This window comes from Capsicum annuum, chromosome 7 (genome assembly GCF_002878395.1).
Source record: "Capsicum annuum cultivar UCD-10X-F1 chromosome 7, UCD10Xv1.1, whole genome shotgun sequence".
Lineage (NCBI taxonomy): Eukaryota > Viridiplantae > Streptophyta > Magnoliopsida > Solanales > Solanaceae > Capsicum > Capsicum annuum.
In genome coordinates, this window is record NC_061117.1 from 29497549 (window position 1) to 29569637 (window position 72089).

Genomic DNA, 72089 nt, shown 5'->3' on the forward strand with positions numbered 1-72089 from the left:
ATTAAAAATAAAACATAACTACTTAACTTGGGTTTCCTCCCAAGTAGTGTCTGATTTAGTGTCGCGACATAACCGAACTAACGACTTATTCATTCTCTTTCCTTCTCTTTATCACACTTTGTATCAATCTTGTTATTCTCTTTACCCCTCTTCGGTGTGAATTTTTATGTGCAACAGATTTTTTAACTCTATCCTTTTTAGGATCATCAATTAGCATTAAATCAGGCTTAGGTGGTAGAGTTTTAGGCTGCTCAATCAGGTAGTCCAAAGAGGTCTTCAGTACCCTAACCACCCCATACTTGTCCCCTTTAATAACATTGATCATACATAAATTTTTATAATGGGACATTAGTGTAGGTGATTTATAAACATCAAATACCACCTCTTTATCCTCTACACTTATTTTGAGTGTGCCTTCTCTAAAATCAATCAACGCTCCTCTAATTTTTAAAAATAGATGCCCCAAGATGATTGGTACATGTTTGTCTGCCTCAAAATCAAGAACAATAAAGTCATCAGGAATAATAAATTTACCAACCTTTATGAGGATATCCTTAATAATTCCTTTTGAATAAGACTTGGACCTGTCTGCGAGCTGCAAAACTAACTTGGTCGATTTTGGCTTTCTAAGCCCAATGGTTCAAAAAAATATAGGGGCATCAAATTTATGATCGCCTCTTAGTCACTCAGTGCATGGACCACTTTACTCCCAATTTGGATAGGTAGAGTAAAATTCCTTGGATCTCTCAATTTCATGTGGATTTTCCATGTCATTATAGTGCTACACTCTTCAGTAAGTGTTATTGCCCCCACATCCTACAATTTCATCTTATTAGAAACCACATCTCATAAGTACTTTGTATACTTGGGTATACCCTGCCAAATATCTAACGAAGGTAAGTTAATGTGAATCTCTCTGAATGTATCAAATAACTTCTTGAACATTCCATCCTTCTTCACTTTCATGTGTTTTTGAGGAAAAGGTAGTGCCGACACTTGCTTCTTTTCTGTTTCATCAACAACTGTATCCTTTAAGTATTCAGACTTCCTTGACTTATCAGTAACTTTTTTAGAAACCTGTTAGAGAGTCAAATATGTATGTACCTCCTTTGTTGCCTTGGGAGGTTCTTTTTAAAGTTCTTTATCACTTCTTAAGGTGATTTCCATAACCTACTTTGGATTTTATGTATCTACTGGAAAAACACCTTGTGGCCTAGTATTTAATGCTTACTGTATCTATCCTACTTGAATCTTTAAGCTTCTTTGAGAAGCTTGTAAATTTTTCATGTCTCCAGCCCGTTGTGTCTAACTAGATAGTAGCTACTTCAACATCTCTTCCATGTTACTAGTTGATTGATTCTCCTATCCCTATGGTTGCTGAATTTGTTATTGTTGTGTGTTCCAAAGATGATTCTGCCACTTTATGTTGTAGGAATTACCTTAATTTGGCCTTTGAGTATTACCTACATACATCACTAATTTCGGATTTAAAGCACATATAGTCACTAAGTGACCATTATTACCGCACATTTCACACTAACTTCCACCTTGTTGGATGTTATTGACTGTGGCTGTAGGTTGTGGAGCTCCCAATTTTAGGTTGTTGAACTCAGTGTTTATCATATTTTGCACTGTTGTAACCTGAGCTAATAAGGCTATGAATTGGTCCACCTCCAATACACCCATAATTCTTTTCATGGCACTTGTAGAATCTTAATGCCATTATGGATTTCCTTGTGCTATGCGATTTAAAAATATGTATAGCTCACCAGAAGTTATCTCGAGTGCTTGACCACCTGCTGCTGAATCTAACAAAATCTTCGTATTGTTATCAAGTGCTTCTACAAAAGTCTGAGCAAGTACCTCATTGGACTGTTGGTGGTTTTGACAATATAAAAGAAGTGCTTTGAAGTATTCCCAATCATGATAGAGGTTTTCACCTAGTTTTTGTTTAAAGCTTTTTATCTTACTGCGAAGCCTCGAAGTCTTATTAGATAGAATGAATTTGGTGAGGAACTTTCTGGATAAGTCATCCTATGATGTGATTGAATTGGCCGGCTCCAAATTCAACCTCCTTTTACCTTCCCCCAATAGTGAATGGGGAAAAATGATAGCCTCACATAATCTGAACTCAACCCAGTCATAATGACTGTGTCCGTAAGCTCAATGAAAGTCTATAAGTGGACTTATGGATCCTCGCGTGAAAGCCCTGCAAATTTTCTACTGTTAATGAAAAGCTGCACCATGTTGTGCTTTAACTAAAAATTCCTCCAACAACTGGTCTTTGAATTGGGGAAGTCAAGTTCATTAGAAGTGGGACTGCCACTTCCCTCACTGCCCTGTGGGCTGCTTGTTCTTCAGCCATTGGAGCAGGAACTACTTGGTCTTCTTTTATTTATGGAAATTAGGGGATATGTATTGTGTCTCTTCTTCATTGATGGAGGTGTTGTTTGTGTTTGGGTCTTAGTTCAACCAACTCCCTATCCCTTGCCAACTTTCTAACCTTAAAACCTTTTTCCTGCAATTACAAAACTAAGAACAAGTTTATAAATACCAAATAAATCTAAAAGTAAAACTAAAATAAACAATTGTCAAATAACAACTCCCCAAAATTGGTGCTAGAAACTTGACAGTGCCCAAGTGTACACGCAAGTATACGTAGTCTTATCAAGTAGTAAAGTGGCCTTCAAGAAGCCAAGTATCGATCCCACAGAGACTTGATTCAGCAACGATTCTATTTTAGTTCAATATTTAGATTTAGTTGATGCAAGCATAACCACAAAGAGAGTTTGGAAGTTTTAAATTGTAGAAAAGTAAACAATGTGTAAAAAAGATCTTGAAATAAATACAGAATTAGGCTAAATAGCCATAAGGTTTGGGGTGTGTTTTGATGCATAAAGGTAAGGTTGTGGCCTATGCCTCTAGACAACATAAGCCCTTTGAAAAGAATCATGCCACCCATAATCTTGAGTTAGCATTTGTTATGTTTGCCTTAAATATTTAGAGGCACTATTTGCATGGGGGTACATATTGATGTGTTCACAGACCACAAAAGCCTGTAGTATGTATTTTGTCAGAAAAACCTAAACTTGCATAAGAGTAGGTGGTTAGTGTTGTTGAAAGACTATGACATGAGTGTTCTGTATCATCCGGGGAAGGCCAATATAGTAGAATATACCCTCAGTAGATTATCTGTGGGTAGTGCTACTTATGTTGAGGATGGTAAGAAGAAGTTAGTTTAGGAAGTTTATCTTATTGCCAGTTTGGATGTCCATTTGGTTATTTCAATTGAGGGTAGAGCTTGGGTGTAGAATAGTTCTGAATCATCTTTTGGTTTCCGAGATAAAAGAAAAGAAGAACAGGGATTCCTGTTTAGTAAAGTTGAAAGAGTAAGTTAATAGAATAGAAAGTAAAGGTTTTCTCCCAAGGGGGAGATGGCATGTTGCATTTCTAGGGTAGACTATGTGTGTCATGTGTGGATGGTGTGAGGCAGCAGATTCTAGTAGAAGTGCATGGTGCACGTTACCCGATTCATCAAGGGGTTACTAAGATGTAGTGTGACTTTCAGGAAGTCTATTGGTGGAGTGAGATGAAGAAAAGCATTGTAGAGTTTGTGGCTAAGTGCTCTATATGTTAGCAGGTAATTATTGAGCATCAAAAGTGTAGTGGTTCCATACAGGAGTTTAGTATTCCTATATGGAAGTAGGAGGAAGTGAACATGGATTTCGTGATGGGTTTACCTCGTTCTCATCATCAGCATGATTCAATTTGGGTCATTTTAGAAAGGATGAACAAGTCAACCCATATCTTGCAAGTTCATACCTCTTACTCAGCCAATGACTATGCCAAACTCTATATTAGAGAGTTTGTAAGATTACATAGTGTTCCCATATCAATCATTTGAGATATAGTTATGCAATTCACCTCTCATTTTTGGAAAGTCTTCCAAAAGGGTCTTGGTACCCAAGTCCACCTAAGTATAATCTTCCACACTCAGATATATGGTCAAGTATAAAGGACCATTTAGACCTTAAAAGATATATTGAGAGCGTGTGTCATTAATTTTAAGGGTAGTTGGGATGACCACTTACGTTTGATTGTGTTTGCATGTAATAATAGCTATTATTCTAGTATTTAGATGGCTCCATTTGAGGCTTTTTATGGGAGTATATGTAGATATCCTATTGGTTGGTTTGAGGTTTGAGAGACTACATTTGCAGGGCCTGACCTAGTATTTGATGCCTTAGAGAAGGTTCAGTTGATCAGAAAGAGGCTTAAGACTTCTCAGAGCTGACATAAATTATATGAAGATGTGAGAAGGAAAGACCTCGAGATAGAGATTGAAGACTTTGTGTATTTGAAAATCTAGCTCTTGAAGGGAGTAAAGATATTTGTCAAGAAGGGGAAACTTAGTCCCTGATATGTTGGTCCTTATAGGATTCTCAATCACTTCGGTAAGGTATCTTATGAGCTTGAGTTGCCTGTAGGTATAGCATTAGTGCACCCAGTGTTTTATGTCTCATTACTAAAGAAATAAATTGGCGACCCAGTAGTTAGATAGTGTAGATGTTCAGAATTATCTCTCTTATAAGGAAATCCCAGTAGAAATCCTTAATCATCAGATTAGAAGATTAAGGAACAAAGAAGTCCCTTTGGTCAAACTTCTTTGGTGGAATAAGTTCATTGAGGGAGCTACTTAGGAAGCAGAAGAAGACATGCAAACCATGTATCCTTACTTTTTCTCTGCAAACTTACACTCAGCCTAACATAGCAAATTTTCTTACATTTAATCTATTCCATACTCAGTTAGAGCTGCATAATACTCTCATATCAGTCATGCATTCATGAAATAGTTCATTCATGTATCATGTCACCAGAGTTCAGTCATTCTTCAATTATGCATGTCAATATAAGTACAGTTCCTCAGTTCCTCTTAGTTCATTCAGTCTCATTCAAGGACGAATGTTCCCAAGACAGAGATATAGACCCCATAAAATTCTAGTCATTTTAGTCCTATTTAGCATGCCAAAAGAGGTCCCAGAGTTAGAAAATTTCAGCTAAGATTTAACACTTAGTTTCATTTTTGGGTTTGATATTTCAATGACTTTATTTTCAATCTTTTCAATCTTGGATTGTACATTTTTTAAGTTGATTCATGATCAAGGATGTCAATAGGTTATATCAGGTGAGTTTCAGAATTTTTAGACTAGCGTAAGGGTGAGTTTGGATGTCCAAAACAGTAAGGTCTCATGATGGGCTAGAGACGCGAGACCTATTTCTAGATTTTGGGAGCTGCAATATGAGGTCCATTTTCTATATTTAGAGTCGCGATGCAAGATTTATTCTTGTTTCTGGGAGTGATAATGTGTAATGCCCCAAATCTAGTACTCGGTATGCTGTATGATGCTGATGACCCCGAAGGACCACAAGCTAACCCATGACTGATATATGTAACTGTATACTGTATAAAATACTTTATACTGTAAAAACATGAACTGAAAGGCCATAAGGTTCAATACTGAACATGATCTGAATGATATAACATCTGTGTGGGATAATAGAAAATCAAAAACAAAACTGAACATACTGAAGTCTGAAACATAATAGTCTAGAAAGCCTCTAACTGACTGAATTGTCTGAATAAGGATTTGATGGTACATGTCCCCAACTAACTCCAATAAATAAACTAATTAATGAGATAATAGGGAAATAATCATGTCCTCGAAAGATGAGGACTCACTCTAACTCTCTCTGCTGCTATCTAGAATCTACTATTACTCTGGAGCTCATGTCTCTAAACCTATGTTATAAGACACCATAGCAAAATGCATCAGTACTTTGAATGTACTGGTATGCATGTGAGGTAGGCTGAATGCATGAGGTTCATATACATAAATAATAATAATAACTGACTAACTATCATGAGCGTGAGAATACATGTATGAGACATAATAACTGACACTAATACTGTGATAACATGATTACTGAATCTGAATAAAATTGATAACATGAGTGACTGTATCTGACAGTCCTAAATCTGATGGAACTATCTGAGCTATGTACTGTATCTGAGTTAATTTTATCTAACAGTCCAGAAATCCAAAAAATAATTGGAGTTCTAATACTAAGACTAATTGACTATGTCTGACAGTCCTGATTTTGTAACATGAAACTGTGGGAAGTAGTTATCTTACTGACGTGCCCCTGATATGCCATTATGGCTGAGTTAAGGTCCAATCTCTAACCCTAATTAGAATGGTGTCAATACCATGCCACCGGTAAGGAAAAGCTATGGGAGACCTTCATCTGATAGTGTCCCCTATACAAAATGGTGGGGCCCTTATTTCACAGTGCTTATCCATCTCCTCAACCCTCATCAGATAGTGATGATATTTTAACATATACTGGCTACATAGTTTTGTAAGGCAAGGATGACCTCTAAGAATCACACCCTCAACTGATAGTGTGTGTTCCCATCCTTTGGTTCACTCAGTGCTAATTCCTACTCCCATCTAAATAGACTCTGAATCATGATTTACTGAACTGAACATTGGCTGAGTTATTGAATTCTATTAACTGATGAAATACTACTGATATCTGACAACTGACTGAGTTCATAAGATCATAAAGATTTTCTAAGTCACAAGACTATCTGACGTCTAAGGATTCACTGCTTGACTGAGAGTATCATGAAAACATGACATGGATCTAGGTAGACAACTAATATTTCAGGTACAAGTACACCCAGGACTCGATAGAAGGAAACTGACAAAGCATGACTTGGTTGAATACATAATAATCACCATAATGCATTTACTGAAGCATTTCATCAAACATGTGACAGGCATAAGCTTGTACATACATGGGGGTTTCATGACAACATACTAGTTAGGCACTTTTCCTTCATTTAGGCATGAAATCAAATATATTGTAGGCATGGTAAATGTAAACATCATTATAAGCAATTAAACATCATGGTCACATTCTAATTTCATCATTCAAGGGTTTAGTCATAGGTTTGCATGAATCTACATCTATAATTAATTAAATCAACATAGAAATTATCACCCATCATGGAGTAGAATTCAATTTCTCATTTATAAACATGAACAAGAACAACCCTATCATGAAATCATAAAGAAAATGTATAATTATAGATACTTGAAAAAGGATCACACTGTAGCACAATCTTTTGCGACCTGGAATTTTAGCGCGGCGCAGAGGGAATCCCGCTAAGACACTGGAAAAGGATAATTCTAAATTTGGGCCCTAGCGTGATGCACCATAATTGTGGACCCCTATTGGAATTTGACAAATCCCATTTCCTCTTGTGGCTCAGCGCACCACTGACTAATATGGCACTATTTTACGATGGGAATCTTATATCAATGGAAAGCTTATTGAATTTCTCACATGACAAAAAGTGAAAATCTTAAAAATTGCTCATGAAATAACTATCATTCAATTTAATGCTAGACATTCTTGAGATGAAATTAGCTAGGAAAAAGTATGGGGTATTATAATATCACCCCCTTGAGAACATTCTTCCTTGAATGGGACTGAATGAGAGGGGAGAAAAGACAACTGACGTGCATACTTAACATGAATAACTAGAACATGATCTCATGGCTGACATGACGGACTAGCTAGACATATAATACTGAACATGCATATCTGATGCATGTGTAACTGATTCATGAATGCATGACTGAGTGTTCTGAAGAACTAAGTTTCTCATAATGAGAATGAATGTCTGATGAATAATTACATAACTAAAATAAGACATGGTACTTGATACAAAGTTTATAATGGGAACATGAGCATAAAACTGCATACAAAGTTTGTGATGAATACTGAACAAGAAACTGAGTAAGCTTAAGAATAACTATTACCTTGAGCTTGATCTGAGTTGGCGAAGAAGAGGTGAGGATACTTGGTACATATTTCTACCTCTGCTTCCCAAGTAGCTCCCTAGACTGACTGATTTCTCCAAAGAACCTTAACTAGAGGGACCTCTTTGTTCCTCAATCTACGAACTTGATAGTCTAAGATTTCGAAGGGAATCTTTTCACAAGAAAGAGTGTTCTGAACATCAATGCTTTGAATTGGGATTATAACTGATGGGTCACCTATGAACTTCTTGAGAAAGGATACATGAAAGACTTGATGAAATGGGGCTAGATCTAAAGGCAATTGGAGCTCGTAAGCTACCTTGCAAAATCAACTGAGAATCTTGAAGGGACCGACATATCGGGGGCTGAGTTTCCCTTTCTTGCTAAACCGCTTCAGTCTCTTCATAGGAGAGATCTTTAGATAGACATATTCACCAATCTCAAACTCAAGGATTTTTCTATGAATATATGCATAATACTTCTGTCTGCTCTGAGCATCCCGAAGTCTTTCTCTAATCAAATGGACTTTTTCTAAGGCGTCAAATACCAAGTCAGGCCCTATAACTTAGGCCTCACTAACTTGGAACTAACCAATTAGAGATCTACATCTCCTAACATAGAGAGCTTCAAATGGAGCCATCTAAATACTAGAATGATAGTCGTTGTTGTATGCAAACTCAATCAAGGTAAGTGGTCATCCCAACTTCCCTTGAAATCAATTGCACATGCCCTTAGCATATCTTCTAATATCTGAATTGTCCCTTGTGCTTGACCATCTATCTGAGGATGAAAGGTTGTACTAAGATGAACTTGGGTACTAAGACCCTTTTAGAACGCTTTCTAGAAATGAGAGGTGAACTGGGTACCTCTGTCTGAGATAATGAACAATGAAACACCGTGCAGTTTTACCAACTCTTTGATGTAGAGTTTAGCATAATCCTCGGCTGAATAAGAGGTATGAACTGGAAGGAAATGAGCTGATTTAATCATTTTATCTACAATGACCCAGAATAAATCATACTGATGACGAGTTCGAGGCAACCCATCACGAAGTCCATGTTCACAACTTCCCACTTCTAAGTAGAAATACTGAACTCCTACATGGACCAACTAGGCTTTTGATGCTCTATCTTAACCTACTGACATGTAGAGCACTTAGCCACAAACTCTGCAATGTCCCTCTTTATCCTACTACACTAATAGATTTCCCGCAACTTGCGGTACATCTTTGTGGCCCCTGGATAAATAAAGTAGTGCGCACCATGCGCTTCTACAAGAATTTTCTGCCTTAAGTCATCTACACCTGGAACACAGAGAAGACCCTGACAATGAAGGATACCATCTCCCCCTTAGGATAAAACCTCTACTTTCTGATCCTAGATTGACTCTTTCAACTTGACAAGGTTGGGATCTCTATCTTGCTTTTCTTTTACCTCAGAAACTAGAGATGATTCTAATCTACTCTGAACCCATATATCACCCTCATCTGTATCGACTAAGCGAACGCCTAGTCTTGTAAGCTGATGTACTTCCTGAGCTAACTTCTTATTACTATCATCCATATGAGCAACACTATCCATATACAGTCTACTGAGAGCATCTTCCACTACATTGGCCTTGCCCAAATGATAGAAGACACTTATGTCATAATTTTTCAAGAGCTCTAACCACCTTCTCTGATGAAGATTGAGATCTTTTTTAGAAAAGACATACTGGGCTCTTATGAAGACATCTACATAAACTCTGTAGAGATAATGCCTCCAAATTTTCAAGGCAAAGACTCTGACTGCTAACTCAAGATCATGAGTAGGATAATTCCTCTCATAGGGTTTAAGATTTCTAGAGACGTAGGCTATGACCTTTCCATACTGCATGAGAAAATAACCTAGACCCACTTTGGATTCATCACAATACACTACAAACCCATCTGAACCATCTGGGAGAGCTAAGATTAGAGCTGAGGTGCGTCAAGTCTTCAACTCCTAAAAACTCTTCTTCCAAGGATCTGACCATTAAAAATTTACTTTCTTCTCAGTAAATCTAGACATAGGGGATGCAATAGAAGAAAATCCCTCAACAAACCATCTATAATAACCAGCCGAACCCAAGAAACTCTAAATATCTGATTAAGAGATAGGGAGAGGCCAGTTTCTTACTACTTTGGTCTATTGAGGATCTACTCTAATGCCATCACCAAAAATGATGTGACCAAGGAATTCTACTGACCTTAGCCAACACTTGCACTTATTGAATTTGGCAAATGACTGATGATTTTTGAGAGTTTGAAGTATTGTTCTGAGATGGTCTGCATGATCACACTCACTGTAGGAATAGACCAGAATATCATCTATGAATACTATGACAAAAATGGCCAAGTACTGCTTGAACACACGATTCATCATGTCTATAAAAGCTGCTAGGGCATTGGTAAGATCAAAGGACATAACTAGGAATTCAAAATAACCATACCGAGTATGAAAAGCTATTTTTGGAATGTCATATTCTCTAACTCTGAGCTGATGGTAGGCTGATCTAAGGTCTATCTTAGAGAAATAACTGGCACCCTAAAGTTGATCAAACAAGTCATCAATTATAGAAAGAGGATACTTGTTCTTGACTGTGAAATTATTGAGTTGATGGTAGTCTACACACATCTTAAGACAACTATCTTTCTTGCACACAAATAATACTAGAGTGCCCTACGGGGAAATGCTGGACCTGATGAATCCCTTATCTAAGTTATCCTTTAATTATTCTTTCAGTTCTTTGAGTTCTGCTGGTGCCATTCTATATGTCAAAATAGATATAGGCTGAGTATCTGAAAAAAGATTAATTTTGAAGTCAATTTTCCTTTCAGGAGGATTTCTGGAAGATCTTCAGGAAAGATATCTGAATATTCATTCACTACTGGAACTGATTCAAGATTGGAAGTTTCAAAATTGGTGTCTTTAACTCAAACAAGATGATAGACACATCCTTTAGACATTATTTTCCATGCCCAAAGGTAGGAAACAAGCTGACCTCCGAATACTGAAGTACTACCCTTCCACTTAAGGAAAGGTTTATTCAGAAACTAAAACTGGACTATTTTGTTTCTATAGTTTACTATGGTATAGCAGGAATGAAGCCAATCTATGTCGAGAATGATATCAAAATCAGTCATCTCTAATTCAACTATGTCTACTGAAGTGAATTTCTGAAATATCATAATTGGGCAGTTCCTGTATACCCTTCGGGCTATGATGGTTTTACCCACTGGGGTAGAGACTGAAAAGGGCTCTGCTAGGATTTCAGGATTGATTTCGAAATCTCCTACTATATAGGGAGTAACAAAAGACAAAGAAGCTCCTGGATCTAGGAAAGCATAAACATGCACATGAAAGATCTGTAGTGTACCAGTAACTGCATAAGGAGAATTTCCTGATCCTGTTGGGATTGAAGAGCGTAGAGACAATTTGGGAGTTGCCCACTAGTAGCACTGGTGGTGGCACCCTACTGATTCATGTAGCTAAACTGAGCTGAGAAGCAGAGATGACTCTGATAACCTGATTGAAGGTAGTCTCTGACTCTGTGGCCTAGCTTGCCACAATCAAAATAGACATCGCTACTAGCTCTGCAATCACCCTTATGTTTCTTACCATAATTCTGACAAAGGGGATTAGTTCGGGCATTACTAGAAATGCCCTAAGTCCTTGAGCCTAGTGCTCTATCTCTGTTACCCTCACTGAACTTAGGAACTAAAGTACTGGCTAAAGAAGGGGCTGGAACTGATAACTTAGGTTGAAATTAGGAATGGTTTTCTCCTTCTGATTTAGGCTGAGTGAAGTTAAAATTACCTATATGTACTCTCTTATTCTTCTTCTCCCTCTGCTTAATCTTCTGCTCCTTTATTTGCTGATCATGAGTCATAAGCCTGGCTAAAGTTATATCACTATTTAGCATTATAGATCTATATTCATTTACCATGTTATCATTTACCCCTGAAGAAAACTTACTCATCTTGGCTCTGCTGTCTACAACCACATGAGGGCCATATCTGGCTAATTGAGTAAACTTAAGAGAATACTCTTTCACCATCAGATTTCCCTGCCTGAGGTTGATAAATTCTAGCACCTTAGCCTCTTTAAGCTCTTGGGGAAAGAATATATCTAAGAATGCAGTGACAAACTCCTCCCACTCTATAAGACCTGCATTATCTGACCTTTTTGACTTTTACTGTTTAAACCAAGTATGAGCCACATCCTGCAACTGATATTTATCTAGCTTAGCACTCTCAACTGTAGTTTCCTCCATGATGTCTATCACTTTCTGAACTTGATCAATGAATTCCTAAGGGTCCTCATCTACCTTAAACTCGAGAAAAGATTGAGGATTTATTTGGGTAAAGTCTCGAATCTTAGATATGGCTGAATTAGCCACTGGGTTGGCCGGAATAACTATTGGCTGTTCATATTGAGCAGCAATTGACTGAGCAAGAGTAGTGAATACGACCTTGAACTCTGCATAAGAAACATGATCACCTAAAGATTCTTTGTGCTGACTGATTTTCATTTCTTCTTTTAGGAGGCATGTTCTATAGAAGAAAGGGGAAAATAGATTAGACTGAGATATTGAGTTGAGATTGTGCTCACTGGAATGAAATGAATATCAAAAGAAGGGAAACTATTCCTAAAACATTTTATATCCTCTTGCACATAAATGTGATGCGCAACACACCCATGTACAATACTCTACTAGATACAGCTTTCAGACTTCCTAGGACTCTATTGAACCTGGCTCTGATACCATGTTTTTAATACCCCAAATCTGGTACCTGGAATGCTACACGGTACTCATAACCCCAAAGAACGACAAGCTAACCCATGACTGCTATCTGTAACTGTATGCGGCATAAAATACTTTATACTACGGAAACATGAACTAAAAGGCAATAAGGTTCTATACTAAACATGAACTGAATGATATAACATCTTTATAGGGTAATAGAATACCCAAAACAAAACTAAACATACTGAATTCTGAAACATGATAGTCTAGAAAGCCTCTAACGGACTGAACTATCTGAGTAAGGAGTTGATGGGATATGTCCCCAACTAACTCCAACTAATAAACTAATTAATAAGATATTAGGGAAATAATTATGTTCTCAAAAGATGAGGACTCACTTCTAACTCTATCTACAGATATTTAGAATCTATTATTGCTCTGGAGCTCATGTCTCTGAACCTATGGTATAAGACACCATAGCGCAAATGCGGCAGTACTTTGATTGTACTGGTATGCATGTGAGGTAGGATAAATGCATGGGGTTTATATGCATAAATAATAATAATAAATGACTAACTATCATGAGCATGAGAATACATGTATGAGACATAACAACTGACACTAATACTGTGATATCATGATTACTGAATCTGAATATAACTAATAACATGAGTGACTATATCTGACCGTCCTAAATCTGATAGAACTATTTAAGCTCCGTACTGTATTTGAGTTGACTATATCTGATAGTCCTAAAATCTAAAGAACTATCTGAGCTCTAATATTGAGACTGATTGATTATGTCTGGCAGTCCTGATTCTATAACATAAAACTGTGGGAAGTAGTTATATAACTGATATACCCCTGATACGCCATTATGATTGTGTTACAGTCCAATCTCTAACCCCAATTGGAAGGGTGTCAATACTGCACCACCGGTAAGGACAAGTTATGGGCGACCTTTATTTGATAGTGTCCCCTATATAAGAACGGTGGGGCCTTTATCTTATAGTGCTTATCCACCTCATCAACCCTCACCAGACAGTGTTGATTCTCAACCTATACTGGATACATAGTTCTGAAATACAAGGATGATTTCTAAGAATCACACCCTTAACTGATAGTGTGTGTTCCTATCCTTGGGTTCACTCGGTGCTAATTCCTACTCTTATCTGAATGGACACTGAATCATGATTTACTGAACTGAACATGGGCTGAGTTACTAAATTCCGTTGACTGATGAAATACTACTAGTATCTGACAGCTGACTGAGTTCAGGATATCATAGAGATTTCTTGAGTCATAAGACTATCTGAAGTCTAAGGATTCATAGCTTGACTGAGAGTATCATGAAAACATGACATGGCTCTTGGCATACAACAAATACTTTGGGTACAATTACCCCCAGGACTCAATAGAAGGAAGCTAACAAAGCATGACTTGCTTGATTACATAATAATCACCATAATGCATTTACTGAATCATTTTATCAAACATGTTATAGGCATAAGCTTATACATACATGTGGATTTCATTACAACATGCTAGTGAGGCACTTTTCATTCATTTAGGCATTAAATCAAACATATTGTAGGCATGGTACATATAAACATCATTGTACAACAATTAAACAATATGGTGACATTCTAATTTCATCATTCAATGGTTTATTCATAGGTTTGCATGAATCTGTATCTATAATAATTAAACCCACATTGAAATTATCCCCCAACATGGAGTAGAATTCAATTTCTCATTTATCAACATGAACAAGAACAACCCAATCATGAAATCATAAAGAAAATCCATAACTTGAAGTTGAAAAAGGGATTCTTGGACTTCATGGACAAAAGAATTCCATGACTGAACACTATGCATACCTTAGTTCGTGATTTTGTGAAGATTGATGGTGAAACGTTCTTGAAATTAGATCTTCTATGGAAACCCTATCTTGTTCTTGAGAGAAACTTGAGAGAAACTAGTATATTTTGGGTAAAAATTGCTGAATCATATGTTAAAAGGATTAAATAGGGGTGGGAAGTTGACCATTTTAACCCTGGATGCATTATTTAATTTTAGTAAAAATTTTTCAAACTAAACACCTGGCGCAATATGGTGCAATCACACTGTGTCATTGGAATTTGGCAATTGAGAAACTGAGGGATAGCGTGATGTGGAGCCATCGCGTTGCCCCTTTTTTGTGACCTGGAATTTTGGCTCGATGCAGAGGGAATTGCGCTAAGACTCTGGAAAAAGGATAATTCTGAATTTGGGCCCTAGCATGACGTGCCATAATCACGGATCCTTACTGGAATTTTCCAAATTCCATTTCCTCTTGTGGTGCAGCACGCCACTGACTAATATGATGTTGTTTTATGATGGAAACTTGAAGTAGTCGTAACTTTTGACCCAGTTATCAGATTTGGGCGAATCTTATATTTATGGAAATATTATGAAATTTCTTACATGATAAAAAGTGAAAATCTTGAAGATTCCTCATGGAATAACCATCATTAAATTTAGAAGCTAATTCTAGACATTCTTGAGATGAAATTAGCTAGGAAAGTATGGAGTATTACACGATGCGAGGTCTATTCCTCATTTTTGGGCATTAAGCCTTGAGGGTTATTTACATGGGAAAAGAGGCCAAGGGGCAGTTTAGTCCTTTTTCCCTCACCCAATAGGGCAAATTACATTCCTTATTCACTCAAGCCTCTCAAGAATAAAGCCCTAGATTGTTTAAGTCAAGTATAAGTTCTAAGAAATTCTCTATAATCTTTACGAAAATCAATAATCATGGAATGTTAGGTGTTCATCCTTAGGTTTCTTCCACCCTTGGAGTTGAATAACCCTTTTTAAACTACAAGTTTATTGATTCATGAATTTAGATGTGCAAATTAGGTTGTATTCATGTTTGTGTTATTGTATGGGTTTCAATTCAATATTTTGTTATGAGTTTCGTGAATATATGATAGCATGTATGTTGATTGATGTAATTCCCATATTACAATCCTTGAAATTGAAAATTTAAGTTGTAGTCATGATGCTTATGTTTTGTTCATTATTATATATAACAATCATGCTCCCCAAGTGTTTGATAGAATATCCGTGTGAATTTAATAATGTAATCATGATATGTTAGCATGTGTTCTCATTCATGTACAAGTTCATCACTTCCAAGTGTTTGATTAAAGTCCCAAATGAATGAATCGTGATAAATTAACTATTACTATGCTTTTAAGATATGTCAACCTTTATTATTGATGCTATCGAGTCCTAGGAGTACTTGTTACCAGAAATCTAGCTACTTACTTAGTTGCAGTAGTTATAGAATAGTCCTAGTAAAGGTAAAGGATAGTATTACTCAATTAGTAATACAAATCAATAAACTCGGTATGGTTCATTCAGTAAACATGATCAGTGCTAGATCAGTTAATCTTAGTACAATCTAGTGATCAGTGTGTATTCAGCTGAGAGTAGGATTCAACATCGAGCAAACCAAAGGATGGAGGCATTCTTTCCAGCAGAGGGTTTGACCCTTAGTAGCAGTCTCTATAATATAGTACTATGTATCCAACGTAGGGCAAGTCATCCTTCTTCCATACTAGGGTTGAAACAACCATATATACATCTCATAAATCTTTCTACCAAATTAGGGTTGACCCAACATTGTTAGTATCCCTTGGCAAAGTACTAACACCCTTCCAACTGAGGTCACAGGTTGGATTCCAACTCAATTATAATTGGGGTATGTCGGTTAGATGAACACTCCTATAGTTATAGTTTTAGTATTTAATACTCAATAATTAGTATTCAGCCTCAGAACTCAGTAAAGGACTCAGATAGTTCTACATAACCATGGCTATCTGTTGTTAGTTATTTAGCCATTAGAAATTAGTACTTTAGTATTAGTCTAAACCTTAGTTACAATATTCAGTTAGTAGAACTCAGAACTTCAGTATCAGTTTAATTCAGACAGATATTATATGCACTACTATTGCATATTCAGCATGTTCAGTAGTTACAGTTTTGCATGTTCTTTCATCCAGTTACTTCATGATGTTTATTCAGTTAGTTGTCATATCATGCATATGAAACCATGTATATTAGCCTACCTCACTTAGCATACTAGTATATTCCAAGTACTGATATATATTTTATCTTTTGGCTATGATGTCTCATATCATAGGTTCAGGTGTATGAGTTACCAATTCTACTTAGCAGCTCAGGATATTTGCAGCAGATTCAGTAGTGAGTTTTCATCCATTGAGGATACTATTTTATTTTAGCATATCGGTATTTTAGTTAGTTCAGTAGTTATTTCAGTTGGAGTTAATTAGGGGTTTGTCCCATCAACTCCATATTCAGACAGTTAGAGGCTTGCAGACTAGCACAGTCAAATATTAAGTTTTTCAGATGTTATTATTAGTACATTCAGTTATTATTTCAGTATTTTGAGAACCTTATGGAATTTTTAGTTATACTTCTGCATATATTTTTAGTATTGTTATTTAATGCTGACAGCAGTTACCGGTCATGGGTTAGCTTGTGGTCCTTTCTTTTGGTCAAAGATGAATGAGTATCCCTATTTTTTATTGATGAGGTGAAAAAAATATGCAAATTATGTATGTTACTAAAGAGAGAAGTGTTGAGTTGGTGTCTTATCAGTTAAAAGATATTGCTTATGACTGGATTACCAAATGAAAGGATGGTAGGGGTGATATGGTGCCTATGAGTTGGCAAGTCTTTTAAAGTACTTTTCTGGGCAAGTTCTTTCCTTGTAAAATAAGAATGGACAAGGTGGGGGAGTTTATGAACCTGAGGTAGGGTGCTATGCAAGTAAAGGAGTACTACCTTAAGTTCACAGAAACAACCTAGGTTTGGGAACCTTAGAAAATTTCCATGATTTCTGCATTCTGGACATCATAAGACTTGTGGGTATTGGTCATATGATGGGGTACGGTTGGTATGGTTTTGGTCGTATACTAACCAGTTTTGATTAATAGATTGGATAGGTTTCTGGAATGGGTATGACTTAATGGGTACGAGTCATATGGTTGGTGAGAGGTCATATGGTTTTGGTTTTTCCATTACTTAATTTGATACATAGTAAAATAAGTTAGATCTGAGTACAAGTGTCTCACCATGAGCTTTAAGTTAGGGTACGAGTCATACCATTGACTTGTATGGTAAAAAAGTGTCCAAACTTTCTTTGATTCTATTCTTCTAGGGATACGGTTTACCAATACTGATCGTATGGTTTGGGTGTAACTTGGTTAAGGTAATTCGTACGGAGGACAACGTTAGGTCCAATGGGGAGGCCTATGGTATGAGTGGTGGGTACCACTCATATTAAAGGGTATGAATGGTATGGGGTAATTGGTCCATCTGACGTAAATTTTAAGCAGTTTAATTTGAGGGTGATATGGATATTTCGTCACTAAACCTCTAAAGGTACAATGACTTATAAATCTTTTGGTACATCATTTACCCTAATATTCTAATCTAAAATACTTTGAAACTCTATCTAATTCTCTCTAGGTCTCTTGGGCAAAAGAAGGCTAGGGTTTAATCTAGAGGATCAATTTGGGACTTGTATGGGTGATTCTCTTTATCATCTTCATAATCTAAGTGAAGTTACTCCTCCATCATTGTTAGTTCCAACTAAAGGCATATTTTATGAATTATTTTCATGTCATGATTGTTGTATAGTTTTGTTTTTTCAAATATATGTTGGGGGTTTTGGTTATAATGGTTGGTAATGTTTTTTCCATGTATTTTACTTGTAGTTTGCATATAATAATGATGGTTTCCCAATATGTTTGATGAAATTCCTATGAGAATGCTTTTACTATATTATTAAACTTTTAATGGAACTATTACATGGTGTAACTTGGTAATGGAACCTTAAATGTTATAAATAGTTTAAATAGTTTGGAATGGATAAATGGTAAGGTCTTGGAGGTCATGGTTATCTTTAATTAAAGTCCTTGTCGGGTACAAGGGAATCCCCCAAGTAAAAACTAAGTCATGCACATATTTATGGGGTACATGGGAATCTCCCAAGAAACTAAATAATATAATCTCTAAAAGGTTGGCTAAGGACATTGCTTGCAAACTATAGTCAGTATGATGATACCACTTCTTATAGACTTAGTTTATAATAAATAAAATGGTGGTTTAGTTATGGGAAAATGATTTTAATTAGGCAATAATGGCGGGGTGTGATGGCTAACTGTAAAGGTGTGAGTCCAATGGATGAACTCTAGAAACTCGTGTTTGCCGACATAAGGATATGTTATGATGACCATATGGGGTATATGGGAATCCCTTAAGTTACACTTGTATTTATGTATCATAGAGAGGGAAGGGTAATGGGAATCCCCTACTCCTATGGTGTCTCTAATTCATGCGGCTACATGCATCGGGGTTATTTTAGAGGGTTATACTAGACTTATATAGCTTATAGGTGGTTCTAGAATAGTTAAGCTACACATACCTAGGTTAATGGTTTTAAATGCATTCTAAAACTGGTTCCCTTTCCCAGTATGGTTATATATATATGTATGTAGGGTGGTGTATGAATATGGAATGTTTATTTGATTTCAAAGTCTGGCATTACTTTATCCTTGTCCTAAGTACTTGCTAATGTTCACCCACTAACTCGTCTATGGGTGGCTGTCTCCCCACACAATGCAGAAACCGATCTTTCTACTCCTCTTGCTTACTGATCAAATTTGGGATCAGTTATTGGATTATGGTGGTGAGATTCCATACTTTAGAAGGCTCCATTTCATATCATGGACATCTTTTCATACTTTAGTTATTTTAAGGATATTATTTTGGCTATGGTTGGGGGCATGTCCTAATTTGATATTATTTTTCTTTTGATTAAAGGCTTTATGGCACTTCTATGGGTTGGAAGAGGTGGGATTAGTAGTGATGTCAGCCTTAGTATTGGCATTGGTACTGGGATTGATACCATTTAGTTAAATTTATAATTTTTACATCCTTTTAAGTTACGTTATAGATAGGAACTTTGTTATTATTTTTGTTTTGGCTAATGGTTTTGGCTTGGTAGTTTGTCAATAGTTAGGTACTGGACGGTTGGACTTGTTTAGGTTGTTCATGGTATGGACCTATCCCAGAGTTTGGAATTGTACAAATATACTATCTATTTACATGTTTGAAATTCATTCGAGACAGGGTACATATTGGTTGATTAGGTTGGGCAATAGGGATGGTCTCTAGTCCTAGTTGGAATTGGGATGCCTGTTATGAGAAGGCCCTGTTTTACTGTGTGTTAAGTTTATATCAGATCCTTAAGTTCATAGTCAATCAGGAATCCATAAAGCAATGTCAAGTAGAGTCTCTTTTAGAGATGCGTAGCAAGCCATATTTATAAGAGAGAGGCTACAAGATATCTAGGAATGTTTCTCTTTCTTGTGTTTTTGTCAAACTGCGAGGTATAAGGTCCTTTCTAATTACTATTTGTTTGCTTTTAAGATTATGCCTCGATGATCTAAAGCTTACACAAACTTTTTTGTCCAAACTATGGACAATATTGATAGGACACATTCAACTCAGGGGATCCATACTCAGTCTAGGGTCTAATCCCTGATAACATTGGAGTTCCACCAATTTCTTCTAGTCCTCCTCAGGCTGATATGATGAATGTGGAGTTTTGTCAATCGATTCATATGATTGCTCCGTTGTTGGCTTCTAAGGATGAGCGGAATACATCTGGTATTCTATCTTCTGAGGCCATAAGGGTTGGAAAGTTTATGAAGATGAGTTCTCCAACCTTTACTGGTGTTAAGGTGTAGGAGGATCCTCAGGGCTTTGTATTAGAGATGGAAAAGATATTCCAGATCATGCATGCGACGAATGTGGAAGGGGTGAAGTTTATAACTTATTAAATTAAGGATGTGGTGTACCAATGGTATGAGGAATAGGCTTGGGCAACGGTTTATGTTGATGAGTAATCTCTGTGGGAGACTTTCTCTAATGAATTTTTGGAACACTTCTTTCCTCAGGAGCTGCGGGAAGTAAAAAAAGAGGAGTTTGTCAATTTGATAAAATAGAAGATGTCTTTCTCCATAGCTACTGTTTCTTACATGAAGCCATCAGGTGATTGGCGTCAGTAGGGTAGAGATAATTTCAGGGCACAGGGTGCCCAATCTCAAGTGAGTTGGTCATAGTTGACTTCATCATGTCTACCTTGTAGGTTCTGTGGTCATTTGCATTGAGATTTCTGTGACGAAGGGAGGGACAGGTGCTTTAAATATGGTTAGCTAGTCCATATGCTCAGGAATTATCCTATTGGTAAGGTCTCTACAGGATCGAATAAGGTTCCAGTTTCTTTTTTATCTACTCTTTCACCAAAAGGTGTTATTTCTACACCTATTTCTATTATTAGTACTGGCATAGGTCGGAATAGGTTATATTCTTTTGCTATTTGATAAGATTATAAGGCATTGTCAGATATCTTGACTGGTATATTACAACTCTTTTCTTATAACATGTATTTCTTGATTGATCTGGGTCTACTTTTTCTAATGTGATTCCATATGTGGCTGTGTATTTTGGTTTTGATCCCGAGGTTATTTTGGATTATTTTTCTATTTCCACACTTATAGGTAACTCTGGGATTTCTAAAAGAGTCTATAGTGAGTGTGTGATATCTATTGGTAGTAGGAAAACCTTGTTGGATTTTTTTTAAACTGGATATGATGGATTTTAATGTCATCTTAGGTGTGGATTAGTTACATTCATGCTACGCGTCCTTAGATTATTAGACCCGTAGGGTGGTCTTAAGTTTCCTGGTGAACCAATTATTGAATAGGAGGGTGGTTCCTTATCCCCTAAGGTGACTTTTATATCTTACCTTAGAGCTTAGAGGTTAATCTCTAAAGGGTATCTCTATCATCTAGTCTAGGTTAAAGCTTTTAACTCGGAAGGTCCTTCTTTGTGTTTGGTTCTGGTGGTGAATGATTCCTGAGGTCTTTCCTGATGACCTCCATGGTTTCCTCCTAATAAGGAGATTGAGTTTGATATTAACTAAGTCCAGACACTCGTCCAATATCTATTCCTCCTTATAGAAAGGCTCTGACTAAGTTGAAAGAACTCAAGGTGTAATTTAAAGATTTTTTGGATAAGGGTTTCATCTATCCTAGTGTATCCTCGTGGGGAGCACCAATTTTATTCATGTGCAAGATGAAGGGTTCCCTTCAGATATGCATCTACTATAGGTAGTTGAATAAGGTGACAGTTAAGAACAAGTATCCTCTTCTAGGGATAGATAATTTGTTTGATTAGTTGAAAGATGCCAAATTCTTTTCTAAGATAAATCTTTGGTCTTGGAATCATCAGCATAAGATTAGGGAGGTAGATATCCCTAAGATGACTTTCAGAACCCGATATAGGCACTTTAAGTTCTTGGTGATGGCATTTGGGTTGACCAACACTCTAAAAAAATTTATTGATTTGTTAAATAGGGTTTTCTAGTAGTTTTTGTATCGGTTTATCATTGTATACAAAGATGACATTTTGAAGTATTCTAAGAGTGAGGTGGATCAAGCCAATCACCTTTGTGTGGTGTTGTAGACCTTGAGGGAACAACGGTTGTATGCCAATTTCTTGAAATGTGAGTTTTGGTTGAATGCTGTCACTTTTATGGGTTATATTATCTCTAGTGAGGGAATTATGGTAGATCTACAAAAACTTGTTATGGTTAAGAAGTGGCCTAGACCCACGATTCCAACTGATATTCAAAGCTTCTTGGGTTTGGCTAGGTATTAAATAAGGTTTGTCGAGAGCTTTTCTTATATAGTTGCCCCTATGACTAGGTTGACTAAGAAGAAGGTAAAATTTTTTAAGTTCAATGATTGTCAAGGATGTTTTGAGAAGTTGAAGGATAATCTAACTTTGGCTCCAGTTTTGAATTTTCCTAAAGGCACTAAGGGATTTTTGGTTTATTACAATGCATACCTGGTAGGACTTGTTGCATAGGAAGGTGATAGTCTATGCTTCCAGGAAGTTGAAGGTGCATAACAAGAACTATCCGACTCATGACTTGGAACTATTAGTTGTGGTATTTGCATTAAAGATTTGGCGGCACTATTTGTATGGAGTTTATATGGATAGTTTCTCTGATCATAAGAGCCTGGATTATGTATTTACTCAGAAGAAGCTTAATCTAAGGCAAAGAAGATGGTTTGAGCTTCTCAAAGACTATGACATGAGTCTTCACTACCTCTCAGTTAAAGCTAACATGGTTGTTAATGCTTTTAGAAGGTTATCTATGTGGTGTTTGGCTTATATGAAACAAAAAAATAGGGGTTGGTATTGGATGTTCAATGCTTGGCTAATCTTGGGGTTCATCTTATAGACTCCGAGGATGGTAGTGAGATGGTAAAGGAAGTGGTTCAGTCGTTTCTTGGTGCAGAGATCAAGGAAAAGCAAATGCTAAATCATGTCTTAATGAAATCAAGAGTGGTGTAAGTGGGCAAAAGGTAATGGTATTTAAGGTCAGTGGTTATGGTACCTTGAGGTACCATAGGAGGTTATGTATTGGTGACGTTGATAGCTTATGTGAAAGGATATTTAATAAGGCACTTGAATTTCTCTATGTTGTTCATCCCAATTTGATAAAAATATATCATAACCTCAAATAAATGTATTGGTGAAATGGTATGAAGAAGGATGTGGCTAACTTTGTAGCCATGTGTCTGGTGTGCCAACTGGTAAAAGTTGAGCACATGAGACTCAGAAGGTTGTCTTAAGAAATTGAATTACCATAATGGAAATGGGAAATGGTTAACATGGATTTTGTTGCCGGTATTCCTTGGCCTCGGAATTAATTTGATTTGATTTTGGTTATCATAGATAGGATGCCAAATTCGGTTCACTTTTTGCATGTGAGGACTAAATTTTAGGTGGAGGATTATGCAAGGTTGTATCTTTATGATCTTGTGAAGCAGCATGGGGTACCTATTTTTACTATCTCTGATCGTTGTACACAGTTTTAATTTCACTTTTGCAATCATTTTAGAAGGAGTTGGGGACTAAGGTTAGTTTTAGTACTACTTTCCATCCATAGATTGATGGGCAAGTAGAGAGGACTATTCAGACATTAGAGGATAGTCTTCATACATGTGTAATTGATTATGGTGCTAATTGGGTTGAGCATCTACCTTTTGTAGAGTTTTCTTACAATAATAGTTACCATTTTAGTATTAGAATAGCCCATTTTGTAGCATTGTATGGTAGGATGTGTAGATCTCTTCTTGGGTGGTTTGAGGTTGGAGAGGCAAATATGTTTGGTCCAGATTTGGTTTATCAGACTATAGAAAAGGTAAAGGTGATTCTGGATAGGCTTAAGGCTGACCAAAGTTTCCAAAAGTCCTATGCAGATGTAAGGTATAGGGTCTTGGAGTTTGAGGTTGGGGATAGGGTATTCCTAAAGGTGTCTCCTATGAAGGGGTAATGCAGTTTGGTAAGAAGGTGAAGCTTAGTCCCTAATATGTTAGTCCTTATGTGGTTTTGAGAAGGGTTGGTAATGTGGTATATGAATTAGAGTTTTCTTTTAGTTTGAGATCAATTTATCCGGTGTTCTGTATCTCTATGTTGAGAAAATATGTAGGCTACCCTTCATCAATTGTTCCTTTAGAAGGTTTGGGTATCACAGATTCTCTATTTTATGAAGAGATCCTGATTGAGATCTTGGATCATCAGGTTCGTTGATTTCGTACCAAGGATATGGCCTTGCTTAAGGTTTTATGGAGGAACCACAAGGTGGAGTAGGCTACTTGGGAAGCAAAAGAGGACATGAAGTCCAAGTATCAACATTTATTTTTGGCTCCGAATATTCTTACGGAAGGTATGTATTATTTATGACATTCTTATTTCTTGGTTTTGTTTTAAATAAAAGATTGATCTCTTTGCATCTTTGTTAAAGGTAAGAGCAAGGGAATCTATGGGGTATAAATTATGCTTGTACTACCTAGTTCGTCATTCGGGGATGAATGATCCTAGTAGGCGAGATTGAAACACCCTGGGTTTTGAAACCTCAGAAAGTTTCTAGGATTTCTGAATTTTAGGCATCATACGACTTATGGGTACCAGTTGTATGATGGGGTACAAAAGGTATGGTCTTGTTCATATGCTAATCAATATTGGTTGAGGGGTTGGATTAGTTTATGGAATCGGTATGACTTGGTAGGTACGAGTCATATGGTTGGTGACAGGTTGAATGGTTTTGGTTTTTCATTCACTTAATCGGATACTTATTAACTTTACTTGGATCTGAGTAGGAGTGCCTCACCATGAGCTGTAAGATATGGTATGAGTCATACCATTGACTCGTATGGTAGCAGTATCCAAACTTTCTTTGATTCTATTCTGCCAGGGATACAATTTAGGAATACTGATCGTATGGTTTGGGTATGACTTGGTTTAGGTAAGTCGTATGGTGGACATTGTTGGGTCCAAGAGGGAGGCCTAGGGTACGAGTGGTGGGTTCCACTAGTATTGAAGGGTACGTCTGGTATGGGGTATTCGTACCATCTGACGTGAATTTTAAGAAGTTTAAGTTGGGGGTAATATGGACATTTCCCCACTAAACCTCTTAAGGTCCAATGACTTATAACTTTTTTGGGACATCAGTTACCGTAATATTCTAATATAAAATATTTAGAGACACTATCTAATTCTCTCTGCCTCTTACGTAAAGGAAGGCTAGGGTTTCATCTAGAGGATCAATTTGGGACTTGTACGGGTGTTTCTCTCTATCATCTTCATAATCTAACCCAAGTTACTCCTCCATCATTGTTAGTTCCAACTAAAAGCATGTTTTATGAATTGTTTTCAAGTCATAATTATTGTATGGTTTTGGTTTTTCAAATATATGTTGGGGGTTTTGGTTATAATGGTTGGTAATGGTTTTCCTATGTATTTTACTTATGGTTTGCATATTATAATAATGGTTTGAACACTTAATTGCATGGGAATGGTTAATTGGTACTTGGGTTTTGGCTTTGGAATCACTATGCCCCCAATATGTTGATGAAATGCCTATGGTAATGCTTTAACTATATTATTAAATATTTAATGTAACTATTTCATGGTATAACTTGGTAATGGAACCCTAAAAGGTATAAATAGTTTAAATTGTTTGGAATGGATAAATGGTAAGGCCTTGGTGGTCATTGTTATCTTTAATTGAAGGCCTTGTAGGGTATAAGGGACTCCCCCTTAGTAAAAACTAGTTCATGCACATACTTGTGGGGTACATGGTAATTCTCCAAGCAATTAAATAATTTAATCTATGGGTACATGAGAATCCCTTCTTCTCTAAAAGGTTGGCTAAGGACATTGCTTGCAATCTATAGCCGGTATGACGATACCACTTCTTATAGCCTTGGCTAATAATAAATAAAATAATGGTTTAGTTATCTGGAAATGGTTTTAATTGGGCAATAATGGCAGGGTATGATGGCTAATGTAAAAGTGTGAGTCCAATGGACAAAAACTGGAAACTCATGTTTGCTGACATGAAGATTAGCCATGATGACCATATGGGGTATATAGGAATCCCCTAAGTTACACTTTTATATATGTATCATGAAGTGCGGAGGGTACTTGGGAATCCCCTACTCATATGGTATCTTTAGTTTATGCGGCTACACGCATCTGGTCCCTTTCAGGGGTTTATGTTGTACCCATATAGCCCGTGGGTGGTTCTAGGATGGTTAAGCTACACATACCCAGGTTAATGATTTTAAATGCATGCCAAACCTGGTTCCCTTTCTTGACATGTATATATATATATATGTATGGTGGTGTATGCATATAGATTTTTACTTGATCTCAAAGGATGGCATTACGTTATCCTTATCCCGCATACTTGCTAGCATTCACCCGCTAACTCATTTAGGCGGCTGTATCCCCAGGGAATGTTGGATCCGTCTATCTTAATTCTCATGTTTGATTTTGGATCAGCTATTGGATTAAAGTGGAGAGCTTCCATAGTTTAAAAGGCTCCATTTTATATCATGGACATCTTTTCATACTTTAGTTATTTTATTGATATTGGTTTTAACAATTGTTTGGGGCATGTCCTAATTTGATATTGTTTTTCTTTTGTTTAGAGGCTTTACGATACTACTATGGATTGGAATAGGCAGGATCGGTAGTGGTGTCATCATTAGTATTAGATTTGGTATTGGGGATGATACTATTTAGTTAAATTTATGATTGTTCCATCATCTTTTGTTATGTTATGGACAGGAACTTGGTTATTTATTTGGTTTTGGCTTGGTATGTGGTCAATGGTTGTGTTCTAGATAGTTGGACTTGCTTGGGTTTGTCACGGTTATAAACCTATCCTAGAGTCTGGAATTATACAAATATGCTATCTTCTTATATATTTAGAATTCATCTGACACTATCTACATGTTGGTTGGTTGGGTTGGGAAACTATGGTGGTCTTTATTATGACAAAGCCCCATTTAGGGTCGTGTCATTCACTCAGTTAGCTAAGTATGCTCTGGAGTTGTTGTCTGACTCCAGAGCTCATTTGAGTAAGTATCACGACCCGACCTGAGGCCCTGGCCACAATGGGCATCCCAAACCATCAAGGTTCGAGGAACCCCTGTCTCTGCTCGACTCACTAGTGATATTATCTGCTCTGGGCCCAAGCCCGCACGGCTTTAAAATGCGTCATTACGGAATAAGAATTTTTTATTTATATACCTAGCATCACTCTTGTAGTTTTATCGATATGGGACTCCTTCCTAAGTTGGGGTGTTACATTCACCCCCCCTTATGGACTCAGCGTCCTCGATGAGGTTTGCCCCACCAAATAGGATTTGCCTATACTCAGGACTGAGGTTTGCCCCGCCTTATTGGGATTCGCCTACACTCAGTTTGAGCTCTTGCCCATATCGACAGGGCTAACATAAGAGCAGCTCCGATACCATTCGTTTATGACCCGACCCGAGGCCCTGGCCACGTCGGGCATCCATAGCCACACAGGCCTGAGATACCCCTATCACGTCCTAACCCACTAGTGATATTGTTCTCTCTGGGCCTAGGCCCGCACGGCTTTAAAAGACGTCACTGGGGAGTAAGACTTTCTTACTTATATACCCAGCATCACTTCACAAGCTAACCCATGACAGATATGTGTACCTGTACACTGTATAATATGACATAATATTGTGGAAACATGTACTGAAAGGTTATAAGGTTCAATATTGAACATAGTATGAATAATGATAATATCTGAATAAAGTGGTATCACAATACCAAAACAAAATTGAAATACTGAAGTCTAGAACATGATAGTTTGTATCTAGTCTGAAAGCCTCTACTGTCTGAATAATTTGAAATACGGAGTTGATGGGACATGTCCCCAACTAACTACATCTACTGAAACATTTAGGTACTAAAGTACTAAAATAAACAGATAATAATTTTGCCCTCGAATGAAGAGGACTCACTGCTGACTCTGACTACTGAAATCTGCAATGCTACTGCTCTATGGAATTCGTGCCTCTGAACCTATAGCGTAAATACCATAGCGCGAATGCATCAGTACGACCAAATGTAATGAGTATACTAGTGATATAGGGTAAATGCAAAGGGTTATATGCATGAACAATGTTGACTAATATGAACGTGAGAATACATACATGCATAAGTAATTGGACTCGCGGTGATACTGACTACTGATTCTAAATACTGACAACATAAGTTTACTGACATTGAGATACTGAGATATTGAGTGACTGAGTCTACTGATATTGATATGAAAGTCACTAATAAGTGAGGAACTGATACTGTATTACTTAATAATTAAATGAATATTTCTGACAGTTTGAATTATGAAGAACTGGTCTGATTGACTGTATCTGACAGTCCTGAATTTGAATACTGATAACCTAAGTTTTGTGTAATTGATAACATAAGTTTTGTATAATTGAGATGCTATTAATTTACTTTATGATAACAGGATTACTGAGTACTGAATGATGATAACATGAGTGATTGTATCTGACTGCCCTGATACTGAATACTGATAACATGGGTGACTGTATCTGATAGTCCTAAATCTAATGGAACTATCTAAGTTCCGTACTATATCTAAGTTGACTGTATCTGACAGTCATGAAATCTAAAAATCTATCCGAGTTCTTTTACTGAGACTGAGACTGAAACTGAGACTATGGGAAGTAGTTATTTAATTGATATGCCCCATATATGCTATTATAGCTGAGCTGGGGTCCAATCTCTACCTTGACTGGAAGGGTGTCAATACCGCACCACTAGTAAGGACAAGTTGTGGGTAACCCTCATCTGACAGTATTCCCAAAAGAGAATGGTAGGGCTCTCGTCTGACAGTTCCTATCCACCACATCAAACCTCATCTGAAAGTGTTGATGTCTCAACCTATGATGGCTACATAGCTCTGGAACGCAAGGATGACTACTAAGAATAATACCCTCATCTGACAGCGTGTGTTCCCATCCTTAGGTTCACTCGGTGCTAATTTCTACTCCCATCTGAATAGACATTGAACATGGATTACTGAACTGGACTGGACTGAGTTTACTAAGTTCCGTGACTGATGGAATACTATTGATATCTGACAACTGATTGGGTTCATGAGATTATTGATATTAATAGGAATACTGAGGTTACTGAGATTATTGAGTACTGAGATAACTGAGATTACTGAGATTTCTGAGATTTTAGAGTTTTCCTGAGTCACATGACTGATTGAGTTCTATGGATCCTGGCTTGACTGAGGATATCATGAAAACATCACTTGGCTTTAGGCACACAACTATATTTTTATGGGTACAAGTACCCCCAGGACTCAATGGAGGGAAACTGACACAACGTGACTTTCTTGAATACATGACCATTAATAATAATCCATAATACATGAGTGGGGGATTTCATGAATTACATGGTCATCATAATATCTAACATAAATAGGAATGCTTGAAATCAAGTCATAAACTTCATGTTATAATATCATGGGCATTCCAACAACATATACCTTTCATAACGATAGCATAGTAACTGTTTAAACATAAGGGAATGGCAAGCATGTAACATATAGTTCATATTGTAATAATTGGGGGATAACTCATATGGTACTTCATAATCATGATCGGGTACATAACATGGAATGTAAATAGACACACTATGAATCCATTCTCCAATCATTATGTACACTCCATTAACACATATATTGCACAACAACAACATGTGAGCCCTTTGAACATAATAGACTAGTGTGAGTTTATCATATAGTTCATCCCTAAGCTATAATACACGATTTCTATCATTCTAGGCATTTTATCAAAACCTTACATGCACAACTTTGGGCATAGATATACTTATCAATTTAACAATCTTAAGCCACACAAATTCATGGTTTTCAACTAACATGCTCACATACTTCATGAAAATACATCAAGATACCAAATAACAACCACCAACATGAACATAATCATACCACAACAAGATAATCACAATTCATGATTTTAAAACTTGATTCTTGAACTCCATGGATGAAATGAATCCATGGATGAACACTGTGCATACCTTATGTAACACCCCGAGATCCCGTCCCAGAAGTCACACGGTGCTTATGACCCCGAAGGACCACAAGCTAACCCTTTACTGATATCTGTACCTGTACACTGCATAATATCTGAAATAAATGTAGAATCAAGACAAAAGGTTCAACACATCTATGAATACTTATAATACAAAAAAAGTGAATACTAATACATCTATCTGAAAAGCCTCTAAATTGTCTGAACTATAGAGTTGATGGGACAGGTCCTCAACTAACTCCCTGAACTAAAAATAAACAAAGTAATAATAGTAAATTGAGATTTGTACTCAAAAGAAGATAACTCATTGCTACTGCTGTTGACAGGGACTGAACTTCTAAGGATACTCTGGATCCTGTGTCTCTGAACCTATGGTGTAAAATAAAATACCACAGTGCAAATGCGTCAGTACAGAAATATACCAAGTATGTAGATGAGGTAGGATAATGCAAGGGCTCATGCATGCACAATATCTAAACTGAATAGTCATAAAGATGCCACATGAGAACACATATATGGATGCATAGACCATGAACAGAATCATCGCAACTCTAGCTATTGAAACTCGGATACCACTTTACTGTAGACTGAACTCACTACTAATACTAAGATACTAAATTATTGACTCATCTGATACTGATATTGAGAGTCTGGACATACTCACATCATGGACTGAATTCCGAGCTTACTTCTTTCGACTGATAGGTTTAGAGATCAACTTTTCTAATAGATTACTCTTGAAGCTTTATCAATGATGAGAAATATGAGTATATCTAAATCTAACGATAAGAATATTCAATAAAAATCTGATAGTGCGATCAAACCTATCTGGCGGCATATCTCTGAATATGATATCAAACAACTATATATATGACCAAGCCTATCTGACGAGATGGTCCATAAATCAATGGAACTATCTGACTTCCTCACTGAGATAAACAACTGTACCACATAGTTCTTATGTTTGAAGATTGATTTTGAAACTGAGACTAAATCAGAAACTAAAAGTGTGGGAAGAGTCATCTAAATGACATGCCCAAACCTACCACAGTTAGGGTCCAACCTCTACCCTCGATTGGGAGGGTGCTAATACCGTGCCCCGGGTAAAGACATTAACTTTTCTCTAAGGTTAGGCTCTATGGCGGTGACCCTTAATAGGACGTCAAGCTTTCTTAATGGGTGGCTCCTTTTCCTGTGCTGGCTACACAATTCTAGAACGCAAAGATTGCTTCTAAGAATCATACCCTCTACTAGCAAGTGAGTTCCCATCCTTGGGTTTGCTCGGTGCTGAATCCTACTGCTAACAGAAAGACTCAAGGTTTATTCTTAGACTGTACTAGACAAAGATGAATCTGATATGGATCATATTTCTCAAAAGATGTAACTGATTTACGCTGAGATTACTTAGGTCCATATCTAACGAAAAAGATATCGAATCATGGTATCTGACTAACAATATAGAGCTTGAATAGATTACTCGAATCACTTCTGAGATTAGAATTGAATCACTTGAATAGTATTAGAATTGAGCTGATTACAGGGTTGAGGCTAGATTACTAGTGATACAGAGATTACAGAGATAGCTGTGATTATTGTGCTTTCTTAAGTTATGCACTTGTCTAAGGATACCGAGTTCTATAATTCACTGAGTTCTGAGAATCATGGCTCGACTGGAATTATCAAAAAACTGACCCAGGCTCTAGACAAAAGCTCTATTATCCGGTATAAATACCCCCAGGACTCGATGACATAAAAGTAAAGCATAATCATTCATTCGTCATCATGTTCATTCATATATCATCACAATCATTCATGAATCATCATAGTCATCAAAGCATCTCATAATCATTAAAGCATTTTCACAGTCATCGAGGGGTTACTTTAGGCATCTCGAAATCATAATCATATAATAACGTAGGGGAAACATGCTAGTAAATCTTACTCCATTCAACAAGGTTTTACCTCAGCTATTTCATACTTATATCAATCTTGACACATGTTTGGATATCACATAGCTTGGGGAAACTTCATACTATTACGTCATAACCTACTTGATAACCACTTGGCATGTATTAAAAGCCTAGCATATATCAAGAGCACATAATTGGGAAAATTACTACTATCACCTCTCCACTTGTTCACTAAGGTCCTTCAACAAAACACTAGACATGCTCGGGTTCACACTTATTTGGGAGTTTCCTACTACCATGGAATAATTCATTCACTTGGTCGTTTTATCAAACACTAAGCACAAAGTAACTCGCAATTTGGGGTTTCCTATTCAACATACTATAATAGCCCTTATGCTTAACCTATGCTCTTTATCAAACCTATGGGGAACATGCTTCACTTATTCAACCATTTCTACACCCAAAAGTCATGAACACATCACATAGAAAATAACTTCAAGAAGGTCTATCACAACATCACATGAATTCCGCACACTAGGGTCAAAGCTCATAAATTTTGTAGGAAAACATAAATCAAAACTCAAAAATACATTAAACATCAATTTAAACTCATACAAATCATTAAAAACTCATAAACATAAAAATCTTTTAGTTTTAAAAAGGGTTCTTGAACTTTTTGGATGATAGGGACCCAAGAATCAACATCTAAATACATAAATCTTTGAAATTGGATGAATTCTAATGCTTGAGACTCTACCCGGACTTGTAATAAATAATTCTCAAAGCCCACACTATGAGGAACTTGATTCTTGAAGAAATCTTGAAGAATTATGGATGAATTTTTGGAAGATTAGGATTCTTAAATGAAACCCTAGATATTCTCTCTTTAGAGAATTTGGAGAAAATATGAAGGAAGTTAGGGTTTTGGATGAGGTATTCCATATTTATAGAGGTTTCCAAAATGTGAAAAATGACCAAAATACCCTTGTAAAAACATTTTAAAATTGCTGAAAAAATATTCTTGACGACATCCATGATAAGCCGTCAGGCCCGTGATAGGCCGTCAAGAATTGTCGTCACAATAAGGGGTCGAATTCTTGATTTTCTGCCAAGGGCTGACGACATTTGGTGATAGGCCATCACGGGCATAACAACTTGTCACAATTGTCATCACTAGTTTCCTGGCCAAACATGCTGGAGTAAAATAAGTACAACACTTTGCTCTGATATCGGTATTTGATGAAATTGGTAATATTGGAAAGATAATTCAAAGAGTCTTCATTTGATATATAGTAGGTCATCTAATTCGATATATACAAGGAGTTATGTGCTATTAAATTTGACCTAAATTTTGACGGTCAGTAAAACTTGAACGATAGGAAAAATTTCAACTCGTCCTTGAGTTAGGGGACCTCTATGATCTTAATTGATGCTCTAATAGATTCCCATCTGATTCAAAGTATTTCATACTTGGGAGGATATTTCAGAAACATTTTGACTCAAATTTTTGCTTTACCAAAATATGCTCTAAGGCTTGGACTGGAAGAGGATTTTGCAAGGCATTACATTATCTTCCCCTTGAGAACATTCATCCTCGAATGTCGCTTGATAGACTAAGAATACGGATCAATAAAACTTACTCAAGAAATGGAAATATCTCAGATCAGGACTACGCAACTGGAACAACTGACATATAGAGTCCTCATATTGGCATGCATATCTGATGCATGGACTCATAACTGAGATGATCTCATAAATACACGACTGAACACACATTGACAAGATGAACTCTTTCTAATGAATGTGCATATCTAATGCATGAATGTTCGGCTAAGCTGATTTTTAAAAGCACGACTTGACAATGCAATGACAACTGATACTAACTCCATATAGAAACTATGAAGATGCATTGGGATGAATCTAATGGTTTGCAACATTATAATACAATGCGGTATCTCCCCTTTGGGACTCTATGTCCCTCTAAAAACACTTCACTAAGATACTGGAGCGGTGCGCGGGGCACCTACAGACTGGGTCATAATTGACTGATCAAGATCTGAAACTCATGCATGACTCATGCTAACATATAAGCTCAAAATGGGAGCAAAGGATCTATCAATGCATGTCATAAAGATAAAGGGATCATAACATACCTGGGTCTATTTTAGGGAATCGTTCCCAATCAAGGTGAGCCTAAAATGCATAGAGTCTACCCCTCTGAGTCAGCACTCTACATTCTCGTATTCTATGGCCTGGCTCATCACAACCAAAATACATATCATTACTGACCCTACACACACCTTGGCGGTGCCTGCCACACTCTCCATAATGCAGATAGGGATGAACACCACTAGTACTACTCTGGGCTTTGGAGCTTAGTGCTCTCTCAGATCTGTCACCCCAAAACACAGGTGCGGGTACACTAGCTGAAGATGGAGGTGGGACTAAAATTCTCTAACCATACTAAGAACTACTACCACTTTGATACCCTGACTGCGAGAAACTACAACTACCTATCTTGGTTCTCTTACTCACTCTCTCTGTATAGAAACATGCATAATCTGGTGATCTTCTTCACCTCCTCTAGATAAACTGGAGGTTCTCACCTACTACTGACCCAAAGAATTCTGATGGCTTCATTTTCATGAAATTTCTAACCCTGGCTGTGGCAAAATTCCTATCTTGTTGAGGTGAGGCTTCAGCCTGACGGTTTCCCTGAACATTAGTCACAGCTTAGGATAATGCCTGAAAAGCTTCCCAAAACTTTGTATGTGACATACTCTCTTTCTCGAGATCTACTGGCTGTGGGGGTTGATCACCAACCCTACGGATAAAATATTTGTGAGAAGGCATACTATGTAATTGGAAGAAAGAAGTTGATTAGACTAAGGATCAACTAGAGCTCTTGCTCACTCGCACGAAATAATCACTGAAAAAAGAGTAACTGCTCCTAAGAACATCCCGTAGCCTCTTGTACATAAATTATGCACGCTATACACCCATGCACAAGACTCTACTAGATGCAGCTTTTCAGACTCCCTACGATACTCTTGTACCTTAGGCTCTGATACCAAGTTCGTAATTCCCCGAGACCCCTTCCCGAGATGTCATACGGTGATTATGACCCCGAAGGATGACAAACTAACCCTTTACTAATATCTATACTTATACACTGCATAATATCTGTAATAAATACAGAAACTAGCCATAAGGTTTAACACATCTATGAATACTCATAATAGAGAAAAACTAAATACTAATACATCCGTTTGAAATGCATCTAAACTATTTTAACTATAGAGTTGATGGGACATGTCCCCAACTAACTCCCTTAACTAAAAATAAACATTGTCTGAAGCAATAATAGTAAACTGAGATTCATCCTCGGAAGAAGAGGACTCCCTACTACTACTGCTGACTAGGACTGAACTGCTGAGGATACTCTGGATCTTGTGCCTCTAAACCTATAGTGTCAAATAAAACACCATAGCACAAATGTGTTAGTACATGAATGTACCAAGTATGTAGATGAGGTAGGCTAATGTAAGGGATCATGCATGCACAGTATCTAAACTAAATATTTATGAAGATGCTGCATAAGAACACATATATGAATGCACAGACCATAAACACAATCATCGTAACTCTAGATACTGATACTCAGATACAATTTTACTACAAACTTAACTCACTACTGACACTGAGATACTGAATCACTAAATCATCTAATACTGATAACTGAGAGATTAGATGTACTCATATCAAGGATATAATTCTGAGCTTACTGCTTTCGACTAACAGTATTAGAGATCAACTTTTCTAACAGATTACTTTGGAAGCTTTATCAATGATAATAAAAATGATTATATATGAATCTGATGACAAAAATATTTAATAGAAATCTGACACTGTGATCATGCCCGTATAGCGGCATATTTCTGAATATGATATCAAACAACTATATATAAAACCAAGACTATCTGACGGGATAGTCCATAATCAATAGAACTATCTGAGTTCCTTACTGAGATAAACGACTGTACCACATAGTCCTAATTTCTGAAGATTGATTCTCAAACTGAGATTGAATCTTAAACTGAAACTATGGGAAGTAGTCATCTAACCGACATTCTCTAACTTACCACAAGTGGGATCCAACTTCTACCCCCGATTGGGAGAGTTCCAATACTGTGCCACGGGTAAAGATATTATCTTTTCTCTAAGGTCAGTCTCTCTGGCGGTGATTCTTAACAAGACGTCAAGCTTTCTTAATGGTGAATCTTTTTCCTGTACTGGATATATAGTTTTTGAACGCAAAGATTGCTTCTAAGAATCATACCCTCTACTAGCAGGTGAGTTCCCATCATTGGGTTCGCTCGGTGCTGAATCCTACTCCCAACTGAAGGACTCTAGGTTGGTTATTAGACTGTACTAGATAAAGCTGAATCTGATACTGATCATGTATCTCAAAAGATCTAACTGAGTTACGGTAAGATTACTTAGTTCCGTATCTGACAGAAAAGATATCAAATTATGGTATCTGACTGATAATACAGAGCTTGAATAGATTATTCGAATCGCTTCTGAGATTAGAATTGAATCACTTCAATACTATTAGAATTGAGCTAATTACAAAACTGAGGCTAGATTACTAATGATGCAGAGATTACAGAGATAACTGTGATTATTAAGCTTTCTTAAGTTCTGCACTTGTCCGAGGAAATAGAGTTCTATAATTCACTGACTTTTGAGAATAATAGATCGACTAGAAATATCATGTAACTGACACAGGCTCTAGACAACAGTTCTATTGTCGGGTATAAATACCCCCAGGACTCGATGATATAAAATTAAAGCATAATCATTCATTCATCATCATGTTCATTCATATATCATCACAATCATTCATGCATCATCATAATCATCAAAGCATCTCATAATAATTAAAGCGTTTTCACAGTTGCCGAGGGGTCACTTTAGGCATATTGGAATCATAATCATATAATGACGTAGTGAAAACATGCTACCAAATTGTACTCCATTCAACAAGGTTTTACCTCAGCTATTTCATACCTATATCAATCTTGACACGTGTTTGGATAACACATATCTTGGGGAAACTTCATACTATCACGTCATAACCTAATTGCTAACCACTTGGCATGTATTAAAAGCCTAGCATATATCAAGAGCACATAATTGGGGAAATTACTACTATCACCTCTCCACTTGTTCACTAAGGTCCTTCAACAAATCACTGGACATGCACGGGTTCACACTTATTTGGGAATTTCCTACTACCATGGAATAATTCATTCACTTGGACATTTTATCAAACACTAAGCACAAACTAACTCAAAATTTAGGGTTTCCTATTAAACATACTATTATGGCCCTTATGCTTAACCTATGCTCTTTATCAAACCTATGGGGGACACGATTCACTTATTCAACCATTTCTACACCCAAATGTCATGAACACATCATATAGAAAACTTCTTCTTGAAGGTCTATCACAAACATCATATGAATTCCACATACTAGATTCAAAGTTGATAAATTTTGTAGGCAAAGATAAATATAAGCTCAACAACACATTAAACATCAATTTAATCTCATACAGATCATTAAAAACTCATAAAAATAAAAATCTTTTAGTTTTAAAAAGGGTTCTTGAGCTTCTTAGATGAAAGGGATCCAAGAATCAACATCTACATACCTAATTCTTTAAAATTGGTTGAATTTTAATGCTTAAGACTATCCATACTTGTAATAAATAATTCTAGAAGCCCACACTATGAGGAACTTGATTCTTGAAGAAATCTTGAAGAATTATGGATGAATTTTTGGAAGATTAGGGTTCTTGAATGAAACCCTAGATATTCCCTCTTTAGAGAATTAGAAGAGAAAATGAAGGAAATTAGGGTTTTGGATGAGGTTTCCCATATTTATAGAAGCTTCCAAAAGGTGGGAAATGATCGAAATACCCTTGCAAAAATATTCTAAACTTATTTGAAAAATATTCTTGACGATATCTGTGATAAGCCGTTAGGCCCGTGATAGGTCATCACAAATTGTCGTCACAAAAAGGGTTAGAATTCATGATTTTCTTCCCATGGTTGACGGCATTTGGTGATTGGCCATCACGGGCGTGACGGCTTGTCACAATTGTTATCACTAGTTTCCCGGCCAGACATGCTGGAGTAAAATAAGTACAACTCTTTGCTCCAATATTAGTTTTTGACGAAATTGATATTGTTGGAAAAATAATTCAAAGAGATTTTATTTGATATATAGTAGGTCCTCTAACTCGATACATACAAGGATTTATGGTCAATTAAAGTTGGCTCAAATTTTGACGGTCACTAAAACCTGAACGATAGGAAAGATGTCAACTCATCCTTGAGTTAGGGGATATCTATGATCTTAGTTCAAGCTCAAATAAATTCCTACACAATTCAAAGTATTCCACACTTGGGAGGATATTTCTGAAACATTTTGACTCAAATTTTTGCTTTACCAAAATACGCTCTAAGGCTCGGACTGGAAGAGGATTTTGCGGGGCTTTACATTATCTCTTCCTTGAGAACATTTATCCTCGAATATCGCTTGATAGACTAAGAATATGGATCAATAAAACTTACTCAAGAAATGGAAACATCTCAGATCAGGACTATGCAACTGGAACGACTGACATAAAGTGTTATGGGCATGCATATCTGATGTATGGACTCATAATTGGGATGATCTCATGAATACATGACTGAACACATCCTGACAAGCTGAACTCTTTCTACTGAATGTACATATCTAATGCATGAATGTTTGGCTAAGCTCACTTTTACAAGCACGACTTGGCAATGCAATGACAACTAATGCTAACTCAAAGAAAAAATAAACATACATCAGGATGAATCTAATGGCATAAAATATTATAATACAATAGGGTATTTCCCCCTTGGGACTCTATGTCCCTCTAAACATAATTCACTAAAATACTAGAGCGGTGCACGGGGCACCTATAGACTAGGTCATGATTGACCATTCAAGATCTGAAACTCATGCATGACTCATGCTAACATATAAGCTCAAAATGGGAGCAAAGGATCTATCAATGTATGTCATAAAGATAAAGGGCTCATAACATACCCGGATCTATTTTAGGGAATCCTTCCCAATCAAGGCGAGCCTAAAATACACGGAGTCTACCCCTCTGAGTCATCAGACTACATTCTCACATTCTATGGCATGGCTCACAACAACCAAAACAAACTTCACTACCAACTCTACACACACCTTGGTGCCGCCTGCCACACTATCCACAATGCGGACGGGTATGAATACCACTAGTACTACTCTAGTATTTGGAGCTTGGTGCTCCCTCAGATCTATCACCCCCAAACACAAGTGCAGGTACACTAGCTAAAGCTAGAGCTGGGACTAAAAATCTCCAACCATACTGAGAACTACTACCAACTTGAGATCCTGACTATAAGAAAACACGACCACCTATATTGGCTATCTTACTCACTCTCTCTCTTTAAAAATATGCATAATCTGGTGATCTTCTTTACCTCCTCTAGATAAAGCCGCGGGTTCTCACCTACTATTGACCAAAAGAATTTTGGTGGGTTCATTTTCATAAAATTTCTAACCCTGGCTGCGACAAAATTCCCATCTTGTTAAGATGGGGCTGCAGCCTGACGGTTCCCCTGAACATTTGTCACAGCTTAGGTAGTGCCTGAAAATCTACCCAAAACTTTGTATGTGACACACTCTTTTTCTTAAGATCTACTTGCTGTGGGGGTTGATCACCAACCCCATGGACAAAATCTTTGTGAAGAGGCATACTCTATAATTGAAAGAAAGAAGTGGATTAGACTAAGGATCAAAATAAGCTCATGCTCACTTGCATGAAATGATCACTAAAAAAGAGGAACTGCTCCTAAGAACATCACGTAGCCTCTTGTACATAAATGTGGCGCGCTACACACCCATGCATAAGACTCTACTATATGCGGCTTTTTGGACTCCTTAGGACACTCTTGAACCTTAGGCTCTGATACAAAGTTTGTAACGCCGCGAGATCCCATCCTGAGATACCACACGGTGCTTATGACCCTGAAGAACCACAAGCTAACCCTTTACTTATATCTGTACCTGTATACTACATCATATCTGAAATAAATATGGAAACTATCCTTAAGGTTCAAAACATCTATGAATACTCATAATACAGAAAAACTGAATACTAATACATCCATTTGGAAAGCCTTTAAATTGTCAGAACTATGGACTTGATGGGACAGGTCCCCAACTAACTCCCTCAACTGAAAATAAACAAAGTCTAAAGCAATAATAGTAAACTGAGATTCATCCACAAAAGATGAGGACTCACTGCTACTACTGCTGACTGGGACTGAACTGTTGAGGATACTCTGGTTCCTGTGCCTCTGAACCTATGGTGTCAAATAAAACACCATAGCGCAAATACATTAGTACAGGAATATACCAAATATGTAGATGAGGTAGGCTAATGCAAGGGCTCATGAATGCACAATATATAAACTGAATAATCATGAAGATGCCGCATAAGAACACATATATAAATGGACAGACCATGAAAACAATCATCGTAACTCAAGATACTGAAACGCGGATACCACTTTACTATAGACTGAAATCACAACTGACACTGAGATACTGAGTCACTAACTCATATAATACTGATAACTGAGAGTCTAGATGTACTCACATCAAGGACAGAATTTTAAGCTTAATACTTTCGACTGATAGGATTAGAGATCAAATTTTCTAATAGATTACTTTGAATGCTTTATAAATGATAAGAAATATTATTATATCTTAATTTGATGACAAAAATATTCATTAGAAATCTAATACTGTGATCAAGCCTGTCTGGTGGCAAATCTCTAAATATGATATCAAATATCTGTATATAAAACCAAGCCTATCTGACGAGAGGGTCCATAAATCAATGGAACTATCTGAGTTTCTCACTGAGATAAATGACTGTACCACACAGTCTTAATTTTTGAAGATTAATTCTAAAACTGAGACTGAATCTAAAACTGAAACTATGGGAAGTAGTCATCTAACTGATATGCCCTAACCTACCATAGGTGGGGTCCAACCTCTACCCCCGGTTGGGGGGGTTCCAATACCATGCTACGGGTAAAGAAATTATCTCTTCTCTAAGGTCAGGCTATCTGGTGTTGACCCTCAATAGGACGTCAAGCTTTCTTAATAGGTGACTCCTTTTTATGCGCTGGATATATAGTTTTGGAGCGCAAAGATTGCTTCTAAGAATCACACCCTCTACAAGCAGGTGAGTTCCCATCATTGGGTTTGTTCGGTGATGAATCCTACTCCCAACTGAAGGACTCTGGGTTGATTCTTAGACTGTACTAGACAAAGCTGAATCTGATATTGATCATGTTTCTCAAAAGATCTGACTGAGTTACACTAAAATTACTTAGTTCTGTATCTGACGGAGAAAATATTGAATTATGATATCTGACTGACAATACAAAGCTTGAATAGCATACGCAAATCGCTTCTGAGATTAAAATTGAATCACTTGAATACTATTAGAACTGAGTTAATTACAGGACAGAGGCTAGATTAGTAGTGATATAGAGATTATAGAGATTACTGAGATTATTGAGCTTTCTTAAGTTCTGCACTTGTCTGAGGATATAGAGTTCTATAATTCACTGAGTTCTGAGAATCATGGCTCGACTGGAATTTTTGTGAAACTAACACGGGCTCTAGACAACAGCTCTATTGTCAAGTATAAATACCCCCAGGACTCGAGGACATAAAAGTAAAGCATAATCATTCATTCATCATCATGCTCATTCATATATCATCACAATCATTCATGTATCATCACAATCATTAAAGCATCTCATAATCATTAAAGCATTTTCACAGTCGCCGAGGGGTCACTTTAGGCATCTCGAAGTCATAATTATATAATAACGTAGGGGAAATATGCTATTAAATCATACTCCATTCAATAAGGTTTTACCTCAGCTATTTCATACCTATATGAATCTTGACACATGTTTGGATAACACATGGCTTGGGGAAAATTCATACTATTACATCATAACCTACTTGCTAACCACTTGGCATGTATTAAAAGCTTAGCATATATCAAGATCACATAATTGGTGAAATTACTACTATCACCTCTCCACTTGTTCACTAAGGTCCTTCAACAAAACACTAGACATGCACGGGTTCACACTTATTTGGGAATTTCCAACTACCTAGACATGCACGGGTTCCTAAGCACAAACTAATCCATAATTTGGGGTTTCCTATTCAACATATTATAATGGCCCTTATGCTTCACCTATTCTCTTTATCAAACCTATGGGGGACATACTTCACTTATTCAACCATTTCTACACCCAAAAGTCATGAACACATCAGATAGTAAACAACTTCAAGAAGGTCTATCACAAACATCACATGAATTCCACATACTAGGGTCAAAGCTCATAAATTTTGTAGGCAAACATAAATCTAAACTCAACAACACATTAAAAATCAATTTAATCTCATACAAATCATTAACAACTCATAAACATAAAAATCTTTTAGTTTTAAAAAGGGTTCTTGAGCTTCTTTGATGAAAGGGATCCAAGAATCAACATCCACATACCTAAACCTTTGAAATTAGATGAATTCTAATGCTTGAGACTCTATCCGCAGTTGTAATAAATAATTCTCAAAGACCACACTATGAGGAACTTTATTCTTGAAGAAATCTTGAAGAATTATGGATGAATTTTTAGAAGATTCGGGTTCTTGAATGAAACCCTAGATATTCTCTCTTTAGAGAATTGGAAGAGAAAATGAAGGAAATTAGGATTTTGGATGAGGTTTCTCATATTTATAGAGGCTTCCAAAAGGTGGAAAATGACCAAAATAACCTAGCAAAAATGTTCTAAAATTGCTGGAAAAATATTCTTGACGACATCCGTGACAGGCCGTCAGGCCCGTGATAGGCCTTCACGAATTTTCATCACAAAAAGGGGTCGAATTCTTAATTTTTACCCAGGGCTGACGACATTTGGTGATAGGCCATCACGGGCATGATGGCTTGTCACAATTGTCGTCACCAGTTTCCCGGCCAAACATGCTGGAGTAAATAGGCTTAACTCTTTGCTCCGATATTGGTTTTTGATGAAATTGGTATAGTTGGAAAGTTAATTCAAAGTTCTTTCATTTGACATATAGTAGGTCCTCTAATTCGATATATACAAGGTGTTATGGTTGATTGAAGTTGATCTAAATTTTGACGGTCACTAAAACTTGAACGATAGGAAAGATTTCAACTCTTCCTTAAGTTAGGGGACCTCTACGATCTTAATTCATGCTCAAATAGATTCCCACATGATTCAAAGTATTTTATACTTAGGAGGATATTTCTGAAACATTATGACTTGGATTTTTGCTTTACCAAAATACGCTCTAAGGCTTGGACTGTAAGAGGATTTTGTGGGGCATTACACCTTATTGATTGAATCTTCAAAGAAAATTGACCTTTCTTGAATGTTATTGGATTGGAAACCTTAATTCTTGAATATCTTGTTGGGAGTGTGATGGGATCTTGAAGTTAATTGGGAAGAAACCCTAAGTTTGTTCTTGGGAACAAAGAGCGTTAAGAGTTTTTTGAAACTAAATACCAAAGCCAAATAAATGTTTTTTTTGGTGTTTTATGTCATGGGGTAAGGTTTAGGGTGAGGGAAAAAGACAAAAATACTCCTATGAAATCACCTCCGGGTTGCTAAAATTATCAGCTGACGACATGGGTTGATAAGCCATCAGATCTGTGATAGCCCGTCTGCCCAGGTCATCACCTGGGAGCTGAAATTTCTAGGTTTCTATCTAAGCCTAATGACATGGCTGATAAGTAATCAGAAATGTTGTTAGAAATATGATAAGTCATCAAAAATGTCGTCACTCAGTTTCCAAGCTGACATACTGGAGTAAAATGGGCATAGATTTTTACTCTGATATTGGATTTTGGAAAAATTGGTATCTTTGGAAAGATAATTCAATTATCTATTTGTTGGTAGGTCATGAGATAAAAAATTCATTGTATAACAAGAGATATTCTTGTTTGAATTTGACTATGGCAATATCCTTCCCAAGAATTCAATCGGTAAGGAATGTTTTGATTCATCTGATAGCTGGTAGTTATTTTGAAGACTTAATATACATCTAAATTTATCATAAAACTATAAAAAACCATGATGTACTATGCATGATCTTGAAACATGGAACTAATATTGGTTTAGAATTCTTGGGGTATTAGAATATCTCCCCCTTAGGAATATTTGTCCTCGAATGAGAATGACTGAGATGGAAGAAAACATCAACTAAAATATGTACAAGACATACACTACTGAAACATGGTTTTGGGACTGACATGACTGATAAGCTGAATACATCATACTGAACATGCATATATGATGCATGAGTAACTGATTCTTGAATGCATGACTGAGTGTTCTGATGAACTGAGTTTCTCATAATAATAATGCATAGTCGATACCTAATTTTATGACTGACATGATACGTAAAGGCATGACTGAAAGTACTAGTAAGATGATCACACATTTCTGATGCGTGAATACATAACTGAATTGATTCATGAATATGCGACTGAATATGCAATGGTAAAGATACCAAGTTTGAACTGAAAACTGATCATGGAACTGAATACTAAGTTTGTTACTAAAATTTGAACATAAAAATGAGTAACTTCAAGGAAGACTGTTACTTTGAGTTAAAAATATTGATGAGTCTGAGACTAATTACTCAATATACATAAGCGGAAATATGAGAACATAACTGAGTCTAGAACATGATACATAAACTAAACTGAGTCATTAATACATAGCGTGCAACTGAGGTTGGAGCTTAATTGTCAACTTATGAGTATCCCCTACTCCATACTAGATTCATTACATAAAGACAGAATGGAATGCTTATGTTATGAAAGTTCGGGGAATCATAGCGTATCTCCCCCTTGGGACACTAGGTACCTCACAGAATAGTGACTTAGCTGAGTTATTGAGGGAAGCTGAGGGGATACACAAGGCACCGGGGAACTAAATCACTACTGATTATATGAGATTTAAAACTGAGGCATGACACGTGAACTGAGCTGATTACTGAACTGAAGCATACATTATAATTAAGACTATAACTGAGATCGCAAAGAGTTATGATAGTCGCATAAAGAAGGCTATCATAAGTCAAGGATCTGAATGTACACTCACACTCTGAACTTTTCCTGATTTCTAAGTACAACCTCTTGCTAGTCATTTATTTGCATATTAGCATGACATTCAAGCCTATATTCATAATTACACCCTCATGTAAAATAGGCATGCAACAATCTTCTCTTAACATGTATCATTTAATCTCTCACTTATCTAAGCAACTACTAATCACAACACTATTTTCACAAAGAGAGCTCATTAAAGGGGTTGAATTAAGAGGACCTGAAACATGAATGGACAGTAGCTGAACTTGACACATAACTGAGGCTGGAGGAATAGGATATCAACAATATAGATGTACCCAAAAGGTCTAAATTAAGGATATACGTGACACATCCTAGATTAACTGATCAATAGAAGTGTAGCATGAGTCATGGGATTTAAGAAATCTATGAAGTATGACATGTGTACATGAGTCATGAGCTGCATGACTTGAGCTGGGAGTATTCTGCATTCATGGGACATGATTTGTATTACTGAGGGGAATAGAACTAAACCCCTTATGCTAGGAAATGGAATCGTACATGATTCTATGGAATTGTGTTCAAGGAACTGAGACATGAAATTATGCATAGGCATCATGTTGACTAGAGTGTGAAACTTTACACTAAGATAAGGATGGGTTGGGAATTGTCTTCCCTAACTGCTTTTCTATACATACTAGCACTATTACTGAAATCTAAGAGCCTGACTTGGGTATTTGATCTACCATCTTCCCTTTCGATTTAAGCCATCATCATAAGTTTGTGAATACTAAACTGATCTCTGAACTAAACTACAATCATCATCACATAATTACACTCTGATCGCCACATGCTCTCCTTACTAAACATATTATCTACCTTTGTTTCCTCATATGCTACTAATATCACATTCACACCTTCATACTTAATTTCAAGTCAATAAACTTAAATTTCTAACTCAACTATTCAAGCCTACTGATTTATTCTAGCACAACTATCCCCATAAATACATAATCTGATCAATTCGAATAATATTATCCCAACTCCATTACTTCTAAACCCTTGGTTTCATGATTCTAACTCTAGTCATATGCTATTATAGGATTCTGAGAAGGGATCTGGTGGAATATCTAAATCTGGGTTTGAGAATGAGTTCTCATGATTATGAATAAGATCTGTACAACTTTGGAACATAACAGAACTGAGGGATACTATCTGAGCATATTACAAAACCCATAACTTTCTATAGGGACTATCTAAGAAAGCCCTATCTGTAGGACTTGAGCTTCACTACTTCTATTACTTTGAAAGTAAGGTTGGGTTGACATGATTGAAGCATGATGTGAATCTATATTAGTTTCTTAGGAAACCTTTATATAGCACGATTTGAAATATTAAAGAAGGGAAACTATTCCTAAAACATCTCATAGCCTCCTGCACATAAGTGTGGTGCACAACACATCTATGTACAAGACTTTACTTTTAACTTCCTAGGAGTTTATTGAACCTTAGGCTCTGATACTAAGTTTGTAATGCCCCTAATATGGTACCCAGAATGATACAAAGTGCTCAAGACCTCAAAGGATCACAAGCTAACCTATGACTAATATTTTTACCTGTACACTGCATAATATGACATAATATTACAGAAACATATACTGAAAGGCCATAAGGTTCAATACTGAGCATAATCTGAATAATGATAATATTTGAATAAAGTGGTATTATAATACTAAAACAAAACTAAAATACTAAAGTCTGGAATATAATAGTTTGTATCTAGTCTGAAAGCTTCTACTGTCTGAATAATCTAAAATACAGAGTTGATGGGACATCCCCACCTAACTCCATTTGCTAAAATTTCTAAGTAATAAAGTACTAAAATAAATGGATATTCATATCGCCCTAAAATAAAGAGGACTCAGCTGACTCTGACTGCTAAAATATGCAATGCTATTGCTGCTATGGAACTCGTGCCTCTAAACTTATGGAATAAAATAAAACACCATAGTGCAAAAGCATTAGTACAACTGAATGTACTAAGTATACGAGTGAGGTAAGCTAAATGCAAAGGGTTATATGCATGAACAATGCTGATTGATATAAATATGAGAATACATACATGCACAAGTTATTGAACTTGTGGTGATACTGACTACTGAGTCTGAATACTAACAACATGAGTTTACTAAAACTGAGATACTAAGTGACTCAGTATATTGATATTGATATGAAAGTCACCAATAATTAAGGAACTAATACTATATTACTGAATAATTAAATAAATATTTTTTATAGTTTAGATTATGAAGAACTGGTCTGATTGACTGTATCTGATAGTCCTGAATTTGAATACTGATAACCTAAGTTTTGTGTAATTGATAACATGAGTTTTGTATAATTGATATACTATTAACTGAGTTCGTGATAACAGGATTACTGAGTAATGAATGATGATAACATGAGTGACTGTATTTGACAGCCCTGATACTGAATTTTATAACATGGGTGACTATATCTGACAGTCCTAAATCTGATAGAATTATCTGAGTTCTATATTGTATCTGAGTTAAGTGTATCTAACAGTCCTAAAATCTAAAAAACTATTTGATTTCATTTACTGAGACTGAGACTGAAATTGAGACTGTGAAAAATAGTTATTTAACCGGCATGCCCCATATATGCTATTATAGCTAAGCTGGGGTCCAATCTATACCCTGACTAGAAGGTTGTCAATACTGCTCCACAAGTAAGGACAAGTTGTGGGTAGCTCTCATCTGACAGTATTCCCAAAAGAGAATAGTAGGGCTCTCATCTGACAATGCATATCCACCTTATAAACCCTCATCTGACAGTGTTGATGTCTCAACCTATGCTGGATATAGTTCTAGAATGCAAGGATAAATGCTAAGAATCACACCCTCATCTACCAGTGTGTATTCCCATCATTGGGTTTATTCGGTGCTAATTTCTACTCCCATCTGAATAAACACTGAACATGGATTACTGTACTGAACTTGACTAAGTTTACAAAGTTTTGTGACTGGCGGAATACTACCAATACCTGACAACTGAATGGGTTCATGAGATTACTGATATTAATGGGAATACTGAGGTTACTGAAATTATTGGGTACTGAGATCAATGAGATTATTGAACTACTGAGATTACTGAGATTTCTGAGGTTTTTGAGTTTCCTGAGTCACATGACTGCCTGAGTTCTATGGATCCTGGCTTGACTAAGGATATCATGAAAACATCACTTGGCTCTAGGCACAAAACAATATTTTTTTTGGTACAAATACCCACAGGACTCAATGGAAGAAAACTGGCACAATGTGACATTCTTGAATACATGACCATCAATAATAATACATAATACATGAGTGAGGGATTTCATGAAGTACATGGTCATCATAATATCTAACATGAATGGGAATGCTTAAAATCAAGTCATAAACCTCATGCTCTAATATCATAGGCATTCCGACAACATATACTTTTCATAACGATAGCATAAAAACTGTTTAAACATAAGGGAATGGAAAGCATGTAACATTTAGTTCATATTGTAATAATTGGGGGATAACTCATGTGGTACTTTATAATCATTATCTTGTACATAACATGGAATGCATATAGACATACTATGAATCCATTCTCCAATCATCATGTACATTCCATTAACACATATATTTTACAACAACAACATGTGAGCCCTTTGAACATAATAGACTAGCATGAATTTAACATATAGTTCATCCCTAAGCTATAATACATGATTTCTTTTATTCTAGGCATTTTATCAAACACCTTACATACACAACTTTGGGCATAAGTATACTTATCAATTTAACAATTTTAACCCACCCAAATTCATGGATTTCAACTAACATGATCACATACTTCATGAAAATACATCAAGATACCAAATAACAACCGTCAACATGAACATAATTATACCATAATAAGATAATCACAATTCATGATTTTAAAACTTGATTTTGAACTCCATGGATGAAAGGGATCCATGGATGAACACTGTGCATACTTAGTGATTAAATCTTGAAAGAAAATTGACCTTTCTTGAATGTTCTTAGATTGGGAACTTTAATTCTTGAATATCTTGTGGTGAGTCTGATGGGATCTTGAAGTTAATTGAGAATAAACCCTAAGTTTGTTCTTGGGAACAAAGAGGGTTAAAAGAATTTTGAAAATAAATACCAATAGCTAAATACGTATTTTTTTGGTGTTTTATGTTGTGGTATAAGTTTTAGGGTGAGGAAAACAAATACCAAAATACCCCTATGAAATCACCTCCCAATTGCTGAAATTATCAGCTGACGACATGGGCTGATAAGCCGTCAGATCTATGATAGCCTATTATCCCAAATGGTCACCTGGGAGCTGGAATTTTTGGATTTCTATCTAGGACTAATGAAATGGATGATAAAGTGTGAGAAATGTGATAATTCATCATAAATGTCGTTAGAAATGTGATAAGTCATCAGAAATGTCGTCACTCAGTTTCTAGGCTGACATACTGGAGTAAAATGGGCATAACATTTTTCTCTGATATTGGATTTTGGAGAAATTTGTATCAGTTGAAAGATAATTCAATTATATATCTATTGGTGGTTCATGAGCTCAAAAATTCATAGTATAACGAGAGATATGATTATTTGAAGTTGACTATGGCAATATTCTTCCCAAGAATTCAATCGATAAGGAATGTTTTGATTCTTCTGATAGATGGGAGTTATTTGAAGACTTAATATACATCTAAATTTCTCATAAAACTATAAAAGAACCATTATGTACTATGCAGGGTATTACAATAAGTTTGTCATTAGAGTGTCTAATTTAGTGGTCAAGGTGTGTAGGACTGCTATGCTAATTAGAGATATGCATATTTATCACTTGAAGAATTATGTTCAATAGATTAGGGTAGAGAAGTTGAAAGAATGAGAGAAAAGGAACAAAATGGATAGGACTGGATAGTTTGAGTATAGTTAGTAGAGATCGGGAGAAGGTAATTCATAGCTCCAAGGTGACTCACCAATACATACACCATCCTCAGCTAGTGCCCCTGCACCTATGACAAAGCAAGAACAGTGGGGCAGAGTCTTAAATCTAAATGCTCAGGGAAGTATGGCTGGGAGGCCTACTTATTAACTTCTACAAAGTGTTATAGGACCCATCCTAGTGAGTTTTTGATGGGTAAAAGGTGTTGATATGGTTGTGGAAAGATGGGACACAAGATTAAGAAATTCTCTTATGCTAAGAAAGGAAGTACAAATGTCCATCCTCAAACTAAGGCCAAGAACCAAGTACCTCATCCAGGCATCCCAGGTATATCATCTAGTACCAGTGGCGATCAATGCCTGAATCATTTTTATGCATTACCATCCCATAAAGAGCAGAAGAGTTTCCTAGAGTTTGTTATTAGTATGATTCATGCCTTTCACCTTGATGTATATATGTTGTTAGACCCAACATCAAACCTCTCTTATGTGACCCCGCTTATTTTTGTACATTCTGGGCTAAGCCCTAAAAATCTTCCTAAGACCTTCTCTATATCTACTCCAATGGGTAAGTCAGTTATAGCTAGAAGAGTCTAAAGAGGATGTCCTATTACTGTCCTCTATAAGGTCACTCTAGCAGACTTAGTAGAGTTACAGATGATAGATTTTGACATTATTATAGGCATGGATTATCTGTATTTATGTTATTCATCAGTTAATTATCGCACCCGCATGGTAAAGTTTTAGTATTTCAGTAGGAGGGTAGTTTGGTGTATCCCAAAGGTCATTTTATCTTATACCTTAAGGGCAAAAAGTTAATATTAAAAGGGTGTATCTACCATTTAGTTTGAGTCAAAGATACAAAGTTTGAAGCCCCAACCATTCAGTCAGTCTGTGTAGTCAGTGAACTACCAGAGGTCTTCTAGAAAGAAAAATAGACTGTGGTATTAATCTTCTTCTGGTACTCAGCCCATCTTCATCCTTCCATATCATTTGGCTTAAACCGAAGTCGAATAGTTAAAGGAGAAACTTAAGGATCTCTGAGATAAGGATTTCATCAGACCCAGTGTTTCCCTTTAGGATGGTCCAGTTCTATTCATGTGCAATAAAGATGGCACTTTTGGAAAAATGCATATAGATTATAGACAGCAAAACAAGGTTACCATCAACAATAAGTACCCTATTAGTAGGATCAATGATTTGTTTGATCATCTTCAGGGTGCCCCGTGGTTTTCCAAGATTGACTTCAAGTCGGGGTACCACCAGTTAAATGTTAGGGAGCACGATATTCGAAAGAATGCTTTCAGAATGCGATATGGCCATTTTGAGTTTGTAGTGATATTGTATGGACTAACAAATTCTCCTACAGCCTTTATGAATCTGATGAACAGGGTCTTTAAGCCGTACTTGGATATGTTTTTCATTATTTTCATAGATGAAATATTAGTGTACACCTGGAGTAAGGAGAAACGTGCAGACTATTTGAGGAAGGTGTTGCAGATCCTTAAGAACCATCAATTATATGCGAAGTTTAGTAAGTGCAAATTTTTGTTAGAGTTTATTACCTTTTAAGGGCACGTCATTTCAGGAGTTGACATTCATGTAGACCTTTAAAAGATAAATGTAGTGAAGTACAAGCCTAGACCCATCACTCCATCTGATATCAGGAGATTTTGGGTTTAGCTTGGTATTATAGGATATTTTTTGAAGTTTTTTCCTTCATAGACACAACATTAACTAAGTTTACACAAAATAATGTAAATCTTATATGGTCAGATAAATATGACCAGAGCTTTCAGGAGTTAAAGGATAGACTGACTTCGGCACCAGTATTAGCTCCACAAGAGGGGTTAGATGGATTTATGGTGTAGTGTGATTCTGCTAGAGCTGGGTTATCTTGTTTCTTGATGCAAAATAGGAGAGTTATAGCCTATGACTTTAAATAAATTATGGATCATGAAATTAACTACCCAACTCATGATCTAGAATTAGCTATTGTAGTGTTTGCTTTGAAAATTTAGAGACACTATTTGTATGGTGTGCATGTTGGTGTTTTTACTGACCATAAGAGTCTTTAGTATATAAATTCACAAAAGAAAATAAATCTTTGTCAAAGAATGTGGTTGGAATTCTTGAAGGATTATGACATGAATGTGCTCTACCATCAGGGTAAGAAAAATGTGGTGGCCGACGCATTAAGTAGGTTGTCTATGGGTAGTATGGCTCTTATTAATGAGGAAGAGCGGGAGTTGGCCAATGAAGTGAATAGATCGGCCCATTTGAGGTTATATTTGCTTTATATGAATGATGGGGTAGTAATGGTGCATAACAGTTCAGAATCATCTCTAGTAGTGGAAGTGAAAGAAAAGCAGCATAATGATCCCATACTTAGTCAAATATTTCAAGTAGTCTAGCAACAAAAGGTTGAGGTTTTCTCCTAAGGGGGAGATAGTGTACTTTACTATCAAGGTCATCTTTGTGATCCCAATGTAGATGTGTTGAAGGAAAGGATAATAGCTGAGGCTCACAGTTAGAAATATTCAATCCATATCGGTGCCACTAAGATGTACCATGATTTATGAGAAATCTATTGTTTGAACGGTATTAAAAGGGACAAAGCCGAGTTTGTAGCCAAGTGTCCCAATTGCCAAAAAGTTAAAGTTGAGCACTAGAGGCCATTTGGTATGCTTCAGGAAAACAATATTCCTACTTGTAAGCTAGAAGTAGTGAATATGTATTTTATCATAGGAATGCCTCATACAAGACGTCAGCATGATCTAATTTGGGTCATAGTTGATCAAATGACCAAATCAGCTTATTTCCTACCAGTTAAGACATTAGATACGGAAGAAGATTATGCAAAAATGTATATTCGTGAGTTAGTAAGGCTTCATGGGATACCCTTGTCCATTATTTCAAACCAATGCATACAGTTTCCTTCCTAGTTTTTGCAGTCATTTCAGAGAGGCCTTCGTATAAAGGTTAAGCTGTAATACCTCGCATTTTTTCTAGCTAGATTTCAAACCATCTATTCTATGTTTATAGACCTGAACCCAATCATTCTTTGTTAATATATATATTATGATTAATTATATAGTGTGGGAATACTTTTCGATATGAATTGAGGTCACAAATATCTCCTAACTCAAAGATGAGTTGAGAACATTTCTATCAATTAAGTTTTATTGAACATTTCAGCTTTGATCAATATTCAATGACCATTACTCCTAGTATATAATGAGTTACGTGTCCATCCATATACCAAACAAAATATCTTTGAGTCCTTTTTTCCAATGCTTATTTTACTTTGAAATGTCTGTCTACCAAAAAATAACGATGAAGTTGATGACTTATCAACTAAGTGACGACAAATTTAGGCCGTCACCTACGTGATAAACCATCAGCCCTAGTCGCCAACCTAGGGCAGTAAGTGGTAAACTCCTGCCTAAAAATGATGACCTAGGTAATGAGCTATCACTTGAGTGATAGGCCATCAACCATGGTCATCAACTTATGAAATTCTATGACTTCTTTGGTTTTCTTAGGGGTATTTTGGTCTGTTCCTCACCCATATTCTATCAGTTTTCAACATTTCAAATCCTCTCCACTCTTAAGAACAAGAGAAAAATTAGGGTTTTTATCCAAGGAAAGAATTCAAGCCTTTCAATCCAAGATTCTCAAGAAACAAATCAAGATTCGGGTTCTACTATATAAACGAAGTAATCTAAGGTACGTGGGGTTTTCCTAAACTACATGGGCATGTTTAAATCATTTTAGTAAGTTTCAAAAAATATGAAATCATATATTCATGAAGGGTTTTGAGAACAATTTAAAGTTTATGCATTATGAATCCATTTTTTTACGACATAATGTTTTGGTCTTGAGGCCTTCCCTTAAAGATTGACTTTTGATCATATATATATATGATATGTATGTATGAATTTGAAGTTTAAAAATATGAATTGAGGGCATGAAGAATGAATTTCTCTCTCTCATTATGTTATTTCTTGATTTAGAAGTTAAGGGTTATTCAATTACATGTCTTGAAACATGACCAAGGGTTTACCAACATATATGGATTTTATGTTGATTGTGAATTAAAGAGAGGGATAATTTCTTATTTTTAAATACTAAAGGTGATAATCAAAGGAATTGCATGATTTTTTGAGAAATTGACCACCATTTGTTAAAATGTTGAAAAAGAGAATCTTAACATGGTTTGACATATCTTTTGAAAACTAGAATCTTATTGTACTGTTTGAATGACTTGGTGGTCTAAATATTGTTTTAATGAAAGAGCTATAGTATGATAATGTATGACGTAGGGATATGACTTGCAAGTCTTGGTATGATGATACCAAACAAACGAATGCCATAGCAGATTCATAATAGACTAAGATACAGATTTTTCTTAGATTTTGAATTCAAAAAGATGCATGTCTAGAAAAGGTTAAAAGTTGGCTTAAAGAGAGTTAGATAGTTACCCAAAAAAGTACGGATTGAAAAACTCAGTGCTAGAAATTGTGATTTGCGGACACGGGGTTATGGTACTATGTTGTGTGGTTTTGTGTACCTTGATTTATGTAGTCCCAATTTGGGATAATTCTTAGGAGCCATGCTTTATGATCTTGTGAACTACCATGACATGTATATTTGATTGGGGATCATGGCACCATGCTGTGTGGTCTTTCATATCTCCCCTTATTGATACTCCAATCCTTGCGGCAAATTTGGATTGGAGGCTTGACTATCGATTCAAAGACAGATTCTATATAGTTCGTGGAATTAAAGATTGTAGGGTGTACCTTCTAGCTCAGAAGTAACATAAAGAGTGGTTCATGATTTCAAAGTCAATTAAAGTATGCCTGTGTATTTTTCATATATGGTATGTAAACTATTTTTTAAATTTCTTTCACTTATGTCATATAAAAGTATATTATTTTACATTGCTCTGTGTACCAGTACATTTGTATTAACCCCTATATTTCAAGATCTGAGGCTTAATCCTGGGGTCCCACTAAGCAGTAGATCAATTCGGTAAGAAGTTGCAGTTGGTTAGCCTCCCTTATTTTAGAAGGCCTATTTTGGAAAATTGTTATTTTATTTTGGTTTATGGTCCGACTGGGGACTTTGTCCCAACTTTAGACTGATATTGGTTTCAAAATTATTAGAGATTTTGTAGACTGGTGTTAGATGTTATTGAATATTTTATGGATTTCATAATCATATTTTCATTTGAAATAAGATGACCATGCTTTCTTCTTGCTAGTTTTTTTTTGCATTTCTTTATAAGTATATGAATTATGCATATGACTGCCGGTTAAAAGGGCTCTCGAGCCTTCATAGTTTAGGATGCTTTTTGCGGCCAGGGCCTTATCTCGAGTTGTTACAAACTTGATATCAGGGCACAATTCATGGTCCTAGGGTATCTACTAAATCACATCAAGTAGAGTCCTTTTTAGTAGTGTGTAGCGCGCTGCACTTATAAGGAGAAAGCTACTAGGCATTTAGGAATGTTTCACTTTTATTTATGTTTTAGATCGTTCCATTATATTATCAATTTTGAAATTATCCAAATTCCTTCTTTTCTTTGATTTTATTAACTATGTATCATTGTCGAGTCAATTCAAGCGCAGAAGCTTACATTAAATATTATGGTCCTTTCTGATTGAGTCATAAACAATTATGAAATTGCACAAGGACTTGAGAGGAGTCCATGATTGTTATAAAGTGTATTGATTTAAGCATATACCCCTATCTGCATCAGTCATGTGTTTGATCTTGAGGTATGGAGTGTATTCAGTCCTCTTTTTTAAAACCCTTATTACAGATGTCATGCTTAGGGTAATGATGTATGGAAGACATTAGTTCCACCCGAATGGTAGTATGTGATAAAGTGCCATAACCTGTGAGCTGTAAGATGGTTTAGAAGTTAGTGATATGAAGACACAAGCTTAAAAGTCAGAATAAGGGTGATTTTGCATAAAAAAGTTAGTTTAGTTGTGTAACCATTGATTGAGAGATGGTTTTCCATTTTATAGTAACAGACTAATGTGGTAGCAATAATTGTAGATTGTATGATAGTCTATAAAGGAAGTGGCTAGGTACGATTATTATTTACTTAAAATAGGAAGGAACTCAGAATGGATAGTTGTGGTGGTTGTAGAAATCATTTATAGGCTATGAATGGAAAGGGGTAAATTAGTTAATAAGTTATAGGTATAGACTTATTTTTGTAGATAGGATTTTTGAAGGTGGTTGTGATGTATGCATGGGTAAGTGAATATGATGTGAGAAAGTGAGATATGTTAATAGATGGTAATGGGTGATATTATAAGAGTAAGATTGACTATCCTTATTATGTGACTTTACCCCCTTGATTTTCTTTTCTCTAGTAGTTGTAGACTAGTACGGTATATGACAAGGTATGTAGTAGATTTTGAGGTGTAGTAGTAATTTCGTGAAGAGGATGAACTTATAGGCCATAGTTAAGTAAAGTAATAGACTGAGGTTGATATTTCTATTTGATGGGCTAGTATAATATGTTCTATGCTTCATCGGTGTTACTTGATTGGTGCTAGATAATAGGCTTGAACTTTAGATTTGGATTGTGGTGGTAAGAATAGTAGCTTAAGGTTAATGATGCATGTTTTATGGGAGTAAGTAGTAGGCTTAATTTGATGTGTGAAATAGCCTAGGTTGGAAACTAGTGGAAAAAAGAGTGGATAATTACGATAGTTATGTACATGAGACTAGTGTTAGGACGATTAATCGTGGTTGAGTCATTAAGCGGATAAGAGCATAGGTATATAAGAATAAGTTGGACCACCCCCCGCCCCCAGGTAGCATATTGTTAGATCTAATTTTATGTGTATAGGTCTTTTGCATACCTAGTTATGTTCTTGAATCTTGTAGTATGGAGAAGTCTAGGAAGTTGTTGTATAGTGTTCTTTAGAGTTGAATTGAGGAAAAATAGGTAGGCAATGCGCGCCTTTGGTATGATTTTACAAATTTTGGTAAGTTGTAAGTTATGTAATTATTGTTGTAATGCTAATATCCTAAGGAGTTGAAGATGGAGTGTTAAGTATTTAGAAGCATAGATGTCCATGCCCTTGATAATGTTAGTCATAAGTTGATGACTTTGGGGGTTACAAGAAGTTATGATTAGTACCCCTAAAAGGGGATGTCCCAGAAAGAATTTAGTGTCTTTATGTTGAGGGAAGTTTGTGTTCATGTGTATATCGATACCCTCTATTATATTGAGAATTATGGTTATAGATTAATAAGAAGTTATGTTCTGAAGTCTAGGATTGTGACTTTGATCTAAGAGGAAGATGGAGAGTTAAGGTAGTTCCCAAATTTTCTCATTGTGGCAAGTCATATAAGAGTCATGATAAACCTATTTCTATTCAAGTATATTCCTCCTACTTTAGTTAAAGAGTTCATTCTACCAATGTCTTATGTATTCAAGTCCTGTTGATGTCTAAAGTTTGAGTTCACTATGTAAGTCATGTCATGCTTTGACCTCCAGACTAGAAGCAATGATGTCTCAATAAATCCATCATTTTATGTATTCAAGCCCTATGATATGATGCTCATGATCCATAAGCAAATCCATGTCTTATAACATGCTTGGTTCAAGGAAAAACTGTGCTTTCTTTATGTTAAAGATTCATGCTATGTCGGGTCTAGCCTAATGAGATAAAGTTTATGTAAATTCATGGACATGTTCAGTTCTTAAATGAGGAGTAATGGCTCCAAGTGAAAAATCCTTATCTCAATCATTCACTTCATGAATTCCGGCATTATGTTATACAAATCTTGGCATGTGCACTAATGCTTTTACATCGTTCCCAGTCCTAAGAATCCATGTTGTGTTATTTTTATGGCAAAATGACTCTCTACTTATGATCTAGACACTTGATAGATGAAGCACTTTTTTCCTAATGTGTCGTATCTTCATCTCATATCCCACCGTGAGTAGTTCAATAAGTATAAATTATAGTCAAATAGTGTCACTTCCCTTTTCATGATGCTCATGCTCGGGTCCCTCAATGACCCACCGTATGATAGTATGATAGTAGTTATGGAAAAGTCATGATGTTTTAGGTAGGGGAGTAGATGTTCTTGAATGTGAAAATTTTGAGGTGATTTCTTTAGCTAGGGTTATAGGTGAAGGGGGAAAGAAGGAGACAAACTTTTGTTATGCAAAATAGTTAAGAAGGATATATGTGGAAAAAATCTTTGTGAGAATGATTGAAGTTGCTGGTTTTAGTAGGGAGATCTATAAAATGGGTGTAGTGGAGATAGGCTTGAATGTTGTGCTTGATGAAAATGCAAACCAATGCACTATGTGGTTAGTACGCATGGGGTCCCATAGCTTAAGCTAGCATCTTTTACTTGGGGTTAGGCTTCAACATAGAAATATGATAGAGTTAGACTCAAGCTCTTGCATTTATGTATTTAGCGGGAAAATTCTTAGATTTGGGATGTTGAAATGTGGTATTCATAGTTGAAATCATAGTGGAGAAGCATCACAAAAATTTAAAGGCTATTACAATATCATTTGAGGTAGAGAATGTTTCTAATCTATTCTTATGTCCCGCGAGAATCTCATCTCATGTCTTGTATCAATCTTAATCAAGACGGAGATTCTTATAAAATTTCATGCTTTACAATGTTTTAATCATGTTCCATAAAACACAAGCCAAAATCATATTGATATCAAGTTTCGTTATCTCATGATTTGTGTTTATACCATTTACTTGGTGATGCCATAAAGCTCTTGTTGAATTTCTACGTATGTTTCATTAATGGAAATAAAGTTTCTAATGTGAGATTACGTCCATTATTCAATACTTCTATAGCTTCATCAAAATTCTACACATCATTCGAGGATGAATGATTTCAAGGAGGAGATAATGTAACACCCCATATTTTTTTGGGCTATATTTCAAACCGTCATTCCTACGCGTATAGACTCAAACCCAATATTTCTTCGTCAATATATGTTTTATGATCAATTCTATAGTATGGAATACCTTTGGAAATGAATTGAGGTCACAAATATCTCGTAACTCAAAGACGAGTTGAGAACGTTTCTATCGATTAAATTTTATTGAACTTTTCATCTTGGATAAAATTTCAATGACCATTACACCAAGTATATAATTAATTACGTGTCCTACCATATACCAAAATAAATATCTTTGAGTCCTCTTTCCAATGCAACTGGTTTCACCTTAATCCGATATAGGAGTAGAAAGTTATGCTCATTTTACTTCGAAGTGTCTATCAGCCAAAATATGATGATGAAGTTGACGAATTATCAACTAGGTGACCAAGTTGATGGGCCATCAATGAAGTGACGACCCATCAGCCCTAGTCGTGAGCCTAGGGAAGTAAGTGGTAAAATTCAGCCCAAAAGTGACGAGCTATTACCCGAGTGACAGGTCATCAACCATGGTCGTCAACTGATGAAATTTTGCAACTTCTTTGGTTTCCTTAGGGGTATTTTGGCCTTTTCCTTTCCCTAAAAACTACCGCACAAATATAAGTCATATCCTAAGCATTATAATCCATATTCTCTCAGTTTTCAACATCTTACGTCCTCTCCACTCTCAAGAACAAGAGAAAATTAGGGTTTTTCTCCAAGGCAAGAATTCAGGCCTTTCTATCAAAGATTCCCAAGAAACAAATCAAGATTCGCGTTCTTCTCTTTAAACTAAGTAATCTAAGGTACATGAGGTTTTCTTAAACTACATGGGCATGTTGAAATCATTTTAGCAAGTTTCAAAAATTATGAAATCATTTACTCGTGAAGGGTTTTGAGAACAATTTAAAGGTTATGCATTATGAATCCTTTTTTTATGATATAATGTTTTGGTGTTGAGACCTTCCCTTAAAGATTGATTTTTGACCATATATATAAGATATGTATGTATGTGTTTGAAGTTTGAAAATATGAATGAAGGGCATAAAGAATGAATTTCCCTCTCTCGTTATGTTATTTCTTGATTAACAAGTTAAGGGTTATTCAATTACATGTCTTACAGAATGAACCAAGGGTTTACCAACTTATATGGATTTTACGTTTATTTTGAATTGAAGAGAGGGATAATTTCTTATTTTTAAATACTAAAGGTGATAATCAAAGGAATTGTATGATTGTTTGAGAAATTGACCACGATTTGTTGAAATGTTAAAGAAGAGAATCTTTGCATGGTTTTACATATCTTTTTAAAACATAAATCATATTGTACTAATTGAATGACTTGGTGGTGTAAACATTTTTTAAATGAAAAGGCTATAATATTTTAATGTATGGTGTTGAGATATGACTTGTAAGTCTTGGTATATCGATTCCAAACACACGAATGCCATAGAAAATTTAGAACAAACTAAAATGCAAGTTTTTCTTAGATTTTGAGTTCAGAAAGATGGTTACCCAAAGAAAATACGAGTTGAAAGACTCAATGCTAGAAACCTTAATTTTCTGACACAAGGTTATGGTACCATGTTGTGTGGTCTTATGTACCTTTATTTATGTCATCCCAATTTGGGACTATGCTTAGGAGTCAAGCTTTGTAGTCTTGTGCACAACTATTAAAAGTAGATTTGATTGGGGATCATGGCACTATGTTGTGTGGTCTTGCGTGTCTCCCCTTATTGATACTCTAATCCTTGTGGCAAACTTGGATTGGAGAATTAGCCTCCGAGTCAAGGGTGGATTCCATATAGCCCATGGAATTACCGATTGTAGGGTGTATCATCTAGCTTAAAAGTAACATAAAGAGTTGTTCATGATTTCAAAGAAGTGTTCCAAAGTCATTTAAAGTATGCCCATGTATTTTGCATATATGGTATGTAAACTACTTTTTTAATTGCTCCCACTTATGTTGTGTAAAAGTACGTTATTTTGGATTGCTCTGCTTACCAGTACATCTGTATTGACCCCTATATTTTAGGATCTGAGGCTTAGTCTGGGGTCCCGCTAAGCAATAGATCAATTCGGTTAAAAGTTGCAGTTCGTGAGCCTTTCTTATTTAGGAAGGCCTATTTTGGAACATTGTTATTTTATTTTGGTTTATGGTCTGACTAGGGGGCTTGTCCCAATTTTAGACAGATGTTGGTTTCTTAATTGTTAGAGATTTTGCAGACTGGTGTTAGTTGTTGTTAAATGTTTTATGGATTTCATAATCATATTGTCAGTTGAAATAAGATGACCATGTTTCTATTTTGTTATATTTTTCTACATTTCTGTATAAATATATGAATTATGCATATGATTGCTAATTATAAGGTCTCTCAGGTCTTAGCTCCGGTCATGACATAAGCTTAGCATGGTGTTTCTTTCACAGATAAATTGTCAGGTTGACTTTATAATTTAGACATTAAAGAACATGTTAAAGGGGTATGTATTACACTTTAAGGGAAATTGGGATGATTATTTACCTTTGATCTAGCTTTCCTATAATAATAGTTATCATGCTAGTATTCAAATATCTCCATTTGAGGCATTGTATGGGCATAGGTGCGGATCACCTATAGGGTGGTTTGAGGTTTGTGAAGCATCTTTGATTAGGATAGACTATATTCTTTAAGTTATGGAAAAAGGTTCAGCTGATTCTTGAGAGGTTGAGGACTGCTCCGAGTCATCAAAAATTGTATGCAGACGTAAGAATGAGGGAACTCAAGTTTGACGTTGGTGACTGTCTATTCTTAAAGGTGTTTCCCATGAAAGGTATAATGAGAATTGGAAAAAAATAAAAGTTGAGTACCCAATTTATTGGTCCATATGAAATAGTAAGGTGTATTAGAGTGGTTGATTACGAGTTCGACCTCCCACTAGAGTTAGCAGCTATCCACCCAATTCTCATGTCTCGATGCTAAAGAAATGGATTAAGTATCCATCCCTAATAGTCTCATAGAGAGTATTAGAGTCAAGGATTACTTGTCCTATGAGGAAATTTTGATAAAACTACTTGATAGGTAAGTCCGAAGACTAAGGAATAAGGATCTGGTGTCAGTAAAAGTTCTTTAAAGAAACCAATTGGTTGAAGGAGCTACTTGGGAAGCCTAAGCAGACATGATGAGCAAGTACCCTCATCTCTTTTCTTCTAAATCAGCCGCTATCGAAGGTAAATTGTTCTTTTCAACAAATTCTTTCTCTTTAAGATCGTTTCAGTATTCTTACATCATATCAAGTATCCGTGAGTCATTGAATGCTTATGATATTTATAAGGTTGGTTGTAATCTCGGTGTGGAGATATTGATTTTCCCCAAAATCCTAATCCTAGATGGGTCTCACTAGAGGACAAATGTTTCAAAGGGGGAGATATTGTAGTACCCTATGTCCTTAAGTTTACTATGGAATCTACGACTCACTCAACAAGTCATGAAGAGTTATTACGAGTCATAAGATTAAATAAAAAGAGTGTCTTCTTTTCCTAATATGGTCTAAGTTTAGCGATCACTTAAGTTAAGGTTCTATTATGATATCAAGGGTAGACTACTCTCCCTAATATGAGTAAGACATTTGACTCCATAATAGCGTACATAGTTTATGTCGGTTATAAAAATCTCCCAAATGTGGGTAAAACATTGGATAAGGATGTCACACATCGTATTGGGGTGGGGTGGTTTAAATGGAGGCTCTCTTCAAGAGTTCTATGTGATAGATAGGTTCTTCCAAAGCTTAAAGGTAAGTTCTACAGAGTGGTAGTCTGACCGGCTATGTTGTATGGAGAAGAGTGTTGGCCATTTAAGAACTCCCACATTCAAAAGTTAAAGGTGGCAGAGATGAGAATATTATGATGGATGTGTGGAAATACCAGGAAATATAAGGTAAGGAATGAGATTATTCGGGAGAAGGTGGGAGTTGCCTCAGTAGAGGACAAGATGTGAGAAGTGAGGTTACGTTGGTTCAAGCGTGTGATAAGGAGGGGCTCTGATGCTCTAGTGGGGAGGTGTGAGACACTATTATGGATTTTTTAGATAGGGTAGAGGTAGGCTAAAAAAATATTAAAGGGAGATGATTAGGCATGATACGAAGCAGTTACATCTCACGGAGGACATGACCCTTGATAAAAAGGTATGGAGGATGCGGATTAGTGTAGAGGGTTAGGGGGTGGCAGTGCATCGATAATAGTAGGGGAGTGTTCTTTTATGTCTGGAGTTTCTTGTTCGCGGTGTTATGGCTATAGTGTTATCTTGTGGCTAGAGGTGTTAGTTTATATATGCACTTATTTTTTGTGTTTGTTATGTTGTTAGATTGTTTTGCGTACCATGCCAGTTTTTATGCACAAATCTTTTGTTTTTATTATACAGTTATTGGTCCTAAGCTAGGTTTCTATTAGAAACAGTCTCTCTACTTCACCCGAGGTAGTGGTATGGTTTGCGTACACTCTACTCTCCCCAGGCCCCACTATGTGGGAATACACAGGGTATGTTGTTGTTGTATAAAAATCTCCCACCAGAAAGAAAACAAATAAAGATTTTATAAACTAAGAGTAATGACTCACTAAACTTATACATTATGATTTATCATTCATGGTTTATGATCTTTCAGCTTTCAGTTTTATTCAGTTCAAAGGTGGGTCCCTTTACACTTAGCATACACAATTTGAAAGTGTATTCAACTCTATCTTATTTAGGTATTCTCCCCATATACATGGTACATTTTGGAAGTACTGACAACATATATATCTATGTGCTACATTGTCTAATAATGTAGGTCTGCTGCTCATTCCCAATCGTACGATTGATTGCGAGCATTATCTCCTACATCTGGATACTTGGTAAGTCCTAATAGTCTAAGGACCCAGTCTATTAGCATTTCAGACTTTATGGATGTTTCTTAGTTATGTGATTTCCATTATAGGTCATTTGGGGTCTATCCTAGTGACTTTTGAGTTATAAGATTAGGAGCTTGTCAGATAATTTACTTTTGTTTAAGAAATTTTATTGAGATTTCTAAGTTGTAGGATTTCAAAAGGGATATTTTAAAACTATTTTCTTTTTTTTGTTGCGTATATCTCAGTCTACCTTACTATAAGTTCAGTTACAATTAGATATCATGGGTTAGCTTGGGACTATTCGTAGTCTCAAGAACTGTGTGATGTCTAGGGGGTATTCTCGGTGCGTTACACAAACCAAACCTAGAGTATATGGTTTGGTTACATAAAGACTAACTTGTTTTAAGCTATATCGTTTATTTTGTACCAGAAAGTATCCTGTCTCAGTTGGTCAGACTCACCACTTCTCATTCAACTTTGGACAAACTCTTTATTGCATATATATAAGGGTCAAGGTAATATATTCATGAACTCAATACTCAGTTGCACACTCTGAGTCATTATAATTAAAGTATATAGTCATATGTACAAAACTCAAAGGGAATAGTAGATAAGTTGGCTGCATTACAACACCTAATTCCTAATGATGATATGGTAGATTTTTTTCTTGCTAGACTAGCATCTTCCTTTTGTCCTTTACCAGGTCAAACAAATCTCGACAATAGGAAAATTAATTTTTATTCATTATATAGATTATTGTTGAATGAATAATGACAATTAAGAGATAGTAGCACCATACCTCACATTGCACCTGATCTTGGTAACTTGAATATTTATTCAGAATAAGAAGGCCCTATGGCAGTTATAGTAAGTAGTAGTTCCAAACTTCCTATTTCACTTGTTGGTAAAAGTTTTGTTGTTATATCTGATAAAAAGTTCAATCTTGATGACATCCTGCATGTTCCAACAGCTACTTAAATTTTTTTTTTCTATTTGTTCTTTTACTAAATCTAACTAAGTTTCAATTGAATTTTTTCCTTACATTTATTTGATTAAGGACTTGCTGATGAGAGACATAGTGCACATAGTCCAGAGTGACGATGGATTATATTTATCTCCTACATTGAAGTCATTATCACCTGCCTCATATGTTGCATTCCTTAGGGTTTGGCATGATTTTTTGGCTCTTACGTCTTTTCCAACAGTTTGTCAAGAATTGTCATCTAAGCATTAGTGTCCCTTTAATTAAATCTTCTAGTTTATGATCTGCATCTCCTTTTAGTAAGAGTCATAAAGTTCCTTTTCACAAGTCGAGTTTTCAAGCTTCAAGGCCTTTATATTTGGTTTGTTCGGATCTTTTGGATCCTTCTCCACTTGTTTCTACCGAAGGTTATTGATATTATGTGATTTTCTTTGATCACTTTAGCAAATATATATGAATTTATTTTCCTCATTTAAAATCCAAAGTGCTCTCAAGTTTTACGCAATTTTGGGCCATTGTATAAAAATACTTTGGTCATGCCATTAAAATATTTCAAACAAACTAGGGAGGGGAATATCAAGCCTAAATAAATTAAATGAGAGATAATGAAATTATACAGCGTTACTCATGTCCATATACCCCTGAACAAATGAAAGAAAACATAGACATATTGTTGAAACTAGTCAAGCATTGCTACATCATGCTAACCTCCTCTCACGAGCCAAACTGTGGTCCTAGCCATGATGACATCCCAAACCAATTAAGGCCTGACATGACCCCTAAGAATTATATCATAAGCATATTCATAAATAATGTTGTGGAAACAATCCCATAAGATAACAAGTTAAACATTTGAAATAAAGTAATGTCTAAGTCTTAAGAACAAAATCTGAAAGAACTACCCGACTCAATTTACAAACCCTCTAACTTTAAGAATAAACTCCATGGTTTTTACATGACCCTGACTATACTATAAAAACCATGAAATGCTAAAAAATATACAACTAGAAAATACAAATGCCTTTCGAATGATGAATGGCTCACCACTTAGTATCAATTGTTCAAGAAAAAATCTGAATGCCCTAGTGTTGCACAAAATCATGGGAAAATACCTTTGAACCTACATCATGAAATGATGTAGCATCTGGGATGGTCAGTATGGCGAGTACCGACATGCAACCCATGGAAAAGGATAAAACATTCTTTTATAAAACAGTCATAAAATCTATTTCCATCATCCATAATAGTAATAAAGTAAGGGATAGGAGATAAGGAATATAATGGAATGACCATTTGAAATTTAGTCCTGAATTATGTAGCATTTCAATGACCTTTAGTAACCATGGGATATATGGGTTCGATACTCCCCAATTGGTTGGGCCTATGTCCTATTATTGTTGACTTATCTTATCTGATATTTTGTGTAACCCATGTGGAGGCTTTATTTGACAGCATTTTCCTTACAATGGAATATATATGCCTTCACCCCAGATATTATGCTCGTATGTGGATTAATTTGATAACATATGCCTTATTTGGCCATTGGCTGCCTGTTATATCCCGTACTTCAACCTAGCTTGAATTCATCCCAAAATATTAAAGATATGGTTTAAAGATGAATCCACTTTTATACACATGAAATTTTCAATATTTTCAATTTTTGTGATGTGGGAAATTCAATAAGCTTTCAATCGATATAAGATTCGCCTAAATCCGATTATCGAGTAAGAAGTTATGACTATTTCAAGTTTTAGTCGTAAAACACCGTCATCTCAGTCAGTGGTGCATCGTGCCATAAGTCAAAATGACATTTGTCAATTTTTAGTAAGAATCCTCAATTTCACCACATCATTGAAGGCTCCAAAATTCTAATTGTCAAATTCCAATGACACGGCACAATAGCGCCGCATTGCGCCAGGGGTCCAGGTTGGGAAATTTTTATCAATTTTAAAAGATGCGTTCAGGGTTAAAAGGGTCAATTTCCCACCCCTATTTAAACCCAATAAAACGTGATTTATTCATTCTTCACCCAAAATATACTAGTTTCTCTCAATTTTTTCTCAAGAACAAACTACTATTTCAATTGGGGATTCAATTTCAAGAAAATCTCTCCTTCAATCTTTGCTAAATCAAGAACTAAGGTATGCGTTGTGTTGATTTATGGATTCCTTTCATCCATAAAGCTCAAGAACCCTATTTAAAATTATGAATCATGATTATTATGTTGTTGTTGCTCAAGTTATATGATGGTTGTTATTTGATTCCCATATTGGGATCTTTATGTGAAATTATGAAAACTATGTTAGCATATAAATTGAAATCCATGAATTTGGTGGTTTATGATTTGTGAAATTTGATGATTTCACCTATGCCTTAAGTTGTGCATGTAAGGTGTTCGATAAAATGCCTAAAGGGATAGAAATTATGCACTATAGCTAAATTGTGACCCAAATGGCAATGTATGCTTTAACCTTATGTTCAAAATGACTTCCATGTTATTCTTATGTATTGAAATTGCTTGTGGGATTGCTCATAAGTTGGCCTTATGATATTATGCTATATATACATGCTATCTTATTCACGTACCAAGCTATGATAATCAAATGACCATGAAATATCTCCAACTGTTGTATTATGAATTGTTGATGTTGGTCGTGTATTCAATAATGTCTTGCCTTGTCAGTTTCCTTCCATCGAGGCTTGGGGGTACTTGTACATGAAAAATATAGCTGTGTGCCTAGATACAGTGACATGTTTTCATGATATACTCATTCAAGCCATGATCCATAGAACTCAGTCAGTCATGTGACTTAGGAAAGCTCATTAATTCAGTAATCTCAATCAATCAGTTAACGGAACTCCATGAATTCAGTGTAGTCCAGTTCAGTTAATAATGTTCAGTGTCTATTTAGATAGGAGTAGGAATTAGCACTGATTGAACCCAAGGATGGGAACACACACTGTCAAATGAGGGTGTTATTCTTAGAAGTCATCCTTGCATTCCAGAACTATGTAGCTGGCATAGGTTGAGACATCAACATTGTCAGATGAAGGTTGATTAGGTGGATAAACACTGTCCGATGAGGGTCCCACCATTCTGTCTAGGGGACACTGTCAGATAAGGGTCACCGAAAGCTTGTCCTTACCAGTGGAATGGTATTAACACACTTCTAATCAGGGAACAGATTGGACACCAGCTCAGTTATTATGGTGTATTTTGGGGCATATGGTTAGATACTATGTAACACCCCGCATCGTCCATAAGTTAGCACGTGGTAATATTCTTTTAAAGTGAAAGACTACAAAATTAATTTTTCCTAATTTTGAATTTTCATCAAATGGGAAATTTTATAAGTTTTCCACCAATTTAAGATTCGCCCAAATCCGATACTAGGGCAAGAAATTATGGCTAATTTAAGTCCTAGTCGAAAACACCGTCATTTTTTGTAACGCCCCGAAAAATGGGTCCTGGAGCGTCACACGGTGGTTGAGGCTACGAGTAGCCCCTAGTTAACCCTTTGAGCCATTTTCATTTAGTTCAACACAAATCAACGGGGTTTCCATAAATAACCCTCAAATATCAACAGAGTAATCATCACCCAAGAATAAAAGAATTTTAGAAAGATAACAGAATACGACTTATTAGTAAACTCCCAACATCTATACTAGTCTGACAAGCCTCTAAGAAAATCAATAAAACCAGTGAGCCATTGAGACATGCCCCAACTGACTCATACTCAGTTATCAAATGTAAGCAATTCTGTGAAACTAACATCAGACATCACGTCCTCGGTACATGAGGAGTCACCACAAAAGAGGATGTAGAATAGCGTGCCCAAAGAATCACTGTCAAACCTGGAACTGAGCACCTCAAACTACATTCCAAGAAAATGTAGCCCACATCCGAAGATATGGGTTAGTACCATGGAAAGGAACCGAGTATATTGGGGTGTATGCAGTTGTATAAACATCATCATAAATATTTATAAGAAATATGCAGGATGTATGAAAGACTCACATAGCCCGAAGAAAATCATCATAATCATGAGAGGATGAAATAAGTACAATAACACATATGAGTCATCATATAATTTGTCAATCACTTTTAGTTCATCAAGAATATCAATTCTCATAATGTAAATATCATTTAAATCTTTCGAAAGAATAACTTTAACAATTCCACTTTCAAATCACTTCACCATTCACCATAGACAGAAGGAAGCACACACACACTGGGATATCCCATAACCAACATAAACCATGTGAGCTACATGGAGTCCAACATACCACCCAAGTTGGGGAGAGCCATCCTATCCTTGCCATCAGAGTAGGACTATCGATATCAAATTCTCACAAACTAGTGATCACTATATAAATCAGCCTCAGGCTCACTCCTACGGGGGCACGTAGTTCTAGGGAAGTAAGGTCACTTTATACCATCCACTCGGTGCTAAAGATTCTCCCGAACTTAGCTCAGATCATTTCAAAGACAATCCACAATAAAAGAATTTTAGTAATATATAAATATACATTGGGAGTCATCAAGCTTCCCATCTATCAAAATCAATCACGTTGTAGATTTCTTTTACACTCGAGTTCAAAACAACTCCATTAATACCAAAAGGTCAAATCATTTAAAATATCTCAAATATTCAACATCAACGTGCTTAGAACACACACTTTCTAAAAAAAAACACAATTTCCAATGGGAATTCACGTCCCAAATATCAAAATCATGATAAATATCATTCAAGATTCATGCTTTATATCACCACACATGTAAATTCATCTTTCAAAATCAGAAAAATCAATATTTCATAATAATCTTCATAAGATATGGGTTCATGCTTCAAATTCAAAAAAATACAATAAATATCATGCCTTTGTAAAGAAAATTACTTTTGGGCACAAGAACGAAAGAGAGTTCTTGTTGAAAACCCCCACATACCTTTAATGATGAACTTTAGATCGATACTCATTTTTTAGATGTTAATCATGCCTTTGAGTGATGGTTCTTGGAGTGATTGAACTAGGAACTTGGAATCTTGAATAAATTTGCAGAATTAATGGTAAACTTTGGAGGTTCTTGAAGTTGGATGTAGGAGCTTAGGGTTTTCTTTTTGAGGGAGTTTGATGAAATATAATATATAATACTTCTAATAGGCATTAATATAGGGTTTGGATGGATTTTGGGTGAGGGGAAATGACCAAAACGCCCCTAAAAATTAAATAATTCTCAAATCTGTCCTTTGGTGGACTATTTTGATAGTCTAAAGTAGATTAACCATAATATTTTACTCCGATATCCAAATTGGATGAAAATAATTTCATCAGAAAGAGGACTTTTATATCTTTCTGCTGATATATATTATGTCATCCAGATCATTGTGTACGAGGATTTATGATTGTTTGAAGTTGACCTAAAAATTCACTTTTGGTAGGCTGAAGTAGATCGACCATAACTTGTTGCTCCGATAGACAAATTTGATGAAACCAATTTCATTGGAAAGAGGACTCTCAGAGGTTTCCGTTCATATATAGTAGATCACACAGATCATTATGTACAAGAAGTTATGATCATTTAAAGTTTGAGCAAAAATACGTCAGGCCTCAGTACTTTTTCCTGCACGTTTTACTGTTCACCACTATTCACAGTTCGATCGGAGTGTTCATAACTCGTCGCTCGGGTGTCTATTTTGGATGATCCACATATCCTTGGAAATCTTATTCGATACTCTACGCAATGTTGGGTCATAATATAAGACATTCCATACGAAAAATTTGTAATTCATTCTAGAAGATAGAACCCAACATGTTTACACACAAAATTTCAATGAAAAATTTTCCGGGGTATTACATCATCCCCCCTTTGGAAACATTCATCCTCGAATGACGCTATACATGCCAAGATTAGATAGGGAATAGAGCATACAGCTGAAACTATTCATTAGGCTCATCACCATATCATTTCTCACTCCGAATACAATATAGAATGCATAAATTCAAGAAACCACAGCTGAACACATAATAAATAACAACTGAACTGCTGCAACTTTTATCAAAAGTGCATGATTTAGGAAAGAACGGTACCTTCGGCTTGATCGGAGTTCACGGAAAATAGGTGCGGGTACTTGCTTCACATATCCACCTCAGTTTCTCAAGTTGCAGCCTCAACAGATTGGTTTCGCCACAATACCTTGACCAAGGTAACTTCTTTGTTCCTTAGTCTTCGGATACTGAAATCAAGAATGTCAACAGGAATCTCATCAAAAGAAAGATTTTCTTGAATGTCAGCACTCACAGAGGAATCCACTACCACAGCATCTCTAATATGCTTTCTAAGCATGAAGACATGGAATATTGGATTAACAGAGGACAACTCAGAAGGCAACTCGACTTCATAAGCTACCTTACCAACACGGCTAAGAATTTTGTAAGGACCAACATAACGGAGACTAAGCTTCCCCTTCTTTCTGAATTTCTTCACCCCCCTCATGGGTGAAATTTTCAGATACATTAGGTCACCAACTTCAAACTTAAGGTCTCTCCTTCTAACATCCGCATATAACTTTTGACGACTCTGCGCAGTTTTCAACCTTTACCTAATCAACTTAACTTTTTCCATAGCCTCAACTACCAAATCAGGACCACTCATAGCCGCTTCACCCACCTCAAACTAACCTATGGATAATCTACACTTCCTCCCATATAAGGCTTCATACAGAACCATGCCAATACTAGAGTGAAAACTGTTATTTTAAGCAAACTCTATCAACAGAAAGTGATCATCCCAA